General features: G+C 45.7%; 2 protein-coding genes across 4 annotated transcripts; both read left to right on the top strand.

Moving 5' to 3' along the window:
• Positions 1-18,406: 18,406 nt before the first annotated feature.
• Positions 18,407-59,487, top strand: LOC115460571 (mas-related G-protein coupled receptor member H-like). Of its 3 annotated transcripts, XM_030190339.1 has the most exons (3): positions 44,424-44,467; positions 47,214-47,305; positions 58,280-59,487. In XM_030190339.1, exon 3 carries the CDS (start codon positions 58,314-58,316, stop codon positions 59,319-59,321), a length of 1,008 nt encoding a protein of 335 aa, XP_030046199.1. In that variant the 5' UTR covers positions 44,424-44,467; positions 47,214-47,305; positions 58,280-58,313; the 3' UTR covers positions 59,322-59,487. The 3 variants fall into 3 exon arrangements, with proteins under 3 accessions (XP_030046197.1, XP_030046198.1, XP_030046199.1); XM_030190337.1 differs by lacking the exons at positions 44,424-44,467; positions 47,214-47,305 and adding an exon at positions 18,407-18,479; XM_030190338.1 differs by lacking the exon at positions 47,214-47,305 and having other exon boundaries at positions 44,402-44,467.
• LOC115461483 (proto-oncogene Mas-like) lies at positions 26,575-27,664 on the top strand. The gene has a single exon (XM_030191314.1). The coding sequence runs from the start codon at positions 26,575-26,577 to the stop codon at positions 27,640-27,642; it is 1,068 nt and encodes a 355-aa protein (XP_030047174.1). The 3' UTR covers positions 27,643-27,664.
• Positions 59,488-72,089: the final 12,602 nt, after the last annotated feature.

Raw genomic sequence — 72,089 nt, 5'->3', positions numbered from 1 at the left:
TGTTAACCAGCAGCTAGATAACAAATTGTAGTAGTCAGCAATTTAAGGCAGCTGGCTCTGCCAGCCCAGTCTCGTGATCCATGCATAAGAGGCTGTATTGTGTAGATGTGCTGGGACACTGCAATAAGTTACATTTCTTGCAAAGTAACAATTTCTATGAAAGCTATGAAACTGACGTATCTTTTCTCTGTGAGAACTACAGAACTACTAATGTATTGCGCATGTGCCTGTACTGCGCATGTGTGTGTGTGATGTATGATGCGTTTTATGCGCATGACCAGTAATCTGTATAAGAACGAGTGTCAGATGACGCCCGACACACAGTATTCTGAGATTGTACTTGGTGCTGTGTGAATTGCTAGCAATAAAAAGCTGATTTGTTTTGGAACCAATTTGTCTTTCGTCTCCTGATTTTCGGACCCGTTACATTGGCACCCCAGATGGGACCGCAGGAGTAGAAAGGGAAATCGGATTATATTCTTTCCCCTTCCCACTGCAGGCGGATCGGCTCACCGACTCCCCCGGCCGAAAAGGCGGTTAGTGGCCACCGCTGACTTCAGCGTCCGCCTAGCGGCGGGAGGGCCGATCTATTCCGGCCGCCTGAAAGTGGGACTGTGAGGCTCCGACAAAACAGCTTTCTCATTTTTCTTTTTCCTCTCCGGGGAGGCGCGTACGACGACGCGGCCTGCTGAGGCGACGGACAGGCGAGTATACTCAACGTAGTGACCAGCCCGGTAAAGGGCCGAAGAAGAGGATTGATCACCCTCTTAGCCAGTGACTAATACGGACTAGGTCCCGGAACCTCACTAGGCTTGGGCGAAGAAACCGTACGGGAGGGTTTCTTTGGTGTGCGGAAGTTGTGTGATTGGGCCTGCAGTTCCAGGCTGGGCGACCACGTCCTGGTCAGGCCGAGTGTTGACCCTTCTGTGTCCGGTGGAACGAGACCCCTTACTCCTCCACCATCCCTCCCCCCCTTCGTCTGTCTCCTATCCTTTGGCACTCAGGTTAGGATGGGCGGGGGTGGTTCCACACCGTTAGACTTAATGACGGAACACTTTAGCGAAGTGTTCGACCACGATAAATGCAGTAGGGCCGGGATGATACAGCGATGTCAATTTATGTGGCCCGGGTTAGGAATTGCTGGATGGCCCCCGGAAGGGTCATTCGAGTACGAAAGGGTAGCGGCGATCATGAATATTGTTATGGTTGAGGGAAACCCCGGTTGTCCAGAGGACATCCCCTACATTGAGGCGTGGTTAAATGTTGTCCGAGACCCGCCGGACTGGGCCCAACATGAGGTAGAGAAGGCCGCCCTTATGGTGATAAAACAGAGGAAGGGGCGGGGAGCCAAACGAATCCCGGCCTTCGCTCTCCAAATCCCGGCAGCCGCTGCCGTTCAGAAGGCCAGGGGAACCGCCCCTACAACGCCTACAACGCCCACCGCCCCTGCTGTTGACGCCCCAGCCCCAGAGGCCCCGCCCCGTGCTACCACCAAGAAGGCCACGCCCCGTGCTACCAGTGTGCTTTCTAAACCTAGACCACCCATGAAAGGCCGAGGGAAAGTTCAGGGCCAGCCCGAAGAGGTACCCCCAAAGGCCCCAATCCTTGCTACCACGGAAGCCTACAAAGAGGATGTGGCGCCCCCTCCATACGTTCCCCTATACCCCGACCCCGCGGACTTGTCGGATGGCCCGGATGACGCTGAGGCCTCCGAGTCCGAGTCGGACACTGGAGACGCTATAATCCCGGACCCCACCACTTCCAGGAAGAGTCGCAGAATAGTAAAGGCTGTTACTCGATACCCCCAGTCGAGTCCGAGAAGTACACTCTCAGCTCCCCGAAAGACTGAAGTGACTAACCTATACCCGGTCCGGCAGTCTACGACCTACACCCCTAACCCAGTGGCCGATGCCCAGCCCATTCAGTCGACCGTCTACAGCCACGTTCCCTTTTCCAGCGCTGACCTATATAACTGGAAGCTGCACGGACCTTCTTATGATCAGAAACCTGAACAACTGATAGAATTGGTAGAAGGCATCATTTACAGTTATAATCCCACGTGGGCCGACCTCAGGCAGTTGAGCGCCCACATCCTGACCACCGAAGAACGCCGCCTCCTACAGCAAAATATGGAACAAGCGATCCGAGACGCCAACCCGGGAAATGCTAACGTACAGGCCATCGTAGACACAGAAGTCCCTACCGCGGTCCCTGCATGGGACTACCGGACCGAGGAGGGACAGGCCGTCATTCGCCGGTACCAACAGGCATACCTGGGAAAGCAGAAAATTACCAATATGGGAAAAATTCACAATGTAGTCCAACAGAAGAATGAAAGCCCGGGGGACTTCCTCGAGCGCCTTATGGACGCATTTAGGAGACATAGTCTGATAAATCCCGAGGACCCTAAAAACCTCCCTACAGTGGTCATGAGTTTTGTTAGCCAGTCGGCACCCGACATACGGAGAAAACTCCAGAGAACCGAAGGATTTGAGGGGATGGGCATCAGCCAACTGAAAGCCATAGCTGATCGCGTGTTCGGATACCGCGACCAAGAAGAGAAGGCCGAAGCCCGGAAGGAGTCGACCAGGCGGATGCGCGAGAATGCGGATGTGTTGGCCACGGTGCTGGAAGAACGTCTGGGGCCCAGGCCACGGGGCAGAGGCCGAGGCCGAGGGGGAAGAGGAACACAGCCCCCCTTAGGACGCAACCAATGTGCAAACTGTCGAGAGGAAGGGCACTGGTGGGCGGACTGCCCGGAGAAACCGCGTGACCAGAAGAGAGAGGGGGAAGACACTGACCGCCCAAGGGGCCCCAGACAAGGGCAACAAGGACGGGGCCGCGGCCGGGAACGGACCGAACAACAGGAATGGGAGATGGCTCTGGACGCCACCCGGGACCATACGGCATGAAGGGACCGGGAGGGCAGAGTCCCCACTGACCCTCTGGTGGAGATCCGCGTGGGGACGCAATTGATGAAGGCCCTCCTAGACACGGGGGCCCAGCGCTCTGTCATCACCACGGCCATCGCCCCGGCCACCAAAGAAACCATACCAATCATCGGGGCCTCTGGGAAATCGCTTACAGCCCCCCTCCTCAGGGAACGCCAAGTCCAGATCGGTGGAACGATGGTGTCTCACCAGTTCATCCATATCCCCGAGTGCCCCGTCCCCCTGATTGGCCGTGACCTACTGTGTAAACTCCAAGCCACCCTGAAGTTTAAACCAACAGGCAAAGTGGAAGCCCATTTTGAAGACCGACCGGTGACGCTCCTCTGTCCGGTACGGGAAGAATGGAGACTACATGCCCCCCTTATTGCAGGCCTTAACGACGGCCGCTATCACCAGGATACCCCTTTCGCGCAACAGAGGAGGAACCTAATGGCAGAGGTGCCCAACGTATGGGCAGAAGTGAACCCCGGTGGACTAGCTGTCAACGCCATCCCTATCTGGATCGAACTCAAACCGAATGCCCAAGTTGTCAACCAAGGACAATATCACATTCCTTATGCAGCCCGGCATAGCATGCACAAACACCTACAGAAACTCCTTCAGCAAGGGGTCCTTAGGCCTGTCAGATCTGCTTGGAACACCCCATTGTTGCCCGTGAAGAAGCCAGGAACGTCGGAGTATAGGCCCGTCCAAGACTTGAGGAAGGTCAACAACCAGGTAGCCGACATAGTTGCCCTCGTACCGAACCCCTACTCCATCCTTGCCCAAGTGCCAGCCCAGACCAAGTGGTACAGTGTCATTGATCTAAAGGATGCCTTCTTCTCCATCCCCCTTGCTGCCGACAGCCAGAAATTGTTTGCCTTCACGTGGGAAGACTTACAGACCGGTAATAAGCAGCAGTTTACCTGGACCCGACTCCCCCAGGGATTCAAGAACTCCCCCACCCTCTTCGGTGACCAACTCGCCCAGGACCTGAAGACGTATCAGGACGAGTATGGGCCGGTCGTCCAATACGTGGATGACCTGTTGGTGGCCCGTGAAACGTTCACGGAATGTGCTGACGCCACCCTCTACCTCTTGGAAACCCTGAAAGCTCAGGGGTACCGGGCCAGCCGCAAGAAGGCCCAGATATGTGAGATTGAAGTCGAATACCTGGGTTTTCGCCTACGAGAAGGAACCCGAAGGCTCGGTACCCCCCGAACCCAAGCTATCCGCAACCAACCCACTCCTGCAAATAAGAAGGAACTACGGGCACTCCTCGGAGCCGCTGGATATTGCCGCATTTGGATCATCAACTTTGCTATCCTGACCCACAGTTTGTATGCCAAACTGAAAGGACCTGAACTCGAGGGCCAAGATCTCCGGTGGGAGAAAAGCGAACTGAAAGCCCTTCAGGACCTCAAGGATGCCCTTGCGGCCCCACCAGCGCTCGGACTGCCAGATGTGACTAAGCCGTTCCACTTGTTCATCGACGAAAAGAAGGGATTGGCACTTGGAGTCCTTACCCAACTGGTCGGCACCTGGCAACGCCCTGTAGCATACCTCTCCAAGAGCATGGACAATGTGGCACGAGGATGGCCGGGCTGTCTCCGAAGCATTGCGGCTGCCTGCTTGCTGATACACGAGGCCAATAAGCTCACCTTCGGCCAAACACTCTTTGTGACTACGCCCCACACCATCCGCGGCCTACTCGAGAGCCATGGACCCAGATGGATGACCAACTCCCGATTGGTCAAATACCAAGCCCTCCTGTGCGAAAATCCGGAGGTACGGATCCTGGACACAACTAACCTTAATCCTGCTACTCTCCTCCCGGCCCCTGAACCACCACTCCACGACTGTGAAGAGGTAATGGCCACTGTGCACTCGAGCAGACCTGACCTGAAGGACCAACCCTGGCAAGGGGGTATCACCCTTTTTACCGATGGAAGCAGCCAGGTGATAGAGGGAATTCGACGAGCAGGCTATGCGGTGGTGTCTGAGGACCACGTGATCGAGGCTATGGCTCTGACACCCGGAACATCAGCCCAGAAAGCGGAGCTGATCGCCCTCACCCGAGCCCTCCTGTGGGCTGAAGGAAAAGTTGTTAACATTTATACCGACTCCAAATACGCTTTCCTCACTCTCCAGGTGCATGGAGCCTTGTACAAGGAGAGGGGATTTCTGACAGCTGAAGGGAAAGGACTTGCAAATGCCGCTGAAATCTGCCAATTACTTGAGTCAGTATGGAAACCGAAGAAGGTGGCTGTGATGCACTGCAAGGCCCACACTGGAAGAACGGACCCTATCGCTCGGGGAAATCAGCGAGCAGACGACGCTGCAAAAAGAGCAAGTCAACTCCCTTCCCCTTCCTGTTCCTCTGACCCTGTACTCGTCGTTCACCTCCCCACCGAGATCCCTATCTATGCCCCACAAGAGACGGAGTGGGCCCGGCAAGAGGGCCTGGAGTTACGCAATGGCTGGTGGATACTACAAGACGGACGCATATGGATACCCGAAGGCCTGGCGTGGACTGTAGCCAAGGAGGCCCACGACCGTACACACCTGGGCAAGGAAGCTCTAGGACGTCTACTCGAGAAGACCTACTACATCAACAAACTATCCCTGTGGACCAAGAATGCTTCCAGCCAATGCGTAACTTGTGCTCGGAACAACCCCAGAACGGGGCCCGGTCCTGTGCCAGGACATGTTCTCCGGGGCACTAGGCCATTCCACGTTTGTCAGATTGACTTCACGCATATGCCCCCAGCACGGGGATATAAAGCTATCCTCGTCGCTGTGTGTACCTATACTGGATGGATTGAAGCTCAGCCCACCAGAACGGAAATGGCAAAGGAAGTCACCTCCTTATTGATCCAGCACATCCTGCCAAGATACGGCCTCCCCAAACAGATAAACTCCGACAACGGGCCTGCATTCGCCAGCGAAGTTACACAACAGCTCAGTACGCGACTGGGCCTCGACTGGAAGTTGCATTGTGCCTGGAGGCCCCAGAGCAGTGGTATAGTGGAGAGAGCTAACCGTTCCCTGAAGAACCAGCTGGCCAAGCTATGCCAAGAAGCTAAAGCCAAATGGCCCGACCTGCTTCCACTGGCCTTGCTACATCTTAGGTGTACCCCCAAGGCTACTGGCCTTACTCCTTACGAGATGATGTACGCTAGGCCACCACCACTACCCTCTTTTCCCGACTCCTTGCAGATACAGGGCGAGAATTCCTTAGTGAAACAGATGAAGGCCTTACGTGAAGTAGTGCAGGACATCCAACAATACACTGAGAGTGTAGGTCCCTTAGTCCTTACTAGCCCTACACACCAGTTTAGGGTGGGGGATGAAGTCTGGGTAAAAGAGTGGGATGAATCGGACTGTTTGAAACCCAAATGGAAAGGACCCTCCCTTGTTCTCCTAACGACCCCAACCGCTGTTAAAATTGCAGGAAGCCCAGTGTGGATACATTGGACCCGGCTGAAGCCTGCAGCTCCTACTAGCAGCACCCCGAAGCGCTGGACTGCGCATCAACATCCTGACGCTCCACTACGGCTGACCCTCAGAAAGACGTGAATCGGTAGATCCATGCCTGCCCAGCAACAGAACCCTGGCTTTTGGACCCACTGCGTCTTTGGCTCTGCGTTTATTGTAGCCATAATCGTGGGCCTTATCATCTTCTTGCTGCAAAGGCTCGGATACCTTCCACCGCATATATAATGCTGAGCCTACTACTCCTCCTTTGCTCCGTCCCGAGCCATTACCCTCTGAGCCAGAACTGTACTGAATGTTTGCGCCTGGTGCGCCATCGCATAGAAGGAGGGTACCACCTAGTCACCACCCTCATCCACCAGTCGCAGCCCCCGGACAGCGGTTGTCGGCTCCTTCCGACTTGTGCCATCATCACCCCGGCTGGCCTCCAACAGTTCCACAGGTGCCTCCAAGGCAACCTCACCGTCTGTCATAGCCCCACCAAACCAAGATACTACAATGTTACCCTCAGTGTAGGACTTCCTGCGTATGTGGCCGGGCCCCCGGGAGTTGAAGGGGATGGCATTCTGTATTACGTCAATTCCACTCGCATCCTTGCTGGCGGTACCCAAACTGTGGCTACACTCACCTTCGACGTTTGCGCCGCCATGGACAAACACCCTTGGTCCCGTAAGTGTGGAAGCCAAAGTTGGCGTGAGGCTTATGTGAACGACCACAAGTATGTCTGCCCTTTCAGTCCAGACATGAGATGCTGCTCCCCTTGGGTTTGGCTCCCGTGTGCCGGCGACACTCGAGCCTCGGGCTGGGAACGAGTATGCGCTTACACGGGAGGCGGATATACCGGATGCACCGGCCTGGGCGAACTTCGTCGAGGTTCTGGTAACTATGTGTCCCTTGACTGGCCCATCCGAGGCCATGACATGCCATGGAGAGGGACGTGGGGCCTTGGCATTGACGGAGGAGGAATGGACCCGCTGACGTACATTACCATATATCAAAGTCTTGACCTTAAGCCTCCCACGCATTATCAGACTACTGTCGTTGGGTACCAGGAGGTATTCGACGAAATTGCCCGCGCTGAAGAGGCAGCGACTAAGTTCCCCATCTCCCCAGAAGCTCGGAATATGTTCCTCAACCTGGCCGAAAATATCGCCTTCTCCCTGGGAATTACCAACTGTTTCGTCTGTGGAGGCACCGATATGGGTGAGCAATGGCCCTGGGAAGCGAGGGAGATCCGACAGCAGACATGGGATGCGCTCAACACCACAAACATTACCTTTCCCCAGCGCCCAAAGCCATACGAATGGGCCCTGAGAACCAAGATCATAGGTACCCTCTGCGCTAGTCGAGCGCCATCGAAGCGTTATTCTATACCCGTGGGAGATTCCGCTTGCACGGGGGTCCTACAGTTTAACGGGAGTCGACATACCTGGTGGCAGACAGACCATCTGCCTGCCCCGGAGCCCATCTGGACTGAACCCACCTTGAACGCAACGTGGACACACGGAGGGAATGCCTCCCTTAAATGGGTAGCCCCGGAGGGCTACTACTACATTTGTGGACGCAGGGCCTATGAACAGCTCCCGGCCCGCTGGTACGGTACCTGTCTCTTGGGCACCGTCCGACCTAGCTTCTTCCTCCTGCCCCTGCGAGTCGGCGAGACGTTGGGCATCCCCCTTTATATGGAAAAGGGACCTGATAACAGTGGCAGACGTAAACGGTCCCTCCCGAGCACCAAACCCAAAGTCCAGATAGGAGACTGGAAGGACAATGAGTGGCCGCCAGAACGTATCATTCATTACTATGGACCGGCCACATGGGCTGAAGATGGTACATACGGGTACCGTACTCCTATCTACATGTTGAATCGTATTATCCGCTTGCAGGCAGTGCTCGAGATCCTTACCAATGACTCGGCCTTTGCCCTCAACGTCCTAGCCCGACAGAACACTAAGCTTATTACTGCAGTTTACCAAAATCGCTTGGCTCTCGACTACCTCTTAGCCCAGGAAGGTGGGGTGTGCGGCAAGTTTAACCTCAGTAATTGCTGCTTGCAAATTGATGACCAAAGCCAAGTCATCAGTGAGATAACTGACCGGATGGTCAAATTGGCCCACGTCCCCGTCCAAACCTGGAACAGCGCTTGGGATTGGACTTCCTCCCTAACTAGCTGGTTGCCGACCTCCGGGAGCCTAAAGGGCCTCCTCGCCATGGGGGGCCTGTTTTTGCTAACCTGCCTATTAATACCTTTGTCTCTCCCCTTAGTTTTTAGGTGTCTCCGCTCCACCATGGAAAGCATCGCTGACCGCCGAGCTGCTGCTCAACTTATGGCTCTCCAGATGTACTCCCCCATTCCCCAGTCTGGCGAAGCTGACGATGAAGCACCTTGTGGCTGACGTGCACTTCTGTCCTCCTGAGTCAATTAATGGGCCAGTGCCCTTGTGACAGCACAAGTCCGGCTACAAAGGGGGGGGGATTCCACTAGGGGCCCTCCGTCTCCACCCCGGCGAAGCAACCAACGGCTGCGCAAGGGCTTAGGGCTCGCTTGTTGCCTCCCTCGCTAACTATCCTTGTCTTTTCTTTCCTTTCTTAGGGTTCATGGAGGTGATACTCTCCACCAGATGGATGTTCAAGTATCAAAAGGGGGGAATGAAGGAGTGGAACGCCAGATACTATTTGAATACTATGAATCCTACTGACCACCAGAACAACCTCATGTTTTGTGCCTATTGATGGACTTATACTTATGGACTCTACCTCTGTTTTTGGTCTTTTTAGCCATACTTTATTGATGCACTGGACCTTTTGTGCCTTACATATAATGAGCCTAGACTAAGACTGGAACCTGTGCAGTTTAGACTTTTACTAGTAGCATGTATTTGTTAACCAGCAGCTAGATAACAAATTGTAGTAGTCAGCAATTTAAGGCAGCTGGCTCTGCCAGCCCAGTCTCGTGATCCATGCATAAGAGGCTGTATTGTGTAGATGTGCTGGGACACTGCAATAAGTTACATTTCTTGCAAAGTAACAATTTCTATGAAAGCTATGAAACTGACGTATCTTTTCTCTGTGAGAACTACAGAACTACTAATGTATTGCGCATGTGCCTGTACTGCGCATGTGTGTGTGTGATGTATGATGCGTTTTATGCGCATGACCAGTAATCTGTATAAGAACGAGTGTCAGATGACGCCCGACACACAGTATTCTGAGATTGTACTTGGTGCTGTGTGAATTGCTAGCAATAAAAAGCTGATTTGTTTTGGAACCAATTTGTCTTTCGTCTCCTGATTTTCGGACCCGTTACAACAAGAAAGACAAATTCAACAAGAATCTCAATCATACTATATAAAACAAAATAATACCTGCCATCTAAACAAGCTGAACTTACACTATTTCACAGAGAGCAATGGCAAAAAATGTTGAACCCAAAGAATCATTAAAAGCTAAGTTGAAATAGTGGGGTTTTAATAGGGTTTTAAAACGTAATAACAAGAGTTCAGAACTTAGGTCTGAAGCAGTGACGCAGTGGCGTACCAAGGGGGGGGGGGCGGTCCGCCCCAGGTGCATGCTGCTGGGGGGGGGGGTGCCGCGCGCCTGTCGGCTCCACTCGTTCCCTGCTCCCTCTGTCCCGGAACAGGTTACTTCCTGTTCCGGAGCAGAGGGAGCAGGGAACGAGCGGAGCGGACAGGCGCGCGACCCCCCCCCCCCCAGCAGGTAACAATGCACCCCGGGGGGGGGGTCATTTTGCTGGGGGGGTCATTTCACCAGGGGGGGTCGTGGTGCACCCCGGGGGGGAGGGCGCATCGGCGATCCGCCCCGGGTGTCAGCCAACCTAGGAACGCCACTGCAGTGGCGTACCTAAGGTAGTTGACACCCGGGGCTGATCATTTTTTAACACCCCCCTTCCCGCCAAACTCCAGTACTAGGCATACCGAAAATACAAAACACTCAGGACCTATAGAGCAATTCTACAGTACCATAAGCAGTAATTTCTACGAGTCACACAAGGAAAAGGAAAACATCTTAAACACTACAGTGAGCATTAGAACATCAATTCACCTACTGTAAAACGAAACCAGACAGAATAATACAGAGTAATACAGATCCTCGATCCTGCACAGTCAATGCCAACTGAAAGCCATGTCTTTTTCACAAACACAGATACACCCTAATCCACCATAGAATAAGCAGGGCTGGTCCTAAGATCTCTGTGGCCCCCTGCAGACTATCAGTTGCCCCCCCCCCCCCCCCGTCTAGCATCTCCTTTCTCTCTTCTCCCTCTCTCTTCTCCCACCATGCCCCCTTTTTCAGCCCAGTGCCTTAAAAGGTGAAGAACAAGTTGAGGAACTGCAGGCAGAGGGAGCACAAGATGCAAAGGAAATAGGAGCTGAAAGAGACAGAGTGCATCTTTGTGGGATTGCTGAACAAATAGAGGGTTTACAACCACTTAGCTTTTCATGCTTTCATGTTCACAAAATTAGCACATGGGGTAGGGACTGCCTAGACTGGCCACGCCGCTCACACACATAGGAGGAGCAACTCGCGAGCGGACTCAGTGGAGGGAAACCATTTGCGCTGCAGCTTTCTGCCTGCTCCACCACGGTGCTGAACACTGAGTCTGTCCAGTTCAGTTAGTGGTGTGCTGGTAAATGTTTAACAACAGGCTCTCTCCATGATCCACCTCTGCCCCCCCCCATCCACCTCTGCACCCCTGCGCCCCCCCCCCCCCCAAATTGCACAGCTGGCTATAGCCGGGGAGAGAGTCTGGGGGGGGGGCAATGTATTACTCGCTCCAGAAAAAAAAATAAATGCTCCCAGGTTCCAATCTAATTCATGTTTAATGTGGGATAAAATGCCATAAATAAATAAATAAATAAATAAATAAATATAAACTTTTAACGTTGAGCATCTGATTCTCAAAGTGGACATATTCCAAACACTATAATGAAAATAAAATGATTTTTTCTACTTTTGTTGTCTGGTGACTTTGTTTTTCTGATCATGCTGGCCCAGTATCCGATTCTGCTGCTCTCTATCTGTTCCCTTGACTCCGTTTCCAGGGCTTCCTTTCCATTTATTTCTTTACTTTCCTCCTTTCTTCTTCATTTCTTGCCTTACATCTGTAAGTAAAAGCTGGGTCCTCTGTAGACTGTCCAGTGGATCCAGCTTCTGCCTATTTTCTCCATCCATGTACAGGTTTTCTCCCTTTTCCCTCATCTCATCTCCTTCCTCTCTCTTCCCTCCACTCCATCCATGTCGAGCATTTCTTCTCTCTCCCTTCCCCTCCATCCATATGCATCTCCTTCCTATGTCTTCCCTTCCCTCCATCCATGTCAAGAATTTCTCCCCTTCATCCATGTGCATCTCCTTCCTGTCTTCCCTTCCCTCCCCTCCATCCAATTCTCCTCTCTCCCTGCCCTCCCTTACATCCAGCAACCCTCCCCTCTCCCCTGCCCTCCATGCATATCCAGCAATTCTCTTCTCTCCCCTTCCCCCCTCCATCCATCCATACCCAGCAATTCTCTTCTCTCCCTTGCCCCCTCTATCCATCCATACCCAGTGACTCTCTTCTCTCCCTCCCCTTCCCCCCTCCATACTCAGCGATTCTCCTCTCCCCTGCCCCCTCCATCCATCCATACCCAGCAATTCTCCTCTGTCCCCTCCCCTGCCCTCCCACTCCCATCCATGTCCAGCGATTCTCCTTCGCCCCATCCCCCTCCCATTTATGGCCACCTGCCCGCCCTCTTCTTCCCCCAACATCCCCCTTTTTCTTCCTGCCACCCTGCGTGGTTTAAGTCTTTTTAAATTTACCTCCGTCCCAGCGGCCGCTTCATTCCAAAGCCCTGCCTGTCTCTAGCCTTCCCTCCCTTCATGAGTTTGTTCCCTTAGAGTTCCGCCCTCGAGGAAAGAGGAAATGACATCAGAAGGCGGGACTGAGGGAATGAACTCATGAAGGGAGGGAAGGCTAGAGACGGCAGGGATTTGAAATGATGCGGCCGCTGCGACGGAGGTAAATAAAAGATTTAAACCCCCAAGGGCGGTGCGGTATGGTGGCATACAATGCAACACCACAGAAACAGAAAATGTCCCCTAGTACTGTGCAAAATATAAAGACAGCAGATGTAAATTTGAAAAAACTAACAAATACCAATCACCACTTTACAAATTAACAAATAGAAATAAAACAAATAATATCATTTTATTGGACTAATACATTTAGCTTTTAGAGGCCAAAACCTCCTTCCTCAGGTCAATACAGTATAGTGCTGTTACAGTATCCTATCCTGACCTGAGGAAGGGAGTTTTGTTCTCCGAAAATAAAATGTATTAAAATTAGTCCAATAAAAAGATTACCTTATTTACCTGTTCTATTTATAAACATTTATTAACACAGCCACAATACTACTTTATCCTATTCCTAAAGCAAAAAATAAAAATCTATATTTTATTTACAGTTTGTTGTCTCTGGTTTCTGCTTTCCTTATCTTCTTTTCACTTTCCTTCCATCCAGCATTTGTCTTCGCTCTCTCTCTGCCATCCAGTGTCTGCCCTCTCTGCTGTCCCCTCCATCCAATGTCTGCCCTCTCTCCCTGCCCTTTCCATCCACTGTCTGCCCTATCTCTGCCCCTTCTATCCACCATCTGCCCTCTATCTCTGCCCCTTCTATCCACCATCTGCCCATCTGCCCTCTCTCTCTCCCCCTTCCATCCACTGTCTGCCCTTTCTCTCTGCCCCTTCAATCCACCCTCTCCCATACATCCATCCAGGGTCTGCCCTCCCTCTCACCCGCCCCTTCCATCCAGGATCTGTCCCCCCTTTCTCTCTCTGCCCCCTCTTTTCGGCCCCCCAGTTCTAGCCCCATTATCCCACCTGCCCCTAGTTCCAGCCCCAGCCCACATCTCCCACCTGCCCCCCTTTTCAGCCCCACTATCCCATCAGTCCCCAGTTTCAGCCCCAGCCCTTTTCTCCCATCAGTCCCGAGCTTCAGCCCCAGTCACTTCTTCCTGTCCCCCCAGTGGACCTCCAAACCCCCCTACTCTCCCCAGTCCAGTGGGACTCCTACTACCTGCCACAGCCCCTCCACCCACAGGCTAGCTTTGTGGTCTAGTGCCCAACAAGCAGGGCAGGGTGCCACCATTTTGAGGCAGCACTCGCAGGAGGAGGGAGTGCTTACTTACTCTTGCTTCCAGGTACGGGGGGGTTGGGGGGCCTGAGGGGGCACTAGGCCACCAGGTTAACCTGTGGGTGGGTTGGAGTGGCAGAAGTTAGTAGGGGCCCCACTGGACTACCAGGTATTTTTTTTATTGCTGGGGGGGGGGGGGGGTCTTCTGTGTGTGTTGGGGGGTAGGGGAGTCTGGAGGTCCACTGGGCCTCTAGCCCCATCTAGCAGGCCTTGGGCTTAGGTTTGACAGGTCCGGTCTTTTTGTTTTGACATCCCAGACCTGTCAAACCTTTTCTGTTCAAAGATTGTGCCTGAGCACATGCCCAGACACAGACTTCCCACAGAAGTCCTCCAATGATCAATGCTAATAGCGCACATAAATTTACCTGCTATTAGCATTGATCATAGGGGCGTTATTTCCCCACGCTGTTTGGAACAGCGCGGGAAATTGATCATTGGCACCTGAGATCCCTAATGCAGGCAGATTCCCAACAGCTGAGCTGTGCCAAGCCAGAGAAAAATCTGAAGAAAATTCTGTCCTTCAGAGTACTGCAGCATTCGTTTAACCCTCTGTGTGCCTGCAGGAGAACAGAGCGCCCACTCTGGCAGGTGCCTGACACTTTGAGCATCTGTCAGCAGCTGGAAGAGGAGCTGTTCAGTCACCTGAAGGAGATGAAGAAGAGAGACTGAGGGCAGAGGGAAGCCTGCAGAAAACAGAATGTCCTTGGATAAAGAGGCTCCACAGCTGAAGAGTGAGATGCCAAAGGGAGAGGCAAAGTAATTTCAGCTGCCCCTGGACAAAGAATTGAATCGAATTTGTTTGGCATGATTTACCTATGCCTTGGATCTTGCAACCCATTAGATTCCAGGAAATTCACTAACCTTTCCTTCAGCAGTGCTTCCATTCAGTGCCATAGCGAGGGCTAATGACACCCGGGGCGTGTCGCCGCTGCGCACCCCCCCACGGGTGCAGCACGGCGTGACCCCCCCCTGCGGCGCACCCCCCTCCGGAGCGAACCCCCCCCGGAGCGAAACCCCCCTGGACCGCATTCTTACCTGCGGGAGGGCCGATCCGCCCCGAGTGCACGTCACTCAGAGCTGCGTCGGCCCCACTGGTTCCCTGCTCTCTCTGCCCGGAACAGGAAGTAACCTGTTCCGGGGCAGAGGGAACAGGGAACCAGCGGGGCCGGCACCCCCCGAGCGCGTGCACCCGGGGTGGATCGCCCCTCCCACCCTCCCCTTCCTACGCCACTGCTTCCATTACTTTTCTAATTACCAAAGTGAGTCTTTTCGGCCTGTAGTTTCCCGCTTCATTTCTGTCGCCACTTTTGTGAAGAGAGACCACATCTGCTCTTCTCCAATCCCTTGGAACCTCCCCCATCTCCAAGGATTTGTTAAACAAATCTTTAAGAGAACCCGCCACAGTACCTTTGTAAGTTCTCTCAATATCCTGGGATGGATCCCGTCTGGTCCCATGGCTTTGTCCACCTTCAATTTTTCAAGTTGTTCATAAACACTTTCTTCCGTAAACAGTGAAATATCCGTTCCATTCTCTTATGTACCTTTGCCAGCTGATTACGGTCCTTATCAAGGATTTTCTTCCATGAACACAGAAGTATTTGTTTAGCACGTTTGCTTTTTCCTCATCGCTCTCCACATAGATGTCCACAGAATCTTTCAGTTTCACAATTCCATTTTTAGCCTTCCTCCTTTTACATATACTACTACTACTACGTATCATTTCTGTAGCACTACTAGACATATGCAGCACTGTACATGGGATATAAAGAGACAGTCCCTGCTCAACAGAGCTTACAATCTAATTAGGACAGACAAACAGGACAAATAAGAGATAAGGGAATTAAAAAGGTGGGAATGATAAAACATGGGTACTGAACAAGTGAGTAAGGGTTAGGAGATAAAAGCAGCATCAAAAAGGTGGGCTTTTAGCCTAGATTTGACGATTACCAGAGATAGAGCTTGACGTACCAGCTGTATTTCATGAACACCAACTCTTTTGTCTTTATTTTTTCAGCCTCTTGTTTGGAGAACTGTATCAGTTTCCTTTTTTTTTCCCTGCTTTTATTTATTCTTCTCACATAAAGGTCAGTAGCCATTTTAATAGCTTCTTTCAGCCTGGACCACTGTCTTTCCACTTCTCATATGTCTTCCCATCCCATCAACCTTTTTTTTTCAGGTAAGCCTCCATTTTACTAAAGTCAGAGGCACAAGGAGAGGAGTAGGAGCAGGTAAGGGGGCAGGGAAGGAGGTGTGGATGTTCCGGCAACAGACAGAGCAAAGGGAGAAAGGGGCCTGAGACAGCAAGAGATGGGTGTGGCTGGGGGCTACCAGGTATGGTGAGGAGCGTTAGGAGGTGGACAGAGGTGAGTGAGACAAAGCAAGAAATATGGTGGGGGGGGGGGGGGGGGGGGAGAGGGGAAAGGTTTCAGACTGGGACAGAAAAAGACAGCAAAACAAACCACTCTGCAATTCTCCACTCTGTGACCAACTCCGCCTCTCCACTCTCCAACTCAGCAAAAGCACAAATGGGTCCAATGACAGGTTGTGGCTTCACTTGTTTGCTAAATCGGGATGCTTTCATTTCCACTCCAGGACATCGCCCAGCTATCCATTATCACTAGGAGATGTCCCTCCTGTAACACCGTCCATTAGATGCCCCCGAAACGCCCCTTCTCAAAACGCTCTTTTCTGGGGAGCTCCCCGTTTAGATGATTTCTGAGTATGTGTTTTGATTATGGTAGTTCGGGTGGATTTGCCAGAAAAACACCTATCTGGCCCTTTTGGGACACCTATGTGCTTTGAAAAGGAGCGGCTTAACTAGTTAACAATGATTTTCAGTTTGCTAACTAGCTAAGTACCTGCACAACATTAAGGCAGCAAAACAGCTGACCTACCTGTATACGGCAAATTAACCGGGTGGCGGTCTGAATATTGGCTGATGTTCATTTAACTTCTGGGTTGGCGGCTGTATATGGATATTCAATGCTGCAAGCTGCACATGTCCTGGCATTTAATATCTGGAGTTAGTTCAGCCTGCGCTTACCAGCCACTTAGCACAGGGGGCTGAATATCAACCCAATTGTTTCTTTCTTTCTTATTTATTTATTTATAACATTTGTATCCCACATTATCCCAGCAACCTGAGTTCAATGAGGTTAACAATACAGTTATTCAAGCCTAGTACACAAAAGAAAGTGAACACATAACTACATCATACAATATTACAGAGAATAAAAAACACAGCAATGCCTGGATCCAACAGGGAGAAAGAAAGGTAGGAGCGATCAGATCAGCCTAAACAGGAAGATCTGGGACCGCTTTCTGAAATCTGCTGAACAGGCAGGCCTTTAGCATTTTTCAAAATGTCATGTATTCACATTGACCACGGACAGATTTAGGTAAGGGGTTCCAACATTTAGCACCCTGATAATGTAAGTCAGTTCTTGAAGCAGGATTTGCTTATCTAAGCTGTAAGAAAATTACATATAACTGTAAATAATTCCTAGCTCCTAGAACAACATTACATGGTGGAAGAAAATATTTCTTCACTCAACGTGTAATTAAACTCTGGAATTCGTTGCCAGAGTATGTAGTAAAAGCGGTTAGCTTAGCGGAGTTTAAAAAAGGTTTGGATTTTATTTATTTATTGCATTTGTATCCCACATTTTCCCACCTATTTGCGGGCTCAGTGTGGCTTTCTAAAGGAAAAGTTCATAGACCATTATTAAAATGGACTTGAGGAAAAACCCCTGCTTATTTCTAGAATAAGCAGCATAAAATGTATTGTATTGTTTTGAGATCTTGCCAGGTATTTGTGATCTGGATTGGCCACTGTTGGAAACAGGATGCTGGGCTTGATGGACCTTCGTTCTGTCCCAGTATAGCTATACTTACATACTTATGTAAGGTCAGCAAGACCTTTAGAACATGAGTAGCCATATTGGGTCAAACCAATGGTCCATCTAGCCCAGTATCCCGTATCCAAACAGTGGCCAAGCCAGGTCACAAGTACCTGGCAGAAACCCAATTATTAGCAACATTCCATGCTGCCAATCCCGGGTCAAGCAGCTGCCTTCCCATGTCTGTCTCAATAGCAAAGTATGGGCTTTTCCTCCAGAAACTTTGCTACATAAATTTCTAGCTGTTGCTTGCAAGAAACTGAGGGCTGTGTCTTTAAGCAGTATCTTCACCAGAAAGGGAACTAAATTAAGATTAAGAAGGACATTTTATTTAGTGACTTTATAGTATTGCTATCTGAATCATCTAAAAATATATAAATATGGATAAATCACATTATAAATATGCTGCAGAATGTAAAACATGTGATGTGAACACACAGTTCATAGCATTTCTTGAAGATCCTGTTATTAAACATCGTTACACTTATTTGTTATGAATTTATCTTTGTCTAAAAAAAAGGAAATTTTAATTTAAAATTTTATATTTTGCTCATGTCGTATATAAAAGCCAAAATGTTTGTACACCAATAATGAAACTTTTAAAGGCATTCAGAATTTTTACAACACATGTTTTTTAAGACTTTCACTTTCTCCCAGAGCCTTCCTTGGAAAACCCCTGCAAGGCATTGAAATGTTGGTTATATTCTACGTTTCTATATTTTCTTTCATCTTAATTTGATGCACATGTTAACGGTTCTAAAAAAGTTTGACATATCCAGAGAATCTCACTGACAAACAGTTGGTGGTTGCTGCTGATGGACGTTATGTTAAGGAACATGTGATGATGACAGATTTATACAGGGATGTGTGTCTCACAGTTTCTCAGAGATTAAGACTGAGGAGGCAGCAGTGAGGAAGGATAAGGCTGAAACAATGAGGATGAACAGCCAGTGACAAGTTCCACAGAAAGTGAGTCTCTTTCCTATCATTACTGATACATACCAGCTTTTATTATGGTATTTATAGAAATATAGAAAAATGAAGGTAGATAAATACCATATGGACTATCCAATCTCTCCATCCATGTCATCCACTATCCCCTTCACTCCCTTAGAGATCCTATGTACTTGTCCCAAGCTTCTTTAACTTCAGATACATTTTTTTGTCTTCACCACCTCTACCTCTTATGGAATTTGCCATACTGGGTCATTCTGAAGGACCATCTAGCCCAGTAATGTGCTTCCAACAGTTTTCAATCTAGATCACAAGTACCTGGCAGTATCCCAAAGAGTAGCAAGATTGCATTTACCAACTCCAGGGATAAGCAATGGCTTTCCCTATGTCTACCTTAATAGTTGTTTATGGACTTTTCCTCCATCCAAACCTTTTTTAAACTCAGGTATACTAATTTCTTTTACCACATCATCCAGCAATGACTCCAAGAGCTTAACTATTTGTTTTAAAAGTATTATTATGCAGCTTCCCGGAGTGTCCCCTCATCCTTGTATTTTTTGAAAGAGTAAATAATCAATTCACATTTACCTATTCCACTCCACTCTATCATATCACCCTCAGCCATTTCTTCTCCAAGCTGAAGAGCCCTGACCTTTTAAACCTTTTCTGGTATGTGAGGAGTTCAATCCACTTAATCATTTTCGCCGCTGTTCTTTGAAACTTTTCTAATTCTGCTATATCTTTTTTGAGATGTGGCGACCAGAATTACACACAATACTCAAGGTGAGGTCACATCAAAAAGTGATACAGATACATTATAGTATTTTTGACTTATTTTCTATGCCTGGCCTAATAATTTCTGGCATCCTGTTTTCTTTTTTGGCTGCCACTGCATACAGGGACTCCTAAAGTGGAACCTAGCATCAAGTAACTATGATTTGTATTATTTTTCCCCAATATGGATCACTAAATATTTGTCAACATTAAATTTCATCTGCCATCTAGATACCCAGTCTTTCAATGTCCTAAGGTTCGCCTGCAATTTCTCACAGTCTGCATGGGATAGGAGGCAAGGTTCTGGTGTGGATTAGGAATTGGTTATTGGATAGAAAACAGAGGGTAGGGTTAAATGGCCATTTTTCACAATGGAAGAGGGTGAACAGTGGACTGCTGAAGGGATCAGTACTGGGACCGGTGCTATTTAACATATTTATAAATGATATGGAAATTGGAACGACAAGTGAGGTGATTAAATTTGCAGATGACACAAAACTATTCAAGGTTATTAAAACACTTGCGGACTGTGAAATATTGCAGGAAGACCTTAGGAAATTAAAAGACTGGGCGTCCAAATGGCAGATGAAATTTAATGTGGACAAATGCAAGGTGATGCACATTGGAAAAAATAATCCGAATCACAGTTACCTGATGCTAGAGTCAACCGTGGGGTCAGCATTCAAGAAAAAGATCTAGGTGTTGTTGTAGATAATATGATGAAATCTTCTGCAAAGTGTGTGGTGGTGGCCAAAAAAGCAAACAGGATGCTAGGAATTATTAGGTAAGGGATGGTGAACAAGACCGAAAATACTATAATGCCTCTGTATTGCTCAACGGTGCGTTCAGTTCTGGTCGCCATATCTCAAAAAAGATATAGCGGAATTAGAAAAGGTTCAAAGAAGGGTGATCAAAATGATAAAGGGGATGAAGCTCTTCTCATATGAGAAAAGGCTAAAGAGGGTAGGGCTTTTCAGCTTGGAAAAGAGAAGGATGAGGGCAGATATAATTGAAATCTACAAAATCCTAAGTGTTGTAGAACGAGTAGAAGTAAATAAATTTTTTATACATTCCAAAAGTACAAAGACTAGGGGAAACTCAAGGAAGTTACATAGAAATACTTTTAAAACAAATAGAAGGAAATATTTTTTTTCACTCAACAAATAGTTAAGCTCTGGAACTCTTTGCCAGAAGATGTGGTAACTAACAGCGGTAGCATATCTGGGTTAAAAAAAGGTTTGGACAAGTTCCTGGAGGAAAAGTCCATAGTCTGCTATTGAGGAAGATATGGGAAACAACTGCTTGCCCTGGGATTTTAGATTGTAAGCTCCTTTGAGCAGGGACTGTCCTTCTTTGTTTTTTGTACAGCGCTGTGTAACCCTGGTAGCACTCTAGAAATGTTAAATAGTAGTAATAATAGTAGGATTTGTAGCATGGATTGTTGCCACGATTTGAGTTTCTGCCAGGTACTTGTGACCTGGCTTGGCCACTGCTGAAAACAGGATACTGGGCTAGATGGACCATTGGTCTGACCCAATATGGCTACTCTTATGTTCTTATGGTCTTAATAGTTTTATGTCATCTGCAAATTTAATCACCTCACTCATTATTCCCATTTCCAGATCATTTATATCTATCTATCTATCTATCTATCTATATGTTAAAAAAGCACCACGGGACCCAGTACAGATTCCTGGGGCAGTCCACTATTCTCCTTTTTATCAAAACACTTTCATTGCATTAAGATTTTGTCATCTTGGTTTCTAACCTAGTCTTTTTCTCTTCCCCGTGTCCTTCTTTTCTCCTCCTCTGCCTCTCTATTCCTTGTTACCCTCTTGTTTGTTTGTTTTGGTTTTTTTTTTTACTCTCCATCAAGTCCAGCATCCTGTTTCCAACAGTGGCCAATCCAGGTCACAAGTACCTGGCAAGATCCCAAAACAGTACAATACATTTTATTCTGCTTATTCTAGAAATAACTGTCAAAAAATACTGGCTTTCTCTACTATCTCTTATAAATCAGCACAAAACAGAAAAATAAGTAGAGAATACATTCAGAGTCACACCCAAATTCTCTGTGCTAATTGAGGTAGCGTCTCATATAAATCCACACGGCTCTTATCACTTCACTCCCTCGGTGAATCTGTGCATGTGTAAGTTGTTTAGTCATAGACTTTTCCCCCAACCTACCTATGCAACACTTATCTTGACAGACTGGCGTGCCCATAAACCCCAACAGGTGCCTGTTTCGCGGTCTTTGCTTTGACAGGGGGGGACGTTTAACACCCAGTTGTCTGAAGTGTGTCTTAGCTATGTCATTGTAAATGACAAGAGATGAAAATCAAAATTTCCCACCCGGTCTATCTAGCATTGATTTGTCTTACTTTGGTAGATGTGCATTCAGGTTCCCATATGGACCCTGGTACACACTCCCTCCCTTCCCCCTCAATATCCCTCAACTAATCTTTCAAAGCAGTACCATCATCATTTAGGGTTGTAACTGCTGCACAAGTTACCCTCAATGTTTTATCATAGATCTAGTGGTTTTATTGTTGTAACTGCGGATTGGTATCTTTAAAGATAAGTGCTGTTTTTCCGGCCCATGGGCGTGTGCATTGCCTGAAAAGTGACAGCTAGGCTCTGTTTCTGCAAACCAATCGGCTCTTTAAAGATAAGTGCTGTTTTTTCAGTGCTTTATTTTGATATGGACATATATTGTTAAAAAAACTAAATAAAATAGAAAAACTACATATTGAAAATGAGAAATAAGATGTAAAGAATATTGGCAAATACCATTATAAGAATACTGTGAAGCACCTAAGTTCTTTTGGAAGGGTTTTGCCAATGATGAAAGAGTAAGAAATACTGCAGATCCTTTCAGCTCTTTAAATCTTTTTAGATTTTGAGCTCTTTGAGGCTTTTCCTTCCTTTGTTATGCGCATTGGTTATTTTTCATTGAGTGCATTTCTAGTAGTGATTTTGCTGTAGTACTTTGTTAATCCACACCCTCCTGCTTATTGTTATATTCAGACCACCCTCACATCCAATACACATGGTGATCATTTTCATTGCTCTTCTCTGGGCCTCCTCTATTTTCTCAGTACCTTTTGAGATACAGCTTTCTGAACCACCCGAAAGCCTATAGATCAATGTAAATAAATAAATACCCAAAGCAGCGCCTCTTCATTCTTTCCCTACTTGTTTCAAAATGTCCTTACTTCAGATTAAAGCTAAAATAAAATATCAAAGTTCTGCGTAAACCAAAATATTAAAGTTCTAAAATAAGTCTCTCATTTATCCCAGTCCTTCTTGAGGTTACTTGCCTCCCAGGAGTACAGCTGAAAAAGTTGGGGAAGAAAAGAGAGGTGCTGTTGTTGGGAGATTTCAATCTGCCGGATGTAGATTGGACGGTTCCGTCTGCGAAATCGGAAAGAAGTAGAGAGATCGTGGATGCTTTTCAAAGTGCTTTGCTCAGACAAATGGTGTCAGAACCCACGAGGGAGGGAGCGACGCTAGATCTGGTACTCACAAATGGGGATAATGTGTCAAATGTCCAAGTGGGTGCCCACCTGGGCAGCAGTGACCATCAAACGGTTTGGTTTGATATGACGGCTGAAGAGGAGAGTGGCCACTCAAAACTCAAAGTCCTGGATTTCAAACATGCTGACTTTAGTAAAATGGGGGAATACCTGAGGAAGGAGCTGATGGGATAGGAGGAAATACAAGAAGTGGAAGGACAGTGGTCCAGACTGAAAGAAGCTATAAATAGGGCCACGAACCTTTATGTAAGGAAAGTAAATAAAAGCAAGAGAAAAAGGAAACCGATATGGTTCTCCAAGCAAGTGGCTGAGAAAATAAAGGCTAAGGAGTTGGCATTCCAGAAATACAAAAAAACTCATGAAAAGGGACACGAGGAGGAATACCGGATGAAACTGAAAGAAGCCAAGAGAGAGATACGTCTGGAGAAAGCGCAAACGGAAGAACAAATGGCTAGAAATGTAAGGAGGGGTGGCAAAATTTTCTTCAGGTATATTAGTGAAAGGAGAATGACTAAAAAGGGAATTGTGAGACTAAAAGATACTGCGAACCGCTATGTGGATAATGATGAAGAAAAAGCAAATTTGCTAAATAGATACTTCTGTTCTGTTTTCACAGAAGAAAATCCTGGAGAAGGACCGCGATGGACTGCAAAAAGTACAAATGAGATTGAAGTGGATAGAGCACCGTTCACGGAAGAGAGTGTGTATGAACAACTTGAAAAGCTAAAGGTGGAAAAAGCCATGGGACCGGATGGGATCCACCCTAGGATATTGAGGGAGCTCAGAGAGGTTCTGGCGGGTCCTCTTAAAGATTTGTTTAATAAATCCTTGGAGACGGGAGAGGTTCCGAGGGATTGGAGATCGGCGGATGTGGTCCCTCTTCACAAAAGTGGTGATAGGAAGAAGCTGGAAACTACAGGCCGTTAAGCCTCACTTCGGTTATTGGAAAAGTAATGGAAGCCATGCTGAAGGAAAGGATAGTGAATTTCCTGGAAGCCAATAAGTTGCAAGATCCGAGACAACATGGATTTACCAAAGGGAAATCGTGCCAAACGAACCTCATTGAGTTCTTTGATTGGGTGACAGGAGAATTGAATCAGGGACGAGCTATGGACGTAATCTACTTAGATTTCAGCAAAGCATTTGACACGGTTCCCCACAGGAGGTTCTTAAATAAACTGGATAGGCTGAAGATAGGACCCGAAGTGGTGAACTGGATTAGGAACTGGTTGACGGACAGACGCCAGAGGGTGGTGGTGAATGGAATTCACTCGGAGGAGCGAAAGGTAAGTAGTGGAGTGCCTCAAGGATCGGTGCTGGGGCCGATTCTGTTCAATATATTTGTGAGTGACATTGCCGAAGGGTTAGAAGGTAAAGTTTGCCTATTTGCGGATGATACTAAGATCTGTAACAGAGTGGACACCCTGGAGGGAGTGGAAAACATGAAAAAGGACCTACGGAAGCTAGAAGAATGGTCTAAGGTTTGGCAATTAAAATTCAATGCAAAGAAATGCAAAGTGATGCACTTAGGAAGTAGAAATCCACGGGAGACGTATGTGTTAGGCGGGGAGAGTCTGATAGGTACGGACGGGGAGAGAGGGATCTTGGGGTGATAGTATCTGAGGATTTGAAGGCGACGAAACAGTGTGACAAGGCGGTGGCCGTAGCTAGAAGGTTGTTAGGCTGTATAAAGAGAGGTGTGACCAGCAGAAGAAAGGGGGTGTTGATGCCCCTGTATAAGTCGTTGGTGAGGCCCCACCTGGAGTATTGTGTTCAGTTTTGGAGGCCGTATCTTGTTAAGGATGTAAAAAGAATTGAAGCGGTGCACAGAAAAGCTACGAGAATGGTATGGGATTTGCGTTACAAGACGTATGAGGAGAGACTTGCTGAACTAAACATGTATACTCTGGAGGAAAGGAGAAACAGGGGTGATATGATACAGACGTTCAAATATTTGAAAGGTATTAATCCGCAAACGAACCTTTTCCGGAGATGGGAAGGTGGTAGAACGAGAAGACATGAAATGAGATTGAAGGGGGGCAGACTCAAGAAAAATGTCAGGAAGTATTTTTTCACGGAGAGAGTAGTGGATGCTTGGAATGCCCTCCCGTGGGAGGTGGTGGAAATGAAAACGGTAACGGAATTCAAACATGCGTGGGATAAGCATAAAGGAATCCTTTGCCGAAGGAATGGATCCTCAGGAGCTTAGTCAAGATCGGGAGGCGGGGCTGGTGGTTGGGAGACGGGGATAGGGCTGGGCAAACGTATACGGTCTGTACCAGAGCCGGTGGTGGGAAGCGGGACTGGTGGTTGGGAGGCGGGGATAGTGCTGGACAGACTTGTACGGTCTGTGCCAGAGCCAGTGGTTGGGAGGCAGGGCTGGTGGTGGGGAGGTGAGGATAGTGCTGGGCAGACGTATGCGGTCTGTGCCTGTGTCAGAGCCGGTGGTTGGGAGGTGGGGCTGGAGGTTGGGAGGCGGGGATAGTGCGGGGCAGACTTATACGGTCTGTGCCCTGAAGAGCACAGGTACAAATCAAAGTAGGGTATACACAAAAAGCAGCAAATATGAGTTATCTTGTTGGGCAGACTGGATGGACCGTGCAGGTCTTTTTCTGCCGTCATCTACTATGTTACTATGTTTTCAGACTCCTCTTCGCTGGTCCTCAGGCCTTTTCCATGCCCCTACCTGGAGATTTTAAAAGTTTGACTGCCATTCCCTTCACTCTTGGTTTCCCTAGCGGAAGCATCTTAGGCAGATACTTGTGCATATTAAATTGTAGGCACATATGTTCCTTTTGCAAATCAGTGTAAATTCTGTGGGAAACACAGTAGCCACCGAATTTGCAGTTGTACAGAAAAGCCTGAAAATTGTCTGATAAGTGGAGAAGATCTAGTCTCTGCGACTTCTTGTCCTATTTGTGGCAAGAGTGTATCAGGCAATAACCATCATTTTTCTTTTCCCTCCTCTTTTTTTCTGGATCTAGATATTTCCTCTAGATCCCACTCTTAAGGTCAACCAGTTCCTGAAGCCCAGAGTTCTGACAGAATGTTCTGAGATGGCTGTGTATGGAGAGGTAGGATCCCTTGTCCACAAGGCAAGAACTGTCCCTTGTATCCCTTCCATTCACTTCACTTCCTGGGCACCCTGACTTCGTCCTCTAGATATGTCATTTCATTTATTACCATTTACATACCGCTTTTATCCAGAGTGGGGCACTAATATACAATACATAATAAAACCGCAGAAACAAGAAAGGTCCAAAATTTCCACAAAAGTCCAACACAAAAAAAAAAAAACCAGGTGGAAAAATAACTTCAAGAGACCAATCCAAGATAATGGGTAAGATGCTCCAAAAAAAAAAAAAACTTTATTGAGGACCCTTTATTGGGTCCTCAATAAAGTTTTTTTTGGAGCATCTTGGATTGAAATACATAATAAAACCACATCAAACATATACATAAAAAATACAATCAGACTCATCGTGGCACTATGTCCCCATTATACTATCTTCTTGATGCCATCGGAGAAACTCTTCACTACTCTGTTCATCTAAATGAGGTTGCAGGAAACACAATGTGTGAACCCTCTGCAACCTTCTAACAATTACCACAGTATGAAATAACCCTGCTGTTAAGCTCTATGTACTACTCCTTAAAGATAAGATAAAGATTCTGCCTCACTCTCATTCTGTTGTTACGGTTTATCATTTCTTTTCCATGGTTACTGATTCTTTCACTGTGCAATTTCATCCCTCTCAGGAGGAAGCAGGATCCTTTTTTCACTGCCCTCAGCACTCATGATGATTGGACTGAACACCTCAGCCCTACCTGTGGTGATCAACCCAGGTGTTTGGACAATGGAGGCTAGTTATTATACAGACGATTTGACCTTAACAGAACCATGGGACTGGACAACAGAGATCAGTAATTTATCAGCAAATCTTTTACCAGAGGACATCTTTATGTACTTCACCATTCCAGTCTTCTGCTTCTTTGGATTGGTTGGGAATGGGATTCTCCTCTGGTTTCTTGGTTTCAAAATCAAAAGGAACAAATTCACCGTCTACATCCTTAACCTGGCCATATCTGACTTTCTCATTCTTCTTGGCCGCATGGTGGGACTTATTCTCTTTGCCTTGGAGTTTATGATTGGATCTCTCTATGTGCCTTTAAATATTTTCAGGATTCTGTCCATATTATATATTTTTGGCTATAACACCAACCAGTATCTCCTAACAGCCATAAGTGCTGAGAGATGCATGTCCACACTTTACCCAATCTGGTATCACTGCTGGCGCCCAAAACATCTGTCCTTCATCTTGTGTGCTATCTTGTGGGCTCTCGCCTCTGTGGTGTCTGGACTAGAATATTCTATTTGCATAGACAAATCATGGTCCTCAGAAAATCTGGAATCCTATACAATGGCGTTCACAAGTTGCCAAGCTGTGTCCCTCTTCATATTCATCCTAGCATTCCTGGTCTTCATGCCCATCATGGTCATATGCAGTTTAACGTTGCTTATCCAGATCTGGAAGAGGTCACAGCGACGCCACTCACCTAAGCTCTACATTATCATTGTGGTCACCGTGTTTTTGTTTCTTATATGTTCCACACCCTTCAGAATTCTCTTCTTCACAAAAGATTATTATAACGTAGACCCCTCAGAGCTCATCATCTTATGCTTCACTCTGCTTTCTACAGTCAGCAGCTGCAGCAACCCATTGATTTATTTCTTTATTGGGAATCATAGCAGGCGAAGAACTACAGGGTCCCTTAAAGCAGTCCTAGAAGGAGTCTTCAAGGATGAGGATCAAGAAATTACAGCTGCACCGAACATTTGTATTCAATTCGATTTGGGCCCTAAATAGTGCCCCAAATACATTATTTGTATTTGGCCAAATAGTGATTTAAGTTTGAATACGAATAAATTGGGGCTCTACTGTGCTACATCGTACTGAAATAAACACTTGATCTCTGATTTCAAGTGGCTTCTTTTATTATTTGTTAAGTTATCTCAGTGCCTATTATTCATATTCAGTATTCGAATTAGGCCAAATAATATTTTTCTTTATTCATATTCGGCCAAATAGTAAAATTTGCTATAGCTCTTACAATAAATCATAGAATATTGGATATCTCAATGGAAAAAAAGAAAGTGACCAGTAAAGACCCTGAATATAGTCCAGTTGACATGTAAGTCTCTCCAGTACAATAACATTGCTCACTTCTTTTGGTTATGAGTAAGATACAGTTTTGTTGTCTGACTCAATGCTGAACTGTATTAGCCCTTGCAAAGATAATTTCTCCCTTAGTATAAACTTACTTCCCCTCTACCATGAGTAAAAATGGATGTATTTTCAGATTATGATCTATGGTTCTGCCAGGGCTTAGTTTCTGAGGGAACAGCCTGGAACAAACTTGAGAGCAGCAGAGGGGTCCTGCCCCAGCCCCTTCCTTCCACGCAGCCTGCAGGGAAGAAAGGGGAAGAGGTGAGCCTGGAGCAGAGTAGAGTACAGTCACTTTGCTCCTGAATCCAGCCCTTTTTCTCTTGTTGGTCTACTCGTCCCCTCTGTCAGCTCCACAGTTCCACTTCATTTTGTCTACACAAATTGTAGTTATTCAGGTAATTGTCAGATAGTGGTTTTAATTTTAGAAATATAAGCAGACCTAGAATCAAAATTGAGTTCCTCTGCATGTCAGAGTGCAGCATTTCCACTGGGCCAGCCCTGTGTAACGAATAAGATTAAAGAAAATATTTGTATATTTTAGGACCCAATTCAGATCATGGTCTTTCTGAATGGGAAATCTAAGTAGTACATTGTTGGTAAAAACTGCTCATCAATACCACATGAACCTGCAGCACTAATCAGTCTTGCAAATTATTGTCTTTGGTCTTGAAAAATTAATATCTGTCCCTTTAAAGCTTACTGCTGCCAGAATTTCTGCACAAAATTTGCAAATTCTCCAAACTTTTGTGCACAAGCTTTGCAATTCTGCAAGTTTGTCATAATTTAAACAATATTACAGCCCCCACTCTATATAGATACTATCTGTATTCTTTCCAGCACCCATAACATCCACCTTTTGTCCAGTTCCGCCTGCACCCCCATATAGCACCAACCTTTTTTTCACCCCCCTCCCTGCACCCACACACCATCCATGCCCCCTGTTTACAAAGCCATGCTAGCGGCTGCTGGTGCACTAATGCTGACACAGCCCATTCACTTTGAATTTATTTATTTAGATTTTGCTCACACCTTTTTCAGTAGTAACTCAAGGTGAGTTACATTCAGGTACTCTGCATATTTCTCTGTCCCAGGAGAGCTCACAATCTAAGTTTGTACCTGAGGCAGTGGAGGGTTAGGTGACTTGCCCAAGATCACAAGGAGCAGCAGTGGGATTTGAACCAGCCACCTCTGGATTGCAAGGCTGATGCTCTAACCACTAGGCCACTCCTCCACTCTTGTTGTGTGGCTTTGTAAACAGGGGGATAGTTTCTTCCAGCCCCCCCCCCCCCCCACCCTCTATCCATCTTTTTTCCAGTCCCTGTTCTAGAATTTTCAGGCACATTGTTTCAGTTTTAGCTTCAGTTCTGCTTTCCTGTTTGTTACTGCTGGTTTCTGATGACGGTTGCACACTGGAATGCCTAACAAACTCTGATAAGACCCCCCTAATGCTACTACTACTACTATTTAGCATTTCTATAGCGCTACAAGGCTAGGGTAATTCAACTGCCTGCTACAGAAATAACTTACAGAGTGAAGATATGGCAGTGACTCATACGTAGGTGCAGGCGACGTATTGTGTACGTATAGCCTTTGTGACAGCTACATAAAATAGATTGGTAGTAGTTATGGGGAGCAGTATAAAGGTACAGTGTACACAGCACAGGTTGGTATATTTCTCTTGGGCAGGTCAGAGTTTGCTTCCTTGTCTAGAGACTATTCCCCAGGAAATATATTTTCCCCCATGACTGTAAGTGAGGAACAATACTTTGCAGCTAGGATCTTTTATTCTTTTTCTTCTTCCTCGCTATTTTGTGAACTTTATACCATAGTGTCTTTTGTTAGACTCTGTAAGACTGCTGACGCTCAGAGCCAATGCTATTTCCTGTATTGCAGTGGTGAGTAATAAAGATTCTTTTTCTTCTAACTTCTTATTTCTATCTGACTCTTTGCATTTCTGAGAGTAGTCAGAACAAAACGCAGCACACCCCATGCACCAACACACCATCCATGATATATGTCTCGATTGGCCCAAATAGCCAGATCACCAGGATTATGCAGGAAAATGCTGAATCCTGCGCCCCTGGGGAATTTTATGCAAATTCTGCGCTGCACAGTCACGCAGAATTCTGGCAGGAGTTGACCAGACTTAGGGGTATGTTTACTAAGGTATGTAAGTGTTTTTAATGCACCTGCAAATTTAAGGTGTGTTAAATGCTAATGCGCTTATACATTTCTATGTATTCACACTCTATAAATACCTGGGTTTCAGCAGTTAATAACTGTGTCAATTTTACTATATTAAACTCTACAGTTATACACAATATAACTTTTATTTTCAAAATTTAAATATTTAAACAATCCTTATATGTGTCCTAGATTATTCAATCATACTCACTCATACCGCCATATGCATATAAAGCGACCCTATCTAATACATCTAATATAGACTATCTTTAAACAATTCTGAACAATCTATGATTTCAACAATACTTAATATTCCAGTCTATTGCCAACTTCAGTAACTTTAGAGCAAGAAACTTGCCCAATACAGTCCTCAGCTGTTACTCATCCATTCTCTTGTTATCCGCTGCTCAAATCTCAATATAAATATTTTTCTGTTGTACAAAGTTTTCAACATATAATCTTCTCCTTGAATTCCATAACTCCATAGATTTTCTCAAATTGTTGTTCTCATCTGTTGTTCAAACAGTCCACAGTAATTATTCATCAATAGTAATTATTCATCAATTTAGTTTATAGGGCTCGCTTGCCAGTAACATTACTCAATTCATCATGCTTTTGACCCAGACCCTATACAGCCTGTGTTTCGCTACAAAAGCGTCATCAGGAGTCGGGTTCCTAGATGAAAATAATACAATAAAGCATGTTGATGATAATCCTGGTTCCTTACTAACAACAAAAAAACAACATAAATAACTTTTAACATCATGTCCATGTGGCCTGTGGTATGTAGGTCATACCATCAGAAAAATTAAAAATAGAATTGCGCAGCATTTAAGTAATATCCACCTCAGTAACCAAGAGGCTCCGCTAGTAGCACATTGGAGCACGGCAGGACACGAGCTCCAGGAATTGCGGTTTGTAGTGTTATTTAAACTACAGAAGAACAATAGAGGGGTCTTTAAGGCTCCTACGCCGGGAGCAACGTACTATTTTCATGTAGGGCACGATCGAACCAGCTGGTCGGAACAGGGAAGTTGAATGGTTGGCTGTATGAAATATTGGGCAGGGTTAGAGGTGTTTAAATCAGGAAGAAGTGCGGGTACCCATACGCATGCGCTGGCGTTTTTTCGCTGGGTGTGAATGCAAGCGTAGGGGAGAGTCCACCCGAGCGGTACCTATGAACTATGAAAAACATGTAAAAGTAAGTGAATATGAGAGATCTTTATTTGGAAATATTGGCAAACAATCCATTACATGGCTATGTATCAAGAAGCACAGAATAAATAGCTTTACAAGTATTACAGTCAACATATATTTAACTCAATCCCACAACAGCTCCCCTTTCATGCCACAACATGATAAAGTAAACATTAGTCTGCTAACTGGTGAGCCAGAGCAACCCCAGAACAGACCTACCACATTACAAGCATATGTTCTGTGAACTGGACTCCCTATAGCCATAACATATGAGAGATCAGCTGTGAAAGTCCAAACACAGCCTTGTCAGTGATGCCTTCACATGCTGTAAGGTGGATCGTACTCCAAAATACATGGACTGCTGCTGCAGTACTTTGGGTACACATGCCATTCTAGACAGCTTATCCATGTATAGGTTCTCATGTGTTACATCAAGACCTATACTACTGGTTAACCACCCAAACCCTTGCATGGAGCTCAGAAAAGGCCAATGAAAACAAAAAAGTGAGGACAGATGTTGATGAAATCCAAACAACTTTATTAACATCTGATTATTAATAAAGTTGATTGGATTTCCTCAACATCTGTCCTCACTTTTTTGTTTTCATTGACTTTGATTTGCGTGAGGATTTTCCTCTCCGCTTGTTGTTGCTTGCTCAGAACAGGCCACCAGATGTAAGCAGGACACCATCCCCTCCACCTACTCTACAAGTTCTTTCAGGGATACGAACAGTAAATAGAACCTACAAGTTATATTCAGTGTGTGTGTGAGAGCCTCATGTGCAGGGCTGCCGAGGGGGGGGGGGGGGGGTGTCAAAATTCTCCGGGTCCGGGCCTCCAAGGGGGGCTTTCCTGCTCCTGACTGGACCTGAGTGATTGCATCCCGACAGGAGCAGGAGAAAGAAAACTCTGTTGCCATAGCCGGGCCCCCCTTGGAGGCTGGGGAGGACCTGGAGGAGCACCTCTAGCGCTGCTTCTCCTGTCAGGAAAGCGTTATTTGGCAAAGTAGTAGTACAATAGATCCTCTCAAGGACCATCACTGTCTGTACCCTCATCAAAAGAAATTGTAGGATGTGATACCTGCCAGCGAGCCTTCTCAAGAGTAGCCCCCACACTCTGGAATTTACTCCCAGAGGGGCTACGTATAAATCAAGACTGCCTCTACTTCAGGAAGCAAGTGAAAGCCTGGCTTTTCTCCCAAGCCTTTAATACGTAGGGTGACTTTCTATTAGAGAGCTGCACGGCTTCCGTCCCCGCGGGAATCCCGCGGAACCCGCAGGATTCCTGCGGGGACGGAGGCAGTTCCTGCGGGATTCCCACGGGGATGGAAGCAGTTCTGCGGGGTTCCCACGGGGACGGAGGCAGTTCCTGCGGGGTTCCCGCGGGGATGGAACCAGTTCTGTGGGCTTCCCGTGGAAGTGTAAGCTGCACCTGCACCTGCACCAGCCTCTCATCTACCGAATACCAATTTATTTGAGTGCTGTCTCCTCCTCCTCCTCCTCTTCTTCCTTGCTTTAACAGCATAAATGTGGAAAGTCTTCCATTAAGGAGGTGGTAGAGTCACAAATGATGACGGAATTCAAAAAGGCGTGGGATGAACACAGAGGATCTCTAGTTAGAAAATGGAAGTTATATAAAAGCTAACCTTAAATGGCTGCATGTGTGTGGATATGTCAAGTGACACTTAGATGGCGACTCTGGCTGTGATGAACTAGAGCTGATACCGGGCAGACTTGTATGGTCTGTGTCTCATACATGGCAATCTGGTGTAGGATGGGCTGGAAAGGGCTTAGACAGCAACTTCAGTGGCTGGAACATGAGGACAGTGCTGGACAGACTTTTACGGTCTGTGTCCCACAAATGAGAACATGAATAGGCTGGAGTGGGCTTCGATGGCAACTCCAGCAGTTGGAACATAAGGATGGGGCCAGATAGACTCCTGTGGTCTTTGTTCCAGAAACACGAAAGAAAGACCATAATCAAGTATATAATATCACACTCGTTGATTTAATGATGAATTGATCATGAGCGTGACTATTGGGCAGAGTGGATGGACCGTTCAGGTCTATTTGCTGTCACTTACTATGTTACTATTAATCCTCTTGCTCCCAGGCTGGTGCACAGACCTCAGCTCTGACACAGGCACGAGAATCAGATGTCACCTGACCTACTGGCGCGTGCATGTGGCGGCCTATCAGCACACACTGCCAGTGAATCAGAGACAAATCTTACATGTGCGCACCAGAGTGTTCCAAGTTCCAACTTCTGTTCCTTCCTTGCCTACAGTGCTGTGGCTCAAATCCAGAAAGAGACTGAGGGAGCTGACTGGAACTTTCTTTTATGTACTATTAAATTCTTGTGGGGATGGGTTAAATTCTTGCGGGGATGGGTGGGGACGGGTTGGGATGGTTTAAATTTTTGCGGGGATGGGTGGGGATGGGTAAGATTCCAGTGGGGATGGGTGGGGACGGGTAAGATTCCAGCAGAGATGGGCGGGGATGGGTTGGATTTCTGTCCCCGTGCAACTCTCTACTTTCTATACACCCATTCTGCACCTGGACTAGCTTGCTACATGCACTGTAACTCAGAGCAGTTCCATATCTCTTGCTTAACAATACAAAGAACTTGCCTTGATTTTAGCTAGCCATCAAATTATCCCAACTGACTTTGTACCACGCATCTTGTACCCATCATATATCTGCTCTTGGTCCCTCAGCTTTATGGTAAGCCATATTGTAGAAAACCTTTAGCATCATATCTACATTAGTTGAATGCTCTAATGCATGCTTATTAGGTGTATTATAAGTATTATGCTAACTTTCTATTATATCTCAGGTATTTGAATTCCACTGCTGTTAAATGTGTACATTTTTAATACTGTTTCACGGTAGTTCTATTATTAGGTTTCAGTTTACTGTTTTCAAGTTTACTTCATTTATTGTATTTATTTTTATTCTTGGTTATTTTACTATTGTTAAGCTGTTAACAAAATTGTAAGTTTTATGTTAAACTATACCTGCTGTACACCGTCTTGGGTGAATCTCTTGAAAAAGGTAGTTAATAAATCCCAATAAATAAATAAATAAATACACAAATAAATAGCAGAACCACTATCCTATCTGTAGAGAGCATGTGACCTCACTGCAGTAGAGACAGTAGCAATGGCACACACATTACCTAAAACACTGGGTGATCGGGGATAGGTACTTGGTGAAGGCGGTTAGCTTGGCAGAGTTTAAAAAGGGGTTAGACGGTTTCCTAAAGGACAAGTCCATAAACCACTACTAAATGGACTTGGGAAAAAATCCACAATTCCAGGAATAACATGTATAGAATGTTTGTACGTTTGGGAAGCTCGCCAGGTGCCCTTGGCCTGGATTAGCCGCTGTCGTGGACAAGATTCTGGTCTTGATGGACCCTTGGTCTTTTCCCAGTGTGGCATTACTTATGTACTTATGCAAGTATGGATTTGTCCCTAGTGTGGAATGCGGATCAGTGACTCCCATAAGCAGAACAGTTAGTTACCTCATCAACGGAGAAGTCTGCAGGGATGGTGTGATGTGGTGTTCAGAATGAGGCCAAAGAAGGAAGGGCAGGGGGGCAGCTGGACTACAGGAATGGGGTGGTTTGGACTACAGGAATAAGAACCAATATCAATGTAGGTACACAGGGGCACACGCTATCCACCCTCTAGGCAGCGTAGGAGCCTTAAAGACACCTCTATTTTTCTTCTGTGGCCAGTCAGAGAGCCACAGTGCCACTTGAAACTAAGTACCAAACAAAAAGTCAATTCTGTAAAAAAAGAGAGAAAGTATATTAGATGCCTACAGAAAAGCTATGTGTATACTACTATAATATCTCTTAATAAAGGGCCCTGAAAGAAAGTTCAGTATAGGCTGTGAAGTTGAAAATTGTTTATATCCAAACATAGTAACATAGTAGATGATGGCAGAAAAAGACCTCCACGATCCATCCAGTCTGCCCAACAAGATAAACTCACATGTGCTACTTTTTGTGTATACCTTACCTTGATTTGTACCTGTCCTTTTCAGGGCACAGACCGTATAAGTCTGCCCAGCACTATCCTCGCCTCCCAACCACCAGCCCCGCCTCCCACCACTGATTCTGGCACAGACCGTATAAGTCTGCCCAGCACTATCCCTGCCTCCCAACCACCAGTCCCGCCTCCCACCACCGGCTCTGGCACAGACCGTATAAGTCTGCCCAGCACCATCCCCGCCTCCCGCCACCGGCTCTGCCACCCAATCTTGGCAAACCATCGGGAAATGTTTATACCCTATGGATTAGTGGGTCCTAATTGTTTATGGATGCCTACTGAAAAAAATATTTTTTCACTGAGTTTGATTATAATTTCACTTTTTTGGGTGATTGCACCACATGTAAAATAAAGGCTGCATTTATAGAGAGTACTATATGATGTAAAGAGCTTTCAAGTGAGCCATTTTTTGGCTTGATTCACTCATTGAAATGTATGCTCGGCTAAAGACTTTGCCTTTCAAATAGGCATTCTACCAGACTGTATAGGGAGTAATAGGTTTGTGTCAGATGTTTGTTCAACACTGCTCCTCCCCCCCCCCCCCCCCCCCCCCCCCCCCGCAACACACATATCTCATGACAAACATAGACACGGAACCTTAATGTGATGTGACATAGAGGACAGGAGAATTGCCATTGCTCACTTGTCTCCTTGTGGTACTGAAAGACAACCACATCAACATACTACTCATACCTAGTAATCTACCCTACATAGAGGTAATTCCTTGCTTCTCCCTCATAAACTTCTTCCAACCATGCTGGCCATCTACCTCTTTAACATTGCTTTTGACTTGTAACCACTCGCTTCCACCTACCTCCTCTCCTCTTTCCTCTACACATTAATTGATTTGCTTGCTTTATTTTTTGTCTATTAGATTGTAAGCTCTTTGAGCAGGGACTGTCTTTCTTCTATGTTTGTGCAGCGCTGCATACGCTGTGTAGCACTATAAAAATGCTAAATAGTAGTAGTAGTAGTACCTAGCCTACATCCGATGTACACATGATAAAAGGTTAAAATATGAATATTGGTAACAGCTAAAAACTATACACTCTCCAGTACACCTACTTCTTATGTGCACATTATAAAAGTCGGGAACACAAAAGAGGGAGTCCAAAGTACACCTGACACAGGAGCAAAAAGCAAAAACACAAGGTGCCTTCAAGGGTGGGAGCGTCAACTCAATATTTATTAATCAGACATTTTAAATGTCATAACTGGTTAAAGGCCATACAATGAGCGTGTACTGCATCACCAATGATGTACACAGTGCATCACCCCTGGAGCCATGTCTGCTTTTCTATTCCAGTCAATCAAAAACTAGTAGGATGGACTTTTTATCTACCTACCTCTGCAGTCCTACTAGTTTTTGGTTGACCTATGTCCCTTCCCTACTTCGTTTGACTGCACTTTCCTCTGTAGGGGATCCTTCCTTGTTCTTCAGGCTCTGCTTTTCCATTCCCACATGTGTGACCCTGGGAGCACCATTTCACAACAGGGTCACTGTTCAGGTGTCTGGCCCTTTGATATTGTACATGAGAACTAGGTTACTTGTTAGCAGGATGCACAAGTCCAGACTTTGCTTGTTTAGTTTAGTTTTTGCTTTATATACTGTTGTTTGGAAAAACCATTACAGTGGTTTAGAATCAATTCAATATAAAAGAATAATATGAGGAGGAAAGAGATGCAAGAAATTACATTTTTATAATACAGGTTTAAGAAAAAACAGTAGGTTCCACTGTACATTCTGTCGCTGTTTTCTTCCTGTTATAATTAATTAATTACCAAATGCATTTTGATATAGGAATGCTTTCAGGTGTTTCCTGAAACTGGTGAAAGAATGTTCTATCCAGAGATAATTTGGTAAGAGATTTCAGAGACACTTTCAGGCTCATTTTCGAAAGAGAAGGACGTCCATCTTCCGACATAAATCGGAACATGGATGTCCGTCTCCCAGGGACGTCCAAATCGGTATAATCGAAACCTGATTTTGGACATCTCCAACTGCAGTCCGTCGCAAGGACGCCCAAATTTCAAAGGGGCGTGTTGGAGGCGTGGTGAAGGCAGGACTTGGGCGTGCCTAACACTTGGACGTCTTTGAGCCATAATCAAAAAAAGCAGGGACATAACATGGATGTTTTCACCCGGATGTGTTTTTATAATGAATAAGGCACAAAAAGGTGCCCCAAATGACTAGATGACCACCGAAGGGAATCGGGGATGACCTCCCATTACTCCTCCACTGGTCACTAACCCCCTCCCACCCTCAAAAAACATCTTTAAAAATATTATGTGCCAGCCTCTATACCAGCTTCACATGTCATACTCAGGTCCATGACAGCGCATGCAGGTCCCTGGAGCAGTTTTAGTGGGTGCAGGGCACTTTAGACAGGTGGATCTAGGCCCATACCCCCCCTACCTGTTACATTTGTAGAGGAAACAGCGAGCCCTCCAAAACCCACCACAAACTCACTGTACCAACATCTGGGACACAGAAATATCCAGTGTACCTGAATGTAACTCACCTTGAGCTACTACTAAAAAATGTGTGAGCAAAATCTAAATAAATAAATAAATAAAATAAATAGGTGCCCCCACCCGTAAGGGCTGTGGTAGTGGTGTACAGTTGGGGGTAGTGGGTTTTGGGGCTCAGCCCACATGGTAAGGGAGCTATGTACCTGGGAGCAATTTATGAAGTCCACTGCAGTGCCCCCTAGGTTGCCCGGTTGGTGTCCTGGCATGTCAGTGGGACCAGTGCACTAAAACTTCTGTCTCCTCCCACATCCAAATAGCTTGCATTTGGATGTTTTTGACATGGACGCCTTTGTTTTTGAAAATCGCTAAAAGTCAAAGACGTCCATCTCTAGTGACGTCCAAATCCAAGGACATCCTTGGTATTTTCAAAACGAAAGATGGACGTCCATCTTGTTTCAAAAATACGGTTTTCCCCGCCCCCCGGTTTTGGACATTTTACAAAGATGTGCAAATCGCAACTTGGATGTTTCTTTCGAAAATGCTCCTCCATGTCTAGGCAGGAAACTTACAGAATACTGTATGTTGCTCGCATGCTTGCTACATTCAGGGGCTCTATTTATGCCAGGTCTATGGCAGATATAAATGGGGGCATCTAAATGTATACTGTATTAATATTGGGTGCCCAAATGTACACTAGTTTTCTGTATAGGCCCTTGGGCACTCAAGTGTCCATACAAAATAGGCTTTCATTTCACCCTACATTACTGGGGTGCTTACATGGAAACATCCTGTTGTAGAATTGCCTCCTGGATATTGCCACAGCAGCACTGTTCCCTCCACATATAGTCCTGACAGTGGGTGGTGCTGTTTAACTAACACATTTTCAATAGTGATGGACAGGCAAACTCTGCAGGACTCCAGGGAAACTGCCTGTTCTAGCAAATGTTGTAGTGAATCAGCACCCCCTACTGGTAGAACTAGAGGTGGAGGACTCCTGCTCAGCTTAGAGGGAACAATGCTCAGCAGCCTGACCAGATATTCAACAGCTCTATCTGGTAAGTTCCACTGAATACCTGGGTATGACTCAGTCAGTGGCAGATAACCAGGAAAAAAGCCTTTCCTACCCAGCTATATTGGTGCCTTAGTTTTTGAACTTACTTTGAGATATTTTCATTTTCTTCTTGGATGTCAAAGTTACTGAATTTCTGCTCCTTTTTTGGAGAATTATTGTGCCAATAGACAGATTTTGCATGTGATAGGGTTATTACATTCCCCTTTAAAATATACAACTCGAGAATTATCATTGGCTCTATTGTCAGTAAATGGTGGTGGGGGTATAAGTGCAAATAGCCTGCTGTTTGCAGGAAAGGTTGTTAGTGATATAGGATGTAAGAATAAAACTCCCTTATCCAACCTTCCTTGGAGGAAATGCTTGGGATCTACAGAGGGAGTTCTGAAAGCCAAGGTGGTCTGGGACTGGAAAGGAAGTGCCCATTCTCTTATCCTTCTGTCTCCCAATAGGTTCCAGTTGACTGCTGGAGGATCTTGAGGTGAGAGGAGTGACATGGAGGGGCATAATCAAAAGGGGCACCCAAGTATTCCTGAGGACGTCCTCGCAGGATGTCCCGGGGAAGGGGCACAGAAACCCATATTATCAAAACAAGATGGGTGTCCATCTTTCATTTCGATAATACAGTCGGGGACGCCCAAATTGCGAAATTTAGGTCAACCTTAGAGATGGCCGTCCTTAGAGATGGTCGTCCCCGATTTTCGGCGATAATGGAAATCGAGGACGCCCATCTCAGAAATGACCAAATGCAAGCACTTTGGTCATGGGAGGAGCCAGCATTCGTAGTGCACTGGTCCCCCTTACATGCCAAGACACCAACCGGGCACCCTAGGGGGCACTGCAGTAGACTTCAGAAATTGCTCCCAGGTGCATAGCTCCCTTACCTTGTGTGCTGAGCCCCCCAAAACCCACTCCCCACAACTGTACACCACTACCATAGCCCTTATGGGTGAAGGGGGGCACCTACATGTGGGTACAGTGGGTTTCTGGTGGGTTTTGAAGGGCTCACATTTACCACCACAAGTGTAACAGGTGGGGGGGGGGATGGGCCTGGGTCCGCCTGCCTGAAGTGCATTGCACCCACTAAAACTGCTCCAGGGACCTGCATACTGCTGTCATGGAGCTGGGTATGATGTTTGAGGCTGGCATAGAGGCTGGAAAAATATTCTAAAAATATTTTTTTGAGGGTGGGAGGGGGTTAGTGACCACTGGGGGAGTAAGGGGAGGTCATCCCCAATTCCCTCCGGTGGTCATCTGGTCATTTAGGGCACATTTTTGTGGCTTGGTCGTAAGAAAAAAAGGACCAGGTAAAGTCGTCCAAGTGTTCGTCAGGGATGCCCTTCTTTTTTCCATTATCGGTTGAGAACGCCCATGTGTTAGGCACGCCCAAGTCCCGCCTTCGCTATGCCTCCGACATGCCCCTGTGAACTTTGGTTGTCCCCGTGACGGAAAGCAGTTGAGTACGCCCAAAATCGGCTTTTGATTATGCCGATTTGGGCGACCCTGTGAGAAGGACACCCATCTTGCGATTTGTGTCGAAAGATGGGTGCCCTTCTCTTTCGAAAATAAGCCTGCTAGTGAGTCAACCAAGGAGAAGAGAAGTGATTCAAGGCATGGAAGCCAAGTTTTGAAAATTATTGGGGGTGCTAAGCACAACAAGAATCAGCCCTATATAGAAAAACGTTAAGGAGTTAGTTCAGTATTGGTAGTGTTCAAGCACTCACTGAACTTACAGCTGGCATCTGTGATTCAAGGAGTCTACAGAGGAGATAGCTGGTAGTAGATATCTGGCCACTGGATTGAGAATGAAGAGAGCTGAGGAGAAGATGTGCCTTGCCATTCTGTGCTCTGAAATGTCGTAGTTACAAAGGAGAGTGGAAGAGAATCCAGGAACAAAGGGATCCACTTTGCTTTTTTTGTATTCCCATCTATGTGACGTGAAGGATAATTTTGTTTTGTCAGTATTTAACTGCTATATTCTGTGTTTAAGTCAAAGGCAATAGAGTGGGGTAAGAACTCTCTATTTACTATGTAGGTACAGTAAAAGGTACAGGGTACAGTAAAAGTTCTCTATTTTAAAAATTTAAGTCAGCAGGTTAGATAAAAGTTCTGTATTTGTGCTTGATTCCCACTCACCCCTCCCAGCACCCACTAACCCCAAGCTCAATGAAGAAAATAGGAGGGAATTTCTTCACCATAGGGCTTAATTGGGAATTTTCATCAGAAAGTGAATAACCCTTAGTAATAGATGGATTCCAGATCCTTTGAAGTTCATTGTGAAGGAAGCATAAAATAATAGTGTAAAACAGACATGCCAAGTCACAAGCATTACGAGTATGACACATGCATTTGAGTCCCACCTCTAGCTCTCATGCCTAAGCGCTCATCTCTCAAGCATTAGCTCCTTGATTCCCACCCCCACATTCTGGTATCTCTCTCTCTCTCTCTCTCTCTCCCTTGCCTCCTTCTTGCAGTCTAGCATTTCTTTCTCTCCCCACCCAGAGGGGGTTAACTCTTCCTCTCTCCTCCTCCCCCATGACCCCTCAAACTTGCCATTGTGGCCAGTAATGGGGCAACACTAAACACAGTCTCTCTAGCTGGCCTATGGTCTTCCCTCTACCATGTCCTGCCTCCTCCAATGCAATTGCCTATTTCTGGCAAATGAGGCAAAGCAAAGGAAAAGCCATTGGGCAGTCAGAGTCAGATTATGTTGAACATTGCTCCATTGCCATCCACAAAGACAAATCTGGAGGGCTAGTGGGGGGGGGGGGGGTGTAGGGTGTAGGAGTAGAGAGGAGGGAGGCCAGGACTGGGGGAGGAAGAGGTGAGAGGAAGAGATGCTGGGACTGAGGGGGAGGGGAGAATAAGAGATACTAAGATCTGAGAGTGAAAGAGGAACAAGGAGAGATGGTAGCCTTGTGGGAGGGGGGAGAGAAAGAGGAAAAGATGCTGGGCCCATGGGGGTGGGGATTAGGAGAGAGAGAGTGAGAGAAACAATTGGTAGACTCTTAAGAAGGGGGCAGGAGGGAGGAAAGAGAGAGGGAGAAATGCTCTAAAGGGACCATCATGAACAGCATTAAGGACAAAACAAAAAAAAGTTATATAAAGGTATTTTTGTTCATTGGTTTCTGAGGTCTTTTTTCTTCCTTAATAATATGGTGTGAAGATTAAAATTCACTATATTTATTCTTAGTCTTTATTGGAGACTAGTAATAAAGCCCCGTTTCTGATGCAAATGAAATGAGGGCTAGTAAGGTTTTCTTCTGTGTGCATGTGGGAGTGTGTGTGTCCCTGCCCTCTGCCCTCTCTCCCTTCCCCTGTGCTGTCTGTCCTCTCTGTCCCCTCCCCCCTCGGAGTCGAGTCCTTCAGTGTTAAGTTTCCTGCTGTGCTGTGTTTGTGTTACAGAGATAGTGAGGGCTTCTGCCCTCTCTCCCCTCCCCCCTCTGAGTCCTTCACTGTTACAGAGAGAGCGATTTGATATCGTGCTTTGCTGTGTTTTCCTTCACTGTTTGTTTTACAGAGAAAGCGAGGGCGGGGCAGACACTCATGGGGAAACTGGATATCTCTCCCCCTTCACACTTCCGGCTGGAGGCTTCATTTAGAACGTTGGTGGTGCCTTTTATATATAGAGATTGTAGTTTCACTAATAGTGTTGGATTGAGATTGTCTACATTGTTTGGAGGTGATGCAGTATCCTCTCATTTCAACACCTGTGTCTCCAGAAGCATGTGCCAAGGGCAGAAGGGTTTGGACAACCATTGTGGTTGGCAATTCAATCATTAAGAATGTAGATAGGTAGCTGAATAGTGGATATGAGGATCACTTGGTAACTTGCCTACCTAATGCAAAGGTGGCAGACAACACATTACCTAGATAGGATTTTAGACAGTGCTGGAGAGGAGCCAGCTGTCTTGATATATGGAGATACCAGTAGCATAGGAAAATGTGGGAAGGAGATACTAGAAGCCAAATTTAGGCTTTTAAGTTGAAGATTGAAATCTAGAACCTCCAAAGTAGTATTCTCAGAAATGTTCCACATTCTAAACTCAGGATCCAAGAGTTAAAGAGAGCCCCAGAGTCTCAATGAGCGGATCAATTTATGGATGACATATAAGTATTCAAAGTTGCTATATAGTGACAGAGGATTGCAAGGATTTTTGGAGGGGTCTTGTGAGAGCAGGAGCCTGGGCATTTATCCACAAATTTCACTTGCCATTTAGCTGCTCAGGCTCTGTCTCACTCTCTCTCTCTCTCTCTCTCACACACACTCTCACACACAGTGTATCTGTGTGAAACACTCTCTCGCAGTCACTGTGTCTCACATACGCACTCGCACACACTCTCATTCAAACACACACACTCTCATTCTCACACATACACTCTCTCTCTCACAGACACACTCGCACCCAGACTCACTCTCTCTCTGTCACACACACACACTCGCACATTCACTCTCTCTCTCTCACACACAGTCACTCTCACACACACTCTCTCAAACATACACACTCCGAGGAAAACCTTGCTAGCACCCGTTTCATTTGTGTCAGAAACATGCCTTATTTACTAGTATACATATAAAAAATCAACAACCTGCCTCCACGAATATGTCTATGATTGGGGTTCAGGAGAGCTTTGGACAAGTTCCTGGAGGAAAAGACCATCAAAAATTATTAGATATATAGACTTTGGAGAGCCATTGCTTATCCATAGAAATGAGTTATGAGAAATAAATCTATTTTTTGAGAACTGTTGGGCACTTGTGACCTAGACTAGCCACTGTCAGAGACAGGATGCTGGGCTTGATGTTATGTTTATGTTTATTGAGTATTTGATATACTGCCATTACTGATGTATCAAATCCTAGTGATTTACAATAAGAATACTATAACATTAAAATTAAGGAAAGGAACGCCATAATTAGCAAAGAAAGTTATTAACATTCATACCAAGGGCATTCATGACAATTATACACAACAAATACCAACAAAAACAGAAATATGTTTTTTCTTAATGAAATTCTATTTTTCAAGTGTGGTTCAGGCTTGACTAGATAACATTAAAATAACAGTGTTTTTTAAAAGTTGAGTGGGCTGACTGCTGAATGGCAATGCAAAACAAGTACAATAGGAAAATAATCTTGAAAGCTTATTTTTCTCCCTACCAAACATGGCTCCAGGAGAGGGGGAATGCCAGCGCTCTGTCCTCATCAACTATCCCAGGCTTTGTCCACATGGTTCCCTATAGCTACATATACAGTTCTTTTCATTGGATATGTTGGAAAGCATAAAATGTTTGTTTGGAGACATACAGAAAATCTCAAAAGAAACCGTTAGTGGCTGCACTGATGGTTATTATCATTATAGAGCATGTGATGATGAAGCGATAACATGCATTTAGTCTCAGGGAGTGAGAGTAGGACACAAGAACTGCTGGGGACTGAGGAGGCAACTGAAACAAAAGAAGAATCAGTGATTGTTCCAGAGAAAGTAAGTTGTTTTCTGCTAATCTCAGCTTTGATTATGCTATTGTTCAGTTTCATTAGAAATCTTTCATTGCAGTCAGATTTTCTACTCATTCTTTCTCACACACACACACTCTTTGTCTCCATCTCTTGCTCCCCTTTACCTCTCTTATCCGTTATTCTTCCTTCAGCTTTTTTCTCTCTCATGTTATGTACCTCTCTGTCTCTTGTCTCTTTTGCATATCAAATCCGCATTTCATAGACAATTAAACATTTGCATAGCACTGGTTCTAGAACATGGATGGTAAATTCTGTCCTCAAGAACCAGGCACAGGTATGGTTTTCAAGACATTGAACATGAACATTCATAGAGGGAGAAATTTCTCAACCACCTGTGCAAGCTAATTTTCAAAGGGATATGTCCCCCAGAGTTTCCCTTTGAAAATTGGAGCTGATAGTGGTATGCAAGTAATTTATTTCCAATATTTCACTTGTCTCCTGTTAAACCTTTTTTTTTTTTTTTACCGAAGACCTCAGCTGTGCCACTTGTTGAATTAGTTTTATCAACCTCAACAAGATTTATGCACCCACCTCCTCATCAGTCTAAGGTGCCATATTTTATATACCATATGCTTATTTCTTTTACTGACTCTGATTTAACTTATCCTTCTTTCAAATATGTATAACTTCTTTAATGTAAGATTATAATCATTTACTTTACTTTACTGAAATAGTACTCATCTTAGGCTGTATTCCAATCTGGGGATTATTTAGTCCAACATAGCCTATGTTTCGCCATGGAGCTTTCTTAAGGAACACCTCCTACGATAGTAAGAAGAACAAGTGTTATTTTGTATTCTCTCATATAATTTCAAATACAAATCCTAGCTTTAATTTACCCATTGTTAACGGCGTCAGCACTTCCAGCCTTCTCTTTTGCTGTGAAATGGCGGCGGCGTTTCTCTTCCCCTTAATATTTATCTACCCTCGTTCACCTGATGGTACCAGAGGACAAGTGAAATATTAGATAGCATAGATCTCCTGATTGAAGATTGTGGTTTAAGTAATTTATTTCTTGCATATTTTGAACTGCTTTGAAGCAGTTACATTTATGCATGGGTTAACCCCTGACTTAACCCTGCCTGTATTTGTATGTGGGCAACAATATGACCTCTTTGATCAGTAGTTGGGTTTTTACATGTGCTTAAGTAGGAATAGTTTTAAAATATCCTTTTATATGTGGCTAAACACTTGTTTGCCTGCATCAAAAGTTTCAATAATTACCATCAGGCTATGTTTACATGTATTTGATCCAGAAATGGGTTAATTATTGTATGTTCTATTCTATAGGAGAGCTGCAAAAGTGGACGACTGTAGCTCACCACGTTTAGAAGTACTCACAGAATGAGTAGTGTAGCCAACAGAGCTCTTCCAAAAAATAACAGGAGGACGAAGGAAGGATAAAAAACTTTATTCTTGAGAAGACGTGACACAGTACTGTGTTTCATCTAAGTGCCTGCTTCAGGGGTCTAAAATCAAACAATATACAGTAGTATAAATTATGCACATATATAAAAAAAATAAAATATAATACATAAATTACATTAATAAAAGTTATATTTAAACCATTATAAGATAAATAATAAAAAGATTATAAATAATATGCATACAAGAGCAGAGAAGAAGGGGAATTTTGTGCCGAATACTTAAATTTATGCATACACATGTATACTACAAATATAACATGTTAATGATTAAAGCATGTATAACAAACCACTTTATTCATGTATTCTTCCAGATCATATATGCCTTTTTGTCTTTTCATCACATCACCCCTATTCTCTTTCCTATATGAGGGCTCGTTTTCTCGTTTTTTCCTCTTTCTCTTTCAGCTCAGCCTTGTGCATATCACATTTTGGATTTGTTTATGTCTTTTCTCTCTGTCCTGTTTTCGCTCCCTTTCTTCTTGCAGAGTTATACACACACCACTGTATCGGTAGTTCTGAATTGGCACTCGTTGGGCATGTGTAGGCACCTACATGGCTTAGTAAAAGGGCCCCAAAGTTTTTTTATCCTTCCTTCATCCTCCTGCTGTTTTTTTTGGAAGAACCCTGCTGGCTACACTACTCATTCTGTGAGTATACTCTATTCCATTCCATGATTTCTATTCTGCTCTTAACCTAACGTTGCAAAGCATTTTACAGAGCAATAAGAGAAATTCCCAACCAGAAAAGATTTACATTTAAAAAAAGTGCATTACTAAAAAATCACTATCATAATATATTACAAATCATTTACTACTCATCAGGATATTGAGATGAAAGTAAGTATGTTTTAAGTGCTTTATGAAAGGAAATGTAAGGAGTAATTAAATGAATTTCAGCAGGCATACTGTTCCATATTTTAGCTCCATGAAATGCAAATGAATGTTCCCATACAAATTTCAAACTGATATTGATTACCTTAAGAACCAGATGTCTTTGTAGATCCAGAGTTGCCTATTGCTAGTTTAGAACTCATGGGCTGGAGTTTGGATGGTGAGCAGGTCCACAGGACAGTAGCTACAACAGCCAGTTAAACTGAATGTGGTGGACATGTCATGTGCAAAGTGATGCACATACAGAAATACAATGTTAAATATGCTTATACAATGATAAGTTCCACATTTGGAGTCACCACACAGGAAAAGGATCTTAGACTTGTTTTGAGTAAGAATTATTTGAAAAACAATGGGTAAGAAAATAAAAGATATGTATAATGCCTCTGTATAGATCCATGGTGCAGCCACATCTTGAATATTGTGTGCAGATCTGGTCACCCCAAATCAAAAACGATACAGTGGAACTGAAGAAAGTATAGATAAGTATGTCAATAATGATAAAAGGATATGGAAGAACTCCTTTATGAAGAAAGGCTGACTAGATTAGGGTCTTTCTATTTGGAGGTGAGATGTTTTTTTTTTGGGGGGGTGGATAGTGGTATATAAAATCATGAGCAGGGTCTCACAGTTCAGTAAGGAACCATTATTTACACCTTTAAAAACTGCACCAACACCAGGGGACATGCCATGATATCAGATTCCAGTGCTTGATTGTTGTTTAGTGATAAAATAATTTTTCCAGCTTGTTTAAAAATTCTGCTATTTATTAGTTTCATTGATAAATCAAACAAGCCAGTGGGGTAAATATTACAGTGGGGGCATAAATCCAATAATTTCAAATCTCAGCACTTGCAGGTTGACTTATTACAATTTATATTTACCTTAAACAAAACACCCAAGAGCCATCAGTGACGACTCATTTCACATGAACAAACTGCTCATGGCTCGCCTTCATTCTTCACTGTGGTTAAACCTATACACCTTCTTATCAGATAAGTGCTTTAGTTTACACGTGGTTGTTTTAACAATTTTAACAAGATATGAGACAAAAAAAGATTAATTAATAAAATGTTTAGAAGGTTAGATGTTTGACCACGCTGGCATTGAACTAATGAAGAGTGAAGGCGAGCCGTGAGCAGTTTGTTCATGTGAAATGAGTCGCCACTGATGGTTCATGAGTGGTTTGTTTGAGGCAAATATAAATTGTAATAAGTCAACCTGCAAGCGCTGGGATTTGATATTATTGGATATACGCCCCCGCAGTGATATTTGCCCCAACTGGCTTAAGTTTTGATTTATCAATGAAACTAATAAATAGCAGAATTTAAAAAAGCTGGAGAAATTATTTTTTCACTCAAATGAACAATCAAGCTATTGAATTTGTTACGAGAGGATGTGGTCAAAGTATCTAGCCTTGCTGAGTTTGGAGGAGATTTGGGCAAATTTCTACAGAAGTCCATAAAGAATGATTAGCCCTAGGAATGCTGCTGCTGGAAGGGAACTGTAAGAAATGCAGCTATTATTTTGGGATCAGTTGGGTGCTTCCTAGTGACCAGAATTGACCAGCATTGGAGATAAACTACAGGGTTTGATGGACCTTTGGTCTGACCCAGGATAGCATATTTTATGTTCTGTGGGCCCTTTTACTAAAGCTTAGTGTGCGCTAATTGAATTAGCGTGTGCTAAATGCTAAAAAGCCCATAGATACAAACTGAGTTTCCTAGCATTTACCATGTGTTAAAAGAGCCCCTATGTTCTTTCTCTGGCTAGCAGAAACTTTGGAGGCTACCACAGCAGGGGCGTATCTGCGTGGGGCCACAGGGGCCTGGGCCCCCGCAGATTTCGCCCTGGACCCCCCTACTGCCGCCGTGGGTACCTTTGCTGGCGGGGGACCCCAACCCCCAACAGCCGAGGTCCACTTCCTCCTGCCGCTGCGAGGTTTTTTAAGTTCATCGGGATTCGTCCTCCGTCACTCTGTGCTGCTGTTCAAAGAAGCTGCTAGCTGAATGCAGTTTCGGACTGAGTCTGACGTCGCTGCTGCACGTTGTACATGAGTCTGACGTCCTGCACGTACAACGTGCAGCAGTGACATCAGACTCAGTCCGAAACTGCATTCAGCTAGCAGCTTCTTTGAACAGCAGCACAGAGTGACGGAGGACGAATCCCGATGAAGAACTTAAAAAACCTTGCAGCGGCAGGAGGAAACGGACCTCGGCTGGTGGGGGTTGGGGTCCCCCACCAGCAAAGGTACCCACGGCGGCAAGGGGGGGGGTTGGAAATGGCGGCGTCTGGGGGGGGGCTATAATGTGCCCCCTCACTCTGGCTTCGGCCCCCGCTACCGCCGACTTTCAGATACGCCCCTGTACCACAGTAGACAGAGATATAAGGAAGTTAGAAGGTTTTATGTTTTTATTACAGTATGTTTTACGTTTTGCCTTTTTTCTCTCAGGCTTGTATTTTATTGGATTACTAGTAGAAAAGGCCCATTTTAGACATAAATGAAATGGGCGCTAGCAAGGTATTCCTCGGAGTGTGTATGTTTGAGAGAGTGTGTGTGAGAGTGACTGTGTGAAAGAGAGAGAGAGTGAATTTGCGAGTGTGTGTGTGTGTGACAGAGTGAGTGAGACTGTGTGCGAGTGTGTGTCTGTGAGAAAGAGTGTGTGTGACTGGGGCCCCTCCCTCCCACCCAGTTCCAGTGTCCCCCCCCTTCCTTCTTGTTCCAGGGTCGTCGTCCCCCCTCCCTCTGTGTTTCAGGGTCGTCCCCTCCCTCCATGTTCCAGGGTCATCCCCTCCCCCTCCCTCCGTGTTTCAGGGTCGTCCCCCCCCCTCCCTGTTCCAGGGTCATCCCCCCATTTTTTTTATTTTTTTAGTTTTTGTACAGGTGGTGCATTCCCCCCCTCCTCCCCTCTCGTCCCCTCCTTCAAATTCCAGACCCCTGTTCCCCCCAGTTCCAGACCCCCCTCCCTCTGAATTCCAGACCCCCTCCCCCCAGTTCCAGACCACCGTCCCCCCCAGTTCCAGACCCCCCTCCCTCCATCCAAATTTTAGACCCCCCTCCGAGTTCCAGACCTTCCCTCCCGCTATCCCGAGTTCCAGACCCCACCTCTCTGCCTCCCTCCGATTTGCAATTGATGACGGCGGCGGAGGAGGGTTTGGCGGTGGGAAGGGGGGCTCGAGAGGGTCGCGGCAGGGGGGTCAAGGGGTTAGGAACTCCAAGGGGGGGGATCTGGAAATTGGAGGGAGAGGATCTGCAAATCGAAGAGAGGAAGGCAGGGAGGTGGAGTCTGGAAATCGGACAGCGGGAGGGAGGGGTCTGGAACTCGGAGGGGGGTCTGGAATTCGGATAGAGGGAGGGGTCTGGAACTGGGGGGGAACAGGGGTCTGGAATTCAGAGGAGGGGAATGAGATTGCTTTAGGAAACTGGTATAATGATTTTTATAAAAAATGTATTTTGTTTATTTGATATGTGCATAGTCACTAAGCAAGCAATAGCCCCCTTCTTCAGTTCAGGGCTGCCAAGAGACAGAGCTGGGCCTGGGGCACGGCTGCCACCCCCCCCCCCCCCGCTCCCTTACCTTTCTGTGTCTGCTGCTCCCTCAGTTTATCACTCTCCTGTTCATGTATGCTGGGACCCAGGTTATCGCGTTAACACAATCACCCGGGTCCCGACACACAGGTGTAGTGAATACATTTTCAGTATGAATTCCCCTACTTGGAGATTTGAGGTTTCATTTATTTAAATATTTTTATATACAGGAACTGAGGGTGAATGTGTCTTTATTAACAAACTTAATTTTGATTAGCATAGTCTTCAGTGGAAGTTTGTTATCCCTATTTTTTCATTGTTTAAAAATACCATTCTTGAAACCCAGACCAGGTGTATTCCACGTATTAATATAGGTGGAAAGAAGTGCGAACGACAGCCTGCATGGTTAAAGGTAGAAGTGAATGAGGCTATTAGAGCCAAAAGAACATCTTTCAGAATATGGAAAAAATCCAAATGAAGAAAATAAGAAGCCACATAAGCACTGGCAAGTTAGATGCAAAGCATTGATAAAGAAGGCCAAAACAGAATACAAAGAGAAACTTGCCTCTGAGGCAAAAACACATAGTAGTAACATTTTTAGGTATATCAGAAATGAAAACCCGTGAGGGAATCTGTGGGACTGTTAGATCATCAAGGAGTAAAAGGGGCACTCAGGAAAAACAGGGCTATAGCAGAGAGGCTGAATGAATTCTTTACCTTTCAGTGGTGTGCTGGAGCTGGCTCTGTCCGGCTCGCAAGAGCCGCTTGTTAAATTTTGACAGCTCTTGCGAGCCGGTTGTTGTTGGGGGCGAGCCGGCTCCATTAGGGGAGGTAAACATGGCAGGAGGGCGCCATCACAGGCCATGCTTACCTCCCCTGCTGCTCCGAAACGTCCAACGAACGATGTCCTTCGCCCCCACCCTCCCCTCCCGCTCCCATCTGTCTTTTTTAATTACCTCCATCGAAGCGCGCGCTATTTAAAGCCCTGCTGCGTGCTGGCCGTCTCTCCAGGCTTCCCCTGCTTGCTTTGGTGATGTTCGCGCCCTTAGTCCCGCCTTCTGATGTCATTCTGATGTCATTTCCTTTTTCCGCGAAGGCGGGACTAAGGGCACGAACATCATCGAAGCAAGCAGGGGAAGCCTGGAGAGACGGCCAGCACGCAGTAGGGCTTTAAATAGCGCACGCTTCGATGGATGTAATTAAAAAAGACAGATGGGAGCAGGAGGGGAGGGTGGGGGCGAAGGACATCGTTCGTTGGACATGTTTAGGAGTGGGAGAGAAGGGCATGGGAGGGAGGAGAATCACTGGGTATGGATGGGGAGAGGGGGGCAGGGGAGAGATTTGCTGGGCATGGATGGGGAGAGGGGGGCAGGGGAGAGACTTTTCTGGGCATGGATGGGTAGAGGGGGCAGGGGAGAGACTTGCTGGGCATGGGTGGGGAGATGGGGGCAGGGGAGAGACTTGCTGGGCATGGATGGGTAGAGGGGGGCAGGGGAGAGAGGAGAGTTTCAGGACATGGATGGAGGGGAGAGCAAGAGAAATTCTTGACATGGATGGAGGGGCGGGAAGGGAGAGAGAAGAAATGCTGGACATGGAGGGAAGATAGAGGAAGGAAATTAGATGAGGGAAAAGGAATTGAGGAGAGAAACTGCACATGGATGGAGAAAATAGGAAGAAGCTAGATCCACTGGACAGTCAAGTCTGCGGAGGACCAGAAATGTAGAAGAAAGGAGGAAAGAAAAGAAATAAATGGAAAGGAAGCCCTGGAAATGGAGTCAAGGGAACAGATAGAGAGCAGCAGACTCAGATACTGGACCAGCATGATCAGAGAAACAAAGTCACCAGACAACAAAGGTAGAAAAAATAATTTTATTTTCATTATAGTGTTTGGAATATGTCCACTTTGAGAATCAGGTGCTGAACGTTAAAAGTTTATATTTATTTACTTATTTATGGCATTTTATCCCATATTAAACATGAATTAGATTGGAACCTGGGATCATTTAATTTTTGTTTCCTGGAGAGAGTAATGCATTGCCCCCCCCCCCCCAGCTATAGCTAGCTCTGCAATTTGGGGGGGGGCGCAGAGGTGGGGGGGCGCAGTTGGATAGGGGGCGCCGAGGTGGACGGGGGGGGGGGGGGCGCCGAGGTGGACCGGGGAGAGAGCCTGTTGTTAAAAATTTACCAGCACACCACTGGCCTTGGTCTTTATTGAAGAAGATGTAAGAAATCTACCTGTACCAGAGATGGTTTTCAAGGGTGACGATTTGGAGGAATTGAAAGAAATCTCAGTGAATCTGGAAAATGTACTGAGCCAAATTGATAAATTAAAAAGTAGTAAATCACCTGGACCAGATTGTATACACCCTAGGGTACTGAAGGAACTCAAATATGAAACTGAAGATTTCCTGTTAGTGATCTATAACCTGTAGTTAAAATTATTCGTAGTACCTGAAGATTGGAGGCTGGCCAATGTAATGCCTGTTTTTAAGAAGGAATCCAGGGGTGATCCTGGGAAAATACAGACCGGTAAGCCTGACATCAGTGACAGGCAAAATAGTGGAAACTATAATAAAGAATAAAATCATGCATAGGTTTAATGGGAAAGAGTCAACATGGATTTTTTCACAGGAAGTCTTGCCTCACCAATTTGCTTAATTTCTTTGAATGCGTGAATAAACATGTGGATAAAGGTGAACCAGTTGATGTAGTGTATCTAGGTTTTCAGAAAGCGTTTGACAAATGGATAGAAAATAGAGCGTAGGGTTAAATGACAATTCTCTCAGTGGAGGAGGGTGAATAGTGGAGTGCCTCAAGGATCTTTACTGGGACCGGTGCTATTTAACATATTTATTAATTAGTGGAGCCAAGCCCGTTTCTTCAAAAATGAAACGGGCCCTAGGAGGGCTCTCGTCTTAACGATTTTTCCTCTCTCCCCACCCTCCCCTCCATGTCCAGCGATTCTTCCCTCCCCTCCCATCCCCTCCGTGTCCCACGATTCTGTCCTCCCCTCCATGTCCAGCGATTCTCCTCTGCCCTGCTCTCCCCTCACCTCGATGTCCCACGATTCTGTTCTCCCCTCCACGTCCAGCGATTGTCCTGTGCCCTGCCCTCCCATCCATGTCCTGTGATTCTGGCCTCCCCTCCATGTCCACCGATTCTCCTCTGCTCTGCCGTTCCCTCCATATCCCAGAATTCTGGCCTCCCCTCCATGTCCAGCGATTCTCCTCTGCCCTGCTCTCCCCTCAACTCGATGTCCCACGATTCTGTTCTCCCCTCCACGTCCAGCAATTGTCCTGTGCCCTGCCCTCCCATCCATGTCCTGTGATTCTGTCCTCCCCTCCACGTCCAGTGATTGTCCTGTGCCCTGCCCTCCCATCCGTGTCCTGCGATTTTCTCCTCTCCTCCCATCCCATCCATGTCCATCGATTCTCCTCTGCCTTGCCCTCCCCTCACCTCGATGTCCCGCGATTCTGTCCTCCCCTCCAGCGTTCTGTTGCCTTCACTTGCTTGCGTTTGTAAAATCCTGATGTCAGCTCACCTCCAGCATTCCCTTCCCTCTCACTGTTCTGCCCTCTGACATCATTTCGTCTTTACTCGAGGGCAAGACAGTGAGAGGGAAGGGAACGCTGGAGGCTTGCTGACATCAGGATGTTACGAACCCAGACAGCCAGCCAGCCAGCCAGCCATAGAACGTTGACAGTACAAATTATTATATTAGATGATCTGGAAATGGAAATGACGAGCGAGCTGATTAAATTTGCAGATGACACAAAACGATTCAAAGTTGTTAAAAGGTATATGATTTGTGAAAAATTGCAAGAAGACCTTAGGAAATTGGAAGACTGGGCATGCAAATGGCAGATGAAATTTAAGGTGGGAATCCAAGACGGCTGTCGTCTACATCTGACGCTCATGCCAGCTCTTTGTGACTTCTGGAAATTTGAACGCGATGCCGAAAAGAAGGGCTGGTCCACTTCAGCAGCCTCTCAGTGGCAAAGTTTCACTTCTGGTGCTGGCGTACTTGATTCTTACTTCCAAAGGGCTGGGACTCCTGGAACGCCGGAGGGCAGCCTGCTGGAGTGCTTCGGGGCGGATGGAGGCCCTGGGACGCTCCCTGGGCTAGAGGTTTCGTTCAGCCCTGATGTGAGAGCCCCTCCCCCACAATCGCGAGGCAGTAGCTCCCAGTTGTCAGCATCTCAAACCCTGCTAATCAAGGGTGGGGCAGGAGAAGAGAGACGAGTGGCGCTTCATCAATCCGAGGGAGCTCGAAGGAGCCTGGAGCCATTAGCTTCACCAGGAGAGGTTGAAGCTGTTTCATCTGATATTGTGGGGGAGGTAGGAGCTGTAAGTATGGAGAAACATTCTTTTACTAACAAGGAATCCGAGGTACTGTTAAAGATTTGACATATTTGAGGAGGAAGACTGAATCTTTTGAGAATTTTTCTAGGAGTAATAATCTCCGATTCCTTAATTTTCCTAAACAATTTTACAGTCTCCCCCTGAGATATGTTGAAAAAGTATATTAAAGAAATATTTGGAGTGGTTGAAGAAAGTATTCCACGTTTCTCACAAGTACATTATTTACCTACTAAGCCAGCAGATAATCAAGAACTAGATGTTTCTGCTTTATTGGAGTCCTCAGATATTGATTTAGTTGTGGCGTCAACTTTGATTGCCACTGCAGTGTTGGCACCTGATAAGAACTAGTTGTTGAAAATGTTCTTTAAAAATATACGACTTTCCTGGGATTGAAAATTCAAATTTTTCCAGATGTCTCCAAGGTCACCCAGAAGAGACGTCAACAATTTTTTAAATAAAACTAGGTGTTCTTCAGTTAGGAGCTACTTTTTTTTTTGTGATATCCGTGTAAATGTGTCATCAGATACCAATCGATAAAATATGTCTTTTATGAGCCTTCCCATCTTACAGCTTTTTTGTCAACTGAATGGATTACTGGGGAACAATAACTCATCAGTAATAGGCTCTCTCATTAATTTAATTTAACAGGAATCTAGTGATTTGTTAGATGAAGAAAATGCCTCTTATAGTTTTCCTTAAATTAGAATTTCCATTGTTTAATATCTTGGATCTAAAATGTGGACATGAGTTATGATTGACAGATGATGTTTTTGTTTTTTTTATCTACTAGATATATTTGTATATTATTATTGTTACATCAGACTTTTCTGTACAAGTAATTTTTTGCTTAACTAATTTTTGAAATTTTGATTTAAAAAAATGAATAAATAAATTTAAGGTGGACAAGTGCAAAATGATGCACATTGGGAAAAATAATCCCAATCATAGTTATTTGATGTTAGATTCCACACTAGGAGTCAGCACCCAAGAAAAAAATTAGGTGTTGTCATGGACAATACGCTGAAGTCTTCTGCCCAGTGTGTGGCATTGGCCAAAAAAGCTAACAGAATTCTAGGATTTATTAGGAAAGGGATAGAGAATAAGCGAAGAATATTATAATGCCTCTCTATTGCTCCATGATGCGACCACAATTTGAGTATTGTGTGCAATTCTGGTTGCTGTATCTTAAAAAGATATAGAGGAATTAGAAAAGGTTCAAAGAAGGGCGACCAAAATGTTTAAGGGGATAGAACTCCTCTCATATGAGGAAAGGCTTAAAAGGTTAGGACTCTTCAATTTAGAAAAGAGACGGCTGAGAGGAGATATGATAGAGGTCTACAAAATACTGAGTGGTGTAGAATGGGTAAACATGAATCAATTTTTACTCTCTCAAAAAGTACAAACACAAGGAAGTTATATGGTACTACTCTAAATGAACAGGAGGAAATATTTTTTCACTCAATGAATAGTTAAGCTCTGGAACTCGTTGCCAGAGGATGTGGTATTAGCGTGTATCTGGGTTTGAAAATGGTTTGGACAAGTTCCTGGAAGAAATGTCCATAGTCTGCTATTGAGATAGACACGGGGGAAAGCCACTGCTTGTCCCTGGGATTAGTAGCATGAATCTTGCTACTATTTGGGATTCTGTCAAGTACTTGTGACCTGAATTGGCCACTGTTGGAAGCAGGATACTGGGCTAGATGGACCATTGATTTGACCCAGTATGGCTATTCTTTTGTTCTTATGGGATGGCTCGCAGCTCCCACAGGGCTAAGAAACAAGTTCTCACAAGTGCTAGAATTAGGGTTTTCAAGCATTAGTTCTGAACCAAAATGACAGCTCAGGATTTTAATAGAAGTTACTAATGATATGGGAGAACCCTCCAGGAGAGAGGAAAAGGATAAAGTACACATGTTCAGTTAACTACATAGCTTGTCATTTATCTGGATTTAATTTTAATTAGTTTTCAACTAGCCAACAATGAATGGAATCAGGACAAGAATTTAGAGCAGAAAGATCTAGGTTCTTAAGATTCATATAAAAAGTTAATTCCCCATTGCCCGTGTAATAATACATATTCTGGTTCATATTAAGCAAGTGGTAGTCGGCTGTTTTTTAAACACTGACTGCCACTGGACAAATTAGGCCCCAATATTCAATGCAGAACTTGTCTGAACATCAGCACTGAATATTGGCAGTCAAATGGAGTGTGTCAGGTTGCTGGTTCTAATTCAGATCTTGACCAATATTCAGTTGGGACCTGCATAAATCCTGTGTCCATGATCCCCCCTCTCACCCACCTCCAATCAGAATAGGACCTCCCTGAGCCTACCTGAACTTCCTGGTGGTCCAGTGGGCAATGAGGGCAAGAGTGAACCCCTCTTACTCCTGCCCCTAGTGGCTCCATGGTACAAATGATTGCCATGACTTCTAGTGGTAATTTTGCAGTACTAGCAGTAGTACCACAAGACTACTGCTAGAGGTCATGGTGGCCATTTTACCATGGAGCTACTAGGGGCAGGAGTGGGTGGGATTCACACCTGCTCCCATCACTGCTGGATCACTAAGGAGTTCAGGTGATCCTGGAAAGGCCTATTATGATTGGGCTGGATGGGAGGGAGGTCTTTACTTGACAGGGGTAGGTGGAAGGGAGGCCTTAAGTTATTGGGGGGGATGGGAGGGGTTCTTTAGTTGTCAGGGTGGGAGGGAGTCTATCATTGTTGGGAGGTGAGAGTGGTAGTTTACTTGTCAGGTAAGTGGAAGGGACAATCATACTTTGCCATGGGGGTGGGGGGGGGTGGGTGGGAAGGAGAGGACATCAAATCATGTGCTGGATGATTCCGGAAGCTAAGGGAGTGCTGAAGCAAAGTTAGGATAGCTTTTTATGTGGTCCTACATGCCCACTTAGCTATGTGGGTGCTAACACTGAATATTGCTGGCTTGCCAAGGAGGCAGCGTGACATAAAAAAAACTGAAGCCAGTTCCCCCAGCAGCCGCCATCTTGGTTTGTCAAAAAAAACTATCAGGTGCTGCATCCACATTGTCATTATGCTTGTTATTTTATCTGTTATAGCTATGTGAGATTCAGAATTTGGGAACTGTTCTGCTCAAGCCACCACTGTCACCAAGCTGAGCTGGGCTGGGCTGCAGAGGGATTCGGGCATTTGGGGGGTGGGGGCAACTGATGAGTTGGACTGGACATCCGAGCTGCTGCTGCTACTGTAGCCCAAGACTATTGTTTTTATGTAGAAATTTTATATAAAAACAATAGCCTCAGGCACTTGGCTCTAACAAATGGCTTTCTTCTTTGGTCCCTCAAGGGAGTGTAGGAGAGCATATTGAGGGTGGTCAAGGACCTACAGAGCTGGTGCCTATGTACAGGTCTCCCATGGAAAACTTTTAAACTATTACTATTGTATAAAATGATACTTCTATACTTGATGTTACTACTGCTATACTTGGTGTTACTCCATAAAGATAAAATATAAAGATTCTCCCTCTCTCTGATTTTGCCCTCTACTGTGTCTATCAATGATTCTTATACTGTGCAATTTCATCCCTCTCAATAGGAAGCAGGATCCTTACTCACAGCCCCAACTTCTTATGATGATTGGATTGAGCAACGCTATGGTGACAGAACCAGGGGCTTGGACACAGACTGATCATTCTACAGATGCTATGAACTTAATAGAATTACAGGACTGGACAACAGAAACCAGCAATGATCTAGATGATTCCATCCCATGGAGTGCCTTAATAGTTGTTGTTTTTGTTGCTCCAATAATCGCTCTGATTGGAATGGTCGGGAATGGAATTGTCCTCTGGTTTCTCGGCTTCAGGATCAAGAGGAATAAATTTACTGTTTACATCCTAAACTTGGCCATAGCTGACATCCTCTTCCTCCTCAGTCACATGGTGGCGTTGTCATTTTCTATTTTGAGTATTCTGGGGTACTTTCATTTCAATATTGAAACTGTTATCAGTATCATTATTTTCTTGTATCTTTTTGGTTACAACACCAGCCAATATTTCCTGACAGCCATAAGTGCTGAGAGGTGTCTCTCCATACTTTACCCGATCTGGTACCATTGTCAGCGCCCAAAACATCTGTCCTCCATCTTGTGTGCTGTCCTGTGGGCTCTAGCCTCACTTGTGGCAGGGATAGACTATTTCATCTGCCTGGATGATATGTATTTCTCTGAAAATTCAGAAAACCAGCTCAGAAGCTGTCGTGCTGTTTCTTTCTTCATATTCCTCCTAACCTTCCTGGTCTTCACTCCCATCATGATCACATCTAGTCTGATTATTCTCATTAAAGTCTGGAGAAGCTCACTGAGACGCCACCCGCCGAAGCTTTACATTATCATTGTGATCACTGTGGCTTTATTTCTCGCCTCTTCTATACCCTTCAGAGTCTTTCTCTTCATATGCAACTATAATCAGAAATTCCCTAGTATCATTTTCTTCACTTGCTGCATTCTGCTGTCTACAATCAACAGTTGCCTTAACCCTTTAGTTTATTTCTGTCTTGGGAGTCGCAAAAGAAGAAGAGCCAAACGGTCCATTACAGAAGTCCTACAAGGGGTCTTCAAGGATGAAACAGAATCATGAGAAAAACAGATACAAAAGGATCTGAATATAATCTGAAGTTCTACTTATACACAAAGTTTTGTAGAGTAATGATAAGGTTTATTGCTCACTGCTCATTTCTGTGAGTGGGATGTGATTGTAATGTATCACAAATCATCTTCATCAATCTTATGCAGACTTTAATAAATGTTCTGTGTTGGGTATGAGTCTTCTGGCTTGGGTTTGTTGTCCAGTGGATTGTCTAGTTCTGAGGTAGATGAGGTTTTTCCGATGATTTTAGTTTCCCAGAGGAAATAGTTGTAGTAAAATAATGTATATACAAAGGCAGACAAAGGCAAATATTTGTAAAACATAAGATGTAAGCTTTCCTCCTCTGCAAAATCCACTTTCTTTCAGTCATGATTATCTGCAGATTATGACCTGTGGTTCTGACAAATTAATTGGGACTGAAAATGTGATTATTAGATTATATCATCTCAGACCTATGTGATAGGACATAAAGATCTCCCCATCAATGTTCAATGCATAAAAAGTGGGTGGCAAGACGGGCAGTTTTAAGGCAGGGGTAAAATTTAGGAACTTAGCACTGATTTTCAGCACTAGAAGGGTAATTCTATAACCTGGAGGACTACATCAATGTGTCACTTCTATGCGTGAATGTACAGAATACTGACACTTTCACTGGTGAGTGCACACTCACACGCATATGTGGCAGCAATATGACTCGGCACTATTCTATAAGAGCGTACATAAGGAATAGGGTGTGTAAGGACAAAGTGGCATTCACATGGGCGGAGCTCCCACTTAGGTGCTTAAGTTATGGAATATTATGAGCGACGTGCGCCCTTGCAGCATTTAAGCGCCTGCAGTTATGCCAGGTGTAACTGCAGAAAGCAACATCCAAAGGCAAAATATAGGGGAACACAACCCTATGCTGAAAATCACAACAAATCCTTCAGATTTCCACAGAAAAGAGGGACTAGGGGTGAAACATAAACCGCTCTTTATTAAAACAGATGAACATTCATGATCTTGATAACAGCAATAACAATGTCCACCAAAATATGTAATAAAGGAGTGACGTGGCCCAGCCGAACGACCCAACATGGATCCGTTTATCGGCACAAGATGCCTGCCTCAGGGGTCACAACATCTGATATGTACAATGCTCCAGACAATGGTAATAAAAACCACAGATACCAACAATTTATCCAAGGGATAAGGCATTGGTAGTGGGTGTCGCAAAGAAACAGGCGTCCTTAGAAACACCGTTGTACATTGGTCCATCCCTACTCTGAAGGATTTGGCGTAACTGCAGGCACATAAATGTTAGGTGTGCCGAGGCCGGGTTACACCAGTATTGTATTATAACATAGTAACATAGTAGATGACGGCAGAAAAAGACCTGCACGATCCATCCAGTCTGCCCAACAAGATAACTCATATTTGCTACTTTTTGTGTAAACCCTACTTTGACTTGTACCTGTGCTCTTCAGGGCACAGACCGTATAAGTCTGCCCAGCACTATCCCTGCCTCCCAACCACCAGCCCCACCTCCCAACCACCGACTCTGGCACAGACCGTATAAGTCTGCCCAGCACTATCCTCGCCTCCCAACCACCAGCCCCGCCTCCCAACCACCGGCTCTGGCACAGACCGTACAAGTCTGCCCAGCACTATCCCCGCCTCCCAACCACCAGTCCCGCTTCCCACCACCGGCTCTGGCACAGACCGTATAAGTCTGCCCAGCACTATCCCCGCCTCCCAACCACCAGCCCTGCCTCCCGATCTTGACTAAGCTCCTGAGGATCCATTCCTTCGGCACAGGATTCCTTTATGCTTATCCCACGCATGTTTGAATTCTGTTACCGTTTTCATTTCCACCACCTCCCGCGGGAGGGCATTCCAAGCATCCACTACTCTCTCCGTGAAAAAATACTTCCTGACATTTTTCTTGAGTCTGCCCCCCTTCAATCTCATTTCATGTCCTCTCGTTCTACCATCTTCCCATCTCCGGAAAAGGTTCGTTTGCGGATTAATACCTTTCAAATATTTGAACGTCTGTATCATATCACCCCTGTTTCTCCTTTCCTCCAGAGTATACATGTTTAGTTCAGCAAGTCTCTCCTCATACGTCTTGTAACGCAAATCCCATACCATTCTCGTAGCTTTTCTTTGCACCGCTTCAATTCTTTTTACATCCTTAACAAGATGAAATCTGGGTGTCCAGATGCCATTGTAGAATAGGGTCTCACTGCACGTTATTGGGGCACTGAAAAGGAGACATGTGCTTATTTATTTTATTTATAAAATTTATATCCTGCCTAAACCTAAGCGGGTAACAATGTAACATTCACAATTCAGCATACAACACAAACAATGACAGTACCCACTGTTTCTCAACCAACCAGAAAGTTTAAAAAGTCTTACCACAAAATATTAAAAAGCCTGAACAAATAAGTGAGTTTTCAGAAACTTCTTAAAATGTCCTGCGTTGGTGCAATAGCACAGATAACTAGGCAGAGCACTCCATGGCCCAGGACCTGCAACCGAGAAGGCTGCTGCACAATTTGGGAAACACTGAACTAAGGGCTTGATAGTTAAAGGATTTATGTACCTAACTTTGAGAGTGCGAGCATAGTGCATGCTTATTAATGAATCAGTTGCCATTTTATTTTTGTGAAGTCTGATCTCAAACCCCTTGCAGATGCAAACAACTTGACCACGGAACGAAAATACCATGCAATCTTACTGTACACAACCTGATGGAGAAAATACAAAGGGCCCTGTTTACTAAGCCACACTATAGGTGCGCTATCATTTTTAGCATGCACTAAAAACGATAGCCCACCTTAGTAAACAGGACCCAAAATCTTTAAATGAATCCTATATTGCACAGGCAGCCAGTGTAGATGCTTCAAAGCGGGAGTGATATGCTGACATCGTGAGAGCCCCATAACCAACCTCACTGCAGCTTTCTGCATTATCTGCAATGCTTTGATTTTTGCAACTGGTATCCCCAAGTACAAGGAGTTACAATAATCTATCCTCAGTATCACCATGCTTTGCACAACAGTGCGAAAAGCAGAAAAAGTCAGCATAGTGCATGCTTATTAATGAATCAGTTGCCATTTTATTTTTGTGAAGTCTGATCTCAAACCCCTTGCAGATGCAAACAACTTGACCACGGAACGAAAATACCATGCAATCTTACTGTACACAACCTGATGGAGAAAATACAAAGGGCCCTGTTTACTAAGCCACACTATAGGTGCGCTATCATTTTTAGCATGCACTAAAAACGATAGCCCACCTTAGTAAACAGGACCCAAATCTTTAAATGAATCCTATATTGCACAGGCAGCCAGTGTAGATGCTTCAAAGCGGGAGTGATATGCTGACATCGTGAGAGCCCCATAACCAACCTCACTGCAGCTTTCTGCATTATCTGCAATGCTTTGATTTTTGCAACTGGTATCCCCAAGTACAAGGAGTTACAATAATCTATCCTCAGTATCACCATGCTTTGCACAACAGTGCGAAAAGCAGAAAAAGTCAGCATTGGTTTCAGCTGATATAACAAACGATTTGCCCCATAGGCTCCTAAATTAGACTTCTAAATCTAGGAAAATGAATGGCAGGCCTGTATTTATGATCAAATATCTTTATTAAATGGCAGGCCTAAATATATGAGCATAACTTTTAAGCATCTAAATTAAGATGAATTTTCAACTGAGAACTTAGAGGGTAATAGTCAGTAGCGGTCAGAAATGCTGACCACCGGCACCAAAATTATGTTTGAAAATTCAATACCGAGCTTTGTCGGGGTAGTGGTAAGAAATATCAGAGTATGTGCAGATGGCTGACACTTAATTGGATAAGTGACTATATGCAGCCCTGAAATGATTAAGTTAAACCAAAGATAGGAAGCTATTTGGCCGGTTAACTTAACTGGTTAAGTGCTGAATAATGGTACCTTATCTAGTTAAGTGCTGACTTCAACCCTCTCCCCCTGCAAGAGAGAACCTGAGAGCGATTCAACAACACGCTGAGTAAAGATGCTGTTTATACTTTTATTCTGGTGAAATCTTGATAGCGTACAGTGGTTTAAAAAGGGGTCACACTGCAAAGTGCAGCATAGGCAGATACAGCTCACACAGGAGAATGCTGCAGACTAACTCTTACTGACCCGAAGGAGAAGGAAGGGGGGCACTAGCCCAGCATGCACAGAGAACAAGGCAAGCCAATAGAAAGAATCCCATACAACACTGGGATCTGGGACATGTGCACAGGAAGAGCTTATTGCGAGGAACTACAGGATTATAGGGATTTGTAGTCTTATCCATTTTAAAGATACTGGCCCTGTAATCTGTTACAATTTTCAACATATTCACATAAACAACAACAACTTGCCACTTAACCCTCAATTGCCTCAGGTACAAAATAAGTACCTGTATATAATACGTAAACTGCTTTGATTATAACCATTGAAAGGCAGTATATCAAGTCCCACCCCTTTTCCATTTCTCTTACCCAGTTAACTGGCTTTGAATATTGACACCTTAGCACTTAAGTTTCACTGAAAATAGGGCACACATTTGGGTCTCTAACTTAGGAGCTCAGCTTTTTGTGAAATTTCAAAGATGAAAACATTCAGGGCCCAGTATTCAGCTGGCAATGATCAGTGAACAACAAAAGTCAGTCCTATTTATGCAGTTACTTTGGCTGGTTAAGTGCTGAATATTGGCACTTAACCGGCCAAGTGCTGACTTTGCCCCGGAACACCCCCATAATAGCCGGTTTTGGGTTGGGTGCTTAACCGGACATTTTCAGTGGCACTATTTGGTTATGTGCGCTGAATATGTCCAGTTAGCCGTGGACAGGCAATTTAAATGTCCAGGAGCCTTTCCTGGCTGTTTCATTCATTTTGAATATTGGGCCCTCAGTTCTTTACTCCTTAGAAGGGGATCTCAAAGACTCTCTTGGCTACTCTTTAGCCCCTTTCTCCTGATTTAGGTGAAATGGTTCCTTAAAATGGATTTTACCTTTATTTCCTCTCTTTCTTGTCCTTGGTGGGTGGCTGGCAATCAAGGAAGTTTGATTAACAGATGGCAGGAGTGTGCTTGGCCCATTATCTGGCCTGAAGCCAATAGGTGTAGATTGTTGCCATAGCAATTACATTGTTTTGGGTGTACCAAGATGGTGGCAGCTGCATTGGGGACAGTGAAAACCTCCTTGGGTGGAGTGGCTTCAGCTTTGCGACATCATGCTGTCTCCTGTTACTTAAACTTCCTTGGTGGCAATAAGGCTTCTGTGCTCTTATGCCCACCCATGCTCCACACATGTGCATGCCTTCCTTTGCATTTATGCACTATGCCACTTACGCACACCCATACTGGATATTCTTTATTCGAATTTACTATACCTTTGTGAGTGAGACCAGAACTAAGCAGTTTACAGACTAAATACAGCAAGAAAGGAGCTCCATAAATATAGATAGAAAAGTGCAACAATCAGAACAACACAAGCTATGAGGGAAGAAAAAGAAGAAAGAGATAGGAAAGGGGACAGAAGTATAGATCTTGTACAATGTTCCCTCTAAGCAGAGGACATGAGCAATTGCTCATACATTTTAGGAGCATCGCTCACAGAGTTTTCATGGTTGCTTACAAAAATGAGTTTTTATGCTATAAGCAGAAATGCATTGCTAATACTGGTGCTAAAAAAATGTTGGTTTTTAAAACTTGTTGCTCACATGAAAAAAAAATTGCACTCACCAGGCCACTCCTTAGAGAAAATATTGATCTTGGACTTGCTACTGTATGCCGAAGGCCTGCCTGAATAGCCATGTCTTAATGGCAACTTTGAATTTAGGGAGGGATGGTTCAACTCTAATGTCTAACAGGAGACTATTCCAGGTGGCCGGAGTGAGAAAATAAAAGGCACTATGGCTAAGTGCTTTCATGCTGAGCATATCTAGGGCTTGGCAGAATCATGCGATGATCGTTCCAGGAATGCAAAGTGCAGGAAGGGGACTAAGGGATAATGAGGGATACGAGGTAGGGAGGCAGACCAATACGGAAAGCCTGAATAGCACCGAGGCACCCTGCTAGCAGTGTTACAGGTAGCATGCACTTAAGAATGTAAGTGCTAGTGTTCTTTCATTTTAAGTGTGCAATGGGCGTTTACGTGCAGGTACCCAGTTATAGAACTGCCCTTATAACTCTCAAAGTTAGGTGCATAAATCCTTATAATATCAAGCCCTTAGTTCAGCGTTTCCCAAACTGTATGCTGTGGCACCCTGGTGCACTGCAGCAAACTCTCTGGGGTGCCGCGGATAATCCCGACCTCCCTCCTGCAGACAGAAGTGGCGGAAAACAACAACAACAAAAAAAAAAACAAGCGCAGGGCTGCAGCAGTCTTCAGGCATGTGCTGTCAGTTCTGTCAGTCCTTTTCCCCTGGAACTGGAAGTTGACATCAGCGGGGGCAGAGGACCAGCAGAGCCGACAGCTCATGCCTGAAGGCTGCTGCGGCCCCGCACTTGCTTTGATTTTTGTCGTGGCCACTGGGAACACGGAGCAGATGGCCTTTGGGACTCGCAGAGGCAACTGCTAAGGAGGTTGGATGAAAACAGGAGATGGGATGAAGTCAAAAAGTTGAAACCAATAGGTCAGTCTCTGTTTCCCTTCCCATTCAAAACAAAGCAAGCAAACCTATGAGCTGCTGCTTCCAAGTTGTCATTCTTTATTGTTGGTAGCATTTTTTATTTCATCTCACTTATATTTTTAAACATGCTGGCTTGTGCAACATACAGATGTACAAAAAGGAAGTATGATAATGGAATAACTTTTCATAGGTAGAGTAGTAATTTGTTATAAATCATAATCAGTGTGTCATTTCGAGGGGCTGGTTATAGGGACACCCTAACACTGTCATATTTGTCCAGAGAAAAAGGAGGAGACCTGTGTGGCCAGGGGTGGGGATGGAGACCTGTGTGGCTGGGGGGGGGGGGGGGGGGATACCTGTGTGGCCAGGGCCACAAAAAATTGCTTGAACCACAGCTTTAGTTAATATAGTACTACTTGAAAGTTACTCTATGTTTCTTTGGTGAAACTGGTTACGGATAAGCCCCTGGGTGGGCAATTTATCCCCTGCTGTTTAAGGTGAGAGGCACTCACTGATTTCACTGCTCTATGCTTCCAATCCTTTCCCCATCCGAGACTGTCTGTAGTCAATAGCTTCAACCCTTGTTCTCTTTGAGTAAGGTTTGGGATCCAGTTTCCCAGTGGCATCACTAGACAAATGTATTAGGGTAGGGAGGGGGACACAGGGTAGGCAACTCAGGTATTGGGAGAGGGAAGCCAAAGCATCATTTCAGTACATCACAGCCTCCCCTCCTCTCCCCCTCCCCCCCCCCCCCACATTCATATTAAATACAAAAGATACTGTAACAAGTCCCAAAGACTTATAAACCTTTTCAGACAGTTTCAACCAACCATTAAAACAAGTATTATTTGATAGTACTGTAACCCTAAGGGGTTTAAATAATAATATTGCCTGAGCTCCTCCAGAGGGAAAAAAATAAGCGTTCTATAGTGACATCACTCTGGGACAACAGCTGAGCAAGCTGAGACCTGGTTGCCTTGGCAACGGCTTGCTGGTCAGTTGAGGGTTGGGCAGAGGCAGCTGAGGATAGAGAAAGCACTGTGAGAGTGTCTGTGTTTGAAATAAAAGGTGAGAAGGAGAAAGCACTGAGTGTGAGAGGACATGTTGATGGTGGTCTGTGAGGAAGAAAGGGAAAAGTTGGGAATTTTATTTAGGGGAAGTGTAAATGCTGAGGAGAGGACAGCTGAGATTGGTTGTGACGTGAGTGACTGGTAAGAGAGAGCGAGACTGTGCTGTCTGCTAGTAATAATATCAAATGTGAAGAGTTATAAGGATGTCAGGAAAATAGTGTGACAGGATTGAGAGTGAGATTGAGGGGAGTCTGAAGGTGAGTTTGATATTTGGGGAAAGGAAATCTGGAATGCCTGTATGGGAGGTGTGCGGTGTGTTAGGGTTTTGAGACAGAGAATTGGGATCTGCCTGCAGGTTAAGGGGTATCCAGCACTGCCTATTTATGTGTATGCTGTATTCCCAAGATTGATCTGCCAGTTATAAAGAGTAATGCTGTGTATATCTATGTGGTTTACGGGATGGAATGTTGGAGTATCATCTGCATATGGAGTGTGCTACTGTGTGAGACCCTGAATGCAGTGCTGAAGCCTGCTGCAGCATTAGAGTAGGGAATCAACAGTGGAATATAGGTTTGGAAGTGAGAAAGCCTTTAAAGCGAATGCTACATACCTGTAGAAGGTATTCTCCGAGGACAGCAGGCTGATTGTTCTCACTGATGGGTGACGTCCACGGCAGCCCCTCCAATCGGAATCTTCACTAGCAAAGGCCTTTGCTAGCCCTTGCGCGCCGATGCGCACCGCACATGCGTGGCCGTCTTCCTGCCCGAACCGGCTCGTGTTCGTCAGTCCCATATGTAGCAAGACAAAGACAAAGGAAGACACAACTCCAAAGGGGAGGCGGGCGGGTTTGTGAGAACAATCAGCCTGCTGTCCTCGGAGAATACCTTCTACAGGTATGTAGCATTCGCTTTCTCCGAGGACAAGCTGGCTGCTTGTTCTCACTGATGGGGTATCCCTAGCCCCCAGGCTCACTCAAAACATGGTCAATTGGGCCTTGCGACGGCGAGGACATAACTGAGATTGACCTAACAGCTTATCCAACTAACTGAGAGTGTAGCCTGGAACAGAATAAAAATGGGCCTTGGGGGGTGGAGTTGGATTCTAAACCCCGAACCGATTCTGAAGCACTGACTGCCCAAACCGACTGTCGCGTCGGGTATCCTGCTGCAGGCAGTAATGAGATGTGAATGTGTGGACAGAAGACCACGTCGCAGCTTTGCAAATCTCTTCAATAGTGGCTGACTTCAAGTGGGCCACTGACACTGCCATGGCTCTAACATTATGAGCCGTGATATGACCCTCAAGAGCCAGCCCAGCCTGGGCTTAAGTGAAGGAAATGCAATCTGCTAGCCAATTGGATATGGTGCGTTTCCCCACAGCCACTCCCCTCCTGTTGGGATCAAAAGAAACAAACATTTGGACGGACTGTCTGTTGGGCTGCGTCCGCTCCAGATAGAAGGCCAATGCTCTTTTGCAGTCCAATGTGTGCAGCTGACGTTCAGCAGGGCAGGAATGAGGATGGGGAAAGAATGTTGGCAAGACAATTGACTGGTTCAGATGGAACTCCGACACCACCCTTGGCAAGAACTTAGGGTGAGTGCGGAGGACTACTCTATTATGATGAAATTTGGTATAAGGAGCATGAGCTACTAGGGCTTGAAGCTCACTGACTCTACGAGCTGAAGTTACTGCCACCAAGAAAATGACCTTCCAGGTCAAGTACTTCAGATGGCATGCATTCAGTGGCTCAAAAGGAGGTTTCATCAGCTGGGTGAGAATGACATTGAGATCCCATGACACTGCAGGCTTGACAGGGGGCCTTGACAAAAACAAGCCTCTCATGAATCGAACGACTAAAGGCTCTCCAGAGATGGCTTTACCCTCTACACGATAATGGTAAGCACTAATTGCACTAAGGTGATTCCTTACTGAGTTGGTCTTGAGACCAGACTCTGACAAGTGCAGAAGGTATTCAAGCAGGTTCTGTGTAGGACAAGAACGAGGTTCTAGGGCCTTGCTCTCACACCAAACGACAAACCTCCTCCACTTGAAAAAGTAACTCTTTTTAGTGGAATCCTTTCTAGAAGCAAGCAAGACACGGGAGACACCCTCAGACAGACCCAACGAAGCGAAGTCTACACCCTCAACATCCAGGCCGTGAGAGCCAGAGACTGAAGGCTGGGGTGCAGAAGCGCTCCGTCGTTCTGCGAAATGAGGAGGTTTGATGGGGGGCTTTGACAGAAGCAAACCTCTCATAAAGCGAACAACTAAAGGCTGTCCCGAGATCGGCTTACCTTCCACACTGTAATGGTATGCACTAATTGCGCTAAGGTGAACCCTTACAGAGTTGGTCTTGAGGCCAGACTCAGACAAGTGCAGAAGGTATTCAAGCAGGGTCTGTGTAGGACAGGAGCGAGGATCTAAGGCCTTGCTGTCACACCAGACAGCAAACCTCCTCCATAGAAAGAAATAACTCCTCTTGGTGGAATCTTTCCTGGAAGCAAGCAAGACACGGGAGACACCCTCCGACAGACCCAAAGAGGCAAAGTCTACGCTCTCAACATCCAGGCCGTGAGAGCCAGAGACTGGAAGTTGGGATGCAGAAGCGCCCCTTCGTCCTGTGTGATGAGGGTCGGAAAACACTCCAATCTCCACGGTTCTTCGGAGGACAACTCCAGAAGAAGAGGGAACCAGATCTGACGTGGCCAAAAGGGAGCAATCAGAATCATAGTGCCTCGGTCTTGCTTGAGTTTCAACAAAGTCTTCCCCACCAGAGGTATGGGAGGATAAGCATACAGCAGGCCTTCCCCCCAATCCAGGAGGAAGGCATCCGATGCCAGTCGGCCGTGGGCCTGAAGTCTGGAACAGAACTGAGGGACCTTGTGGTTGGCTCGAGATGCAAAGAGATCTACCAAGGGGGTGCCCCACACTTGGAAGATCTGGCGCACTACTCTGGAGTTGAGCGACCACTCGTGAGGTTGCATAATCCTGCTCAACCTGTTGACCAGACTGTTGTTTATGCCTGCCAGATATGTGGCTTGGAGCACCATGCCGCAACGGCGAGCCCACAGCCACATGCTGACGGCTTCCTGACATAGGGGGCGAGATCCGGTGCCCCCCTGCTTGTTGATGTAATACATGGCAACCTGGTTGTCTGTTTGAATTTGGATAATTTGGTGGGACAGCCGATCTCTGAAAGCCTTCAGAGCGTTCCAGACCGCTCATAACTCCAGATGATTGATCTGTAGATCGCTTTCCTGGAGGGACCAGCTTCCCTGAGTGTGAAGCCCATCGACATGAGCTCTCCACCCCAGGAGAGACGCATCCGTAGTCAGCACTTTTTGCGGCTGAGGAATTTGGAAAGGGCGTCCCAGAGTCAAATTGGACCAAATCGTCCACCACTGCAGGGAATTGAGAAAACTCGTGGACAGGTGGATCACGTCCTCTAGATCCCCAGCAGCCTGAAACCACTGGGAAGCTAGGGTCCATTGAGCAGATCGCATGTGAAGACGGGCCATGGGAGTCACATGAACAGTGGAGGCCATGTGGCCAAGTAATCTCAACATCTGCCGAGCTGTGATCTGCTGGGACGCTCGTACCCGGGAGATGAGGGACAGCAGATTGTTGGCCCTTGTCTGCGGGAGATAGGCACGAGCCGTCCGAGAATCCAGCAGAGCTCCTATGAATTCGAGTCTCTGTACTGGGAGAAGATGGGACTTTGGGTAATTTATCACAAACCCCAGTAGCTCCAGGAGTCGAATAGTCATCTGCATGGACTGTAGAGCTCCTGCCTCGGATGTGTTCTTCACCAGCCAATCGTCGAGATAAGGGAACACATGCACTCCCAGCCTGCGAAGCGCTGCTGCTACTACAGCCAGGCACTTCGTGAACACCCTGGGCGCAGAGGCGAGCCCAAAGGGTAGCACACAGTACTGGAAGTGACGTGTGCCCAGCCGAAATCGCAGATACTGCCTGTGAGCTGGCAATATCGGGATGTGCGTGTAGGCGTCCTTCAAGTCCAGAGAGCATAGCCAATCATTTTCCTGAATCATGGGAAGAAGGGTGCCCAGGGAAAGCATCCTGAACTTTTCCTTGACCAGATATTTGTTCAGGGCCCTTAGGTCTAGGATGGGACGCATCCCCCCTGTTTTCTTTTCCACAAGGAACTACCTGGAATAGAATCCCAGCCCTTCTTGCCCGGATGGCACGGGCTCGACCGCATTGGCGCTGAGAAGGGCGGAGAGTTCCTCTGCAAGTACCTGCTTGTGCTGGAAGCTGTAGGATTGAGCTCCCGGTGGGCAATTTGGAGGCATGGAGGCCAAATTGAGGGTGTACCCTTGCCGGACTATTTGAAGAACCCAACGGTCGGAGGTTATAAGAGGCCACCTTTCGTGAAAAACTTTCAACCTCCCTCCGACCGGCAGGTCGCCTGGCATGGGCACGTTGATGTCGGCTATGCTCTTCTGGAGCCAGTCAAAAGCTCGCCCCCTGCTTTTGCTGGGGAGCCGTGGGGCCTTGTTGAGGCGCACGCTGCTGACGAGAGCGAGCGCGCTGGGGCTTAGCCTGGGCCGTAGGCTGTCGAGAAGGAGGATTGTACCTACGCTTACCAGAAGAGTAGGGAACAGCCCTCCTTCCCCCATAAAAACGTCTACTGAGGAGGTAGATGCTGAAGGCTGCCGGCGGGAGAACTTGTTGAAAGCGGTATCCCGCTGGTGGAGCTGTTCTACCACCTGTTTGACTTTTTCTCCAAAAATGTTGTCCGCTCGGCAAGGGGAGTCCGCAATCCGCTGCTGGATCCTATTCTCCAGGTCGGAGGCACACAGCCATGAGAGTCTGCGCATCACCACACCTTGAGCAGTGGCCATGGACGCAACATCAAAGGTATCATTTACCCCTCTGGCCAGGAATTTTCTGCACGCCTTCAGCTGCCTGACCACCTCCTGAAACGGCTTGGCTTGCTCAGGAGGGAGCTTGTCTACCAAGCCTGCCAACTGCCGCACATTGTTCCACATACGGATGCTCGTGTAGAGCTGGTAGGACTGAATCTTGGCC

The sequence above is a fragment of the Microcaecilia unicolor genome, chromosome 1, assembly GCF_901765095.1.
Source record: "Microcaecilia unicolor chromosome 1, aMicUni1.1, whole genome shotgun sequence".
Classification (NCBI taxonomy): Eukaryota; Metazoa; Chordata; class Amphibia; order Gymnophiona; family Siphonopidae; genus Microcaecilia; species Microcaecilia unicolor.
Note: the sequence above shows the minus strand (reverse complement) of the source record. Positions and strands in the feature narration are given on the sequence as shown.

Excerpts from the sequence above, each read along its gene's own strand:
- LOC115461483 (XM_030191314.1), top strand. The coding sequence starts at position 26,575 with ATGATTGGACTGAACACCTCAGCCCTACCTGTGGTGATCAACCCAGGT.
- LOC115460571 (XM_030190337.1), top strand. The coding sequence starts at position 58,314 with ATGATGATTGGATTGAGCAACGCTATGGTGACAGAACCAGGGGCTTGG.